The 72,089-nt window shown below is 44.3% G+C and overlaps 2 protein-coding genes and 1 long non-coding RNA gene across 7 annotated transcripts in view; all 3 read right to left on the bottom strand.

The window, feature by feature from the left end:
* Positions 1-24,619: 24,619 nt before the first annotated feature.
* LOC306918997 lies at positions 24,620-31,595 on the bottom strand. Its single transcript, XR_013789450.1, has 9 exons — positions 31,469-31,595; positions 28,057-30,268; positions 27,812-27,906; positions 27,380-27,443; positions 26,650-26,706; positions 26,232-26,454; positions 25,807-25,941; positions 25,035-25,121; positions 24,620-24,903 (listed from the first exon to the last, which is right to left on the bottom strand). It is a non-coding gene; the product is annotated as an uncharacterized lncRNA (long non-coding RNA).
* Positions 31,596-43,528: 11,933 nt separating this feature from the next.
* Positions 43,529-57,874, bottom strand: LOC306918998 (uncharacterized protein). Of its 5 annotated transcripts, none has more exons than XM_079531837.1 (4): positions 57,658-57,874; positions 57,252-57,327; positions 49,291-50,322; positions 43,529-46,155 (listed from the first exon to the last, which is right to left on the bottom strand). In XM_079531837.1, the coding sequence occupies exons 2-3, from the start codon at positions 57,316-57,318 to the stop codon at positions 49,340-49,342; spliced, it is 1,050 nt and encodes a 349-aa protein (XP_079387963.1). In that variant the 5' UTR covers positions 57,319-57,327; positions 57,658-57,874; the 3' UTR covers positions 43,529-46,155; positions 49,291-49,339. The 5 variants fall into 5 exon arrangements, with proteins under 5 accessions (XP_079387963.1, XP_079387964.1, XP_079387960.1 ...); XM_079531838.1 differs by having other exon boundaries at positions 50,009-50,322; XM_079531834.1 differs by having other exon boundaries at positions 50,164-50,322.
* A 3,619-nt stretch (positions 57,875-61,493) lies between these two features.
* Positions 61,494-72,089, bottom strand: part of LOC306919007 (uncharacterized protein) — a 12,236-nt gene continuing 1,640 nt past the window's right edge. The window contains exons 3-8 of the mRNA XM_079531849.1: positions 69,818-70,363; positions 68,717-69,356; positions 67,048-67,993; positions 64,382-66,594; positions 62,382-63,269; positions 61,494-62,200 (exon numbers count right to left, since the gene is read on the bottom strand). Coding sequence (XP_079387975.1) covers positions 61,601-62,200; positions 62,382-63,269; positions 64,382-66,594; positions 67,048-67,993; positions 68,717-69,356; positions 69,818-70,363 — 5,833 coding nt within the window. The 3' untranslated portion in view covers positions 61,494-61,600. The remainder of the gene's footprint in view (positions 62,201-62,381; positions 63,270-64,381; positions 66,595-67,047; positions 67,994-68,716; positions 69,357-69,817; positions 70,364-72,089) is intronic.

Below are 72,089 nucleotides of genomic sequence, written 5' to 3'. Positions count from 1 at the left end.
CCTTTGTCCATAAGGACTTAATTTGGCACAAATTAAATCCACTTATCTGCTACTCGTTGTCTAGTACAGATATAATGAACCCACATACATCATCACATTTAATATGCACAGATAGACACACATCTCGTGTGTGAGTGTGTGTGTGCGTGCGCGTGCGTGTGTGTGTGTGTGTGTGTGTGCCGTGTGACTTCTTGTTGTCACTGAAGCCCCAATTGTTCCCTGCTGTAGGAAAAACAAATGGGTAGGGAAGCATTTCACATGCTACTCTTTCTGACCCAGTTCTGATCTCGCTGGCATGAAAGCGCCCACCCACCCCCATCTTTTTCCTTTGCTAGGATCTAAAAGGATAGGAGCCATTGTGGCTTTCTTTTCAGCCGCTTTACACACTCGACACAACAAATGTGTCGACACTGCGGTTTTCTGTACCAGACTGGACTTTGCCATTCCTGGTTTGCCACCCTTCACGGGGGCAATCTTCGGGTGACCCCTCACGAAAGTCACCCCAGGGTGCTTGGCGTGTGTGTCATGCACCTCCCCCACCGCCTCTTGAACGCGTGGACTGGCACCAGTAATGCCACAAATCACGCTCGGCGTTTCTGTGGTGAGAAGGTTTGATGACTCGTCGGCCTTGCCCACGCCGTTTGTGGGCATGGCTCTGCTGATGAACGGTGAGGCGTAGGCAGCCTCCAGCTCCGGAAGGCCGCTCGCCTGTTCCGCTCCCGTTGACAGCTCTGCCTCCGCTGTCGGTTCTGCTTGTCCAACGTCGATGTTCGGCGATTCCTCCTCCGTCGAAGGCTGCGGAACTGCGTGGTTCACAGGTGCGACGTCTGCCGCTCGTTGGTTTCCCTCAGCTCCGCCCGTAGCCGCTCTTGGCCTGCTACGGTGCTGACTGAGGGTCGGTGTAGAGAGCCCTGGGCCCCCTGCATGGTTACTGCAGGAAGCACCAGGCTGTTCCTCCGTTGTGACAGGCTCGGTTTGCTCCCAGCCCGGATGACTGGTAGCCCTGTCTCTTCGCCCCTCTGGGGCTGTCCCGGTCCCCGCTGGCACCGTCTCCGCTCCGCCCGTCTCTACGCTGGCGAAAGGGTTCGTGATGTCACATCTCGTGACGTCTGGTGCTGCGTCTGCGGGCTGGATGCCCCTCTCCTCTGGGGCTCCTATGTCCCTGCTCTCTGCAGGACACTCACAGAGGCCTGCTGTGACGACACCTCTGGCTACCCTGTCATTCTCCTGACAGATAGCAGCCCTGATTAAACGGTATCTTTCACTGTTGTACTGTTTAACATATAAATTCAGTAATTCATTTTCTATGTGTGCGAGTCTATCTTCGTTTTGTTCCTGAAGGATCATCTCGTAATCTACCGACGCGTCTATCACAGCGTCCATCGCCCTGTCCAGCTCAGCAAAACTTTCAGTTATCTCGCTGGATGAACCCCTGTCCATACAAAGATCCACCCTATAGGTTGTGCTATCAAACATAGCTTGAGCCTGTGAGCTCTGTATCTTTAAAGAAGCCATTTTCCACCCCCTCTGTCCCTCCCCTTAACAACAGTACAGGAACTAATTGGACTGGGTTAGTGGTTTAGTTGACTTCACAAATCATTCATTCACTCAAGTAAATGGTTAGTTTTTTGCCCAGCTTTAATTAGCGGACTCTGTACTCAGAGAAGCCCATACTTCCCTGTTAAATACCTTCACCAAATAAACCTTTTTATACTATAACCTTTTTATATTATATAGATTATATATAATATAAGTATATAGATTTATTGGCCGTGGGCGGTCAAACTCTTAGCCTTCCGTTAAACCTGGATTACAGGTTTTGCTAGATGCGTCACGCAACAGTTATTATAGACACGCCCTTCCTTTATGCGCACTTCAAAGCGCGCTTTCAGCGTTAAACATTATTGACTGGTAAGATTATTACATCGCCTTTAATGCTGAGTTTAGAACCCTATTTTGTTCTAAACATTTATCACCGCTCTTAATTACTACTTTGGTAGGTTATACCGCATGACAGTAATTACCAGTCCCCCTGGACATTGCATGACAGAAAGAGGAATTTCCCCCCTCCTCACATGCACTAAATGCTGTTCTTCTTGGTGCGGTCTAAGCACCCAGAAAGAAAACACTTTTATTGTGGTTACTATAAAAAGCACCTCTCTTGGTTTAAACGACCGGCGTCTTATCCGGTCTCAATTAAACTTTATGTTTGGTTACAAATAGTCTTAAATAATCAGTTTCCTAAACTGACCGTCGATTAGAACTTTGCCCTATCGAACAATGACTCCCAAACCATTAGTTAAACCCGCAGTCACTTTTCGTGGCTCACGGTTTTAACTGTCCGTTTCAGCAGATGGCCCCATAACCACACAAAACGGTTTAACGGTGTCGCACTCATTAGTAGCACAAATCAAACGGCATGCCGTCACGGCAGCATTTATAGTTGATTTAATCCTGTGGATACTAATGACTGCGGCATGCGCTGCTATCAACGCACGGCTTGAATTTCAGTTGAATACACGTCACACCAGACAACCACAATCAAACGGGGTGCCGTCTTTCGGCCCCAATTCTGTCTGATTTAATCCTGTGGTTATTAGTGTGGCACGATTCAACTCTGTGTGCTGGTCCCAACACACTGTAATTTATCTTTGTTACAATTGTGGTCACTTTAGTGACTTTACACCGATCCACGCTGTTTAATTTAACAGCACGGCAACTGAATAAATTCAAACCGTCTCAGTTGAACTATATTCTGAATTAAACAACTTTAAATTGCAGCTCCCTTTAGTGACTGCTATTTAAAGCCCTTTACAACGCGTTAGCAATTTAAACTGTAATATGTCAAACGGTTACGGTTCAGACTATATTATATCTTAAATATGCCCGGGCGCGTATTGAGCGGCACGCTGATCCCAGCGTACGGCACTTTCTTTCTGTTCAAACCAGGCACTTTTGCGGCTATGGTTTAAACAGTTCGCACGGCGGCGAATTAACTTTCGCTCGGCGGCGAATTACTGTGCACTGATCCCAATGCACAGCACAACTGCCTTTAAATTGCGGTCACTTTAGTGACCACTAATTTAAAGTTCTTAAACGCGGTAGCGATTGAAACCATAATATGTCCAAACGATCTCAGTTTAGGCTATATTATGCTTCCAAACCGCCCGGCCGTGATCTAAACTGTGCGCTGATGCGCACGGTACAGATCTTGTCGCTGCACGCAGCGATTTACACTAGCAATATGTCTAGATTATTATAGGCTGTATTACGAGTCAAACCGCCCGGCCACGATTTAAACTGTGCGCTGATGCGCACGGTACAAACTTGTTTTAAGTCACGCCACGTCAGTGACGCACTATGATTTAAAACTGTAATATGCCTAGATTATAGGCTATACGCTACAAATCGCGTGCACTTTAGTGCACAGCGAATTAAAACTGTTCGGTTATTTGGCGTTGTTGGGCCGAGGCTCCGACCAGCCCTGGTACTAGGCAGAGTTAAAGGACTAACACGCACAGTTGAACCAAATGCTCCCAATGATAGCTTATATTTGATGAACTCAAACGTGTATTTTATAGGGTTTTTATTAATTCATATTAATTAAACACGTACAATCATACATTCACACGTTCTGTTCACACTTCCCCCCAACTCAAGATGAACACAGTAACCCCGGAATCTGGATTACAGGTCCTATTGGTCTGTGGTTCTATCCTAACTCTGTCGGTAGGGTTTACTATCATTTAAACACTCTAATCTCCCAGATTATGGTAAGCTTAGCTTGTCATAGTTGTTTCTCAGACTTAGTTCAGTACATTAATGGTACATTAATTAAGTGTACATTAAGTGTAATCATGTGGTTTTAATTCTACCTTATCGTTAATCAGATGGTAATTGATCAACGATGGGGAGACAAGAACACAGATGACATTTGGTTACCATCTAAACATCATATTACATCAATTATTAATAATGTACAATTATATCGCATAATACATTATAGCATATCATTTATAGCAGATACATACCGCTGGTCTCTGCCTAGACATGTATCACGTTCGATGGTATTTGTGAATCTAAATTACTTTGTGCCATACAGAATAGTCAATGCAGCCTTCTGACTGATCCCACCTCCATATTAACACTTTCAGCCAATCAGATCCCACAGACCAGCAGCCAGCACCTCTGGCTGCTGTGGCCAGCTCCTGTTACAGTCCCTGTAATGCCCAACTAAACTGTTTAGACTATTACAGGTATTTATCATTTAGGCTTTTTACCAACCCAATATAACATAGGTTATTAGAACACATTTAAACAATTGAAGAGGAATTAGGTTACTTCATTACTGTATGTTCTAAATGGGTTGACTTTCCCTGTGGAGAGGAGTCAATAATGGCCTGTCTTCCAACAGGAGAAGGGCTGTAAAACCCCCAATGGAATGTGGAATGGAATGTGGGGACTGGCTCTCTCACCCTAGAGGAGCTTCTTAATCTCCAATCAATCTGACCCAATATATAATTTCTCATTATGAGTACAAATCTCGCACACCCATAATAAACCAAACAAATATATTAGTGAACGAAAATCTGAACCTGCATGTGAACAATGAATTAAATAACAAATAGGCGCACACACACGCTGCTGTTTTCCTCCTCTCCTGTCCTGTCTGTCTCTATCACTGTGGTCCGTTCATGACACCGCGACCATGCACGTTTATGACAATCTATTTAGATTACCTCGCTAGTCGCAGTAGTCGGTGCAGTGGCTGGGCTGTCAACTGACAATTATATAAATGTGCAGCCTAAACCAGCCTCATGTGGCACACTGGCACTGGTGGGCTGGCAGCCTGGCTGGGTGGTTTAGCCTATACCTAACTCCGATGCGGTCAGCGGTCCCCAATTTTGCGCTGGCACGGGACATTTGGCATTCGAGCGACACGTCGGGTTTATCCTTAAAACGACGAGATGTAACTCGAGAAAGACATGGCTGTAGATTGCACTATACTATAGCCTACCCGTTGGTTGGTAGACTTGACTATAGCAGCATGCACTCTCGATCCAGTTAACTATTCCAGGAGGGGGGGGGGGGGGGCACCGGCATGCGCTCATGCAAAACACTGTTTAAATGGCTTAAGCATCAAAACTTGCAACATTGTTTTAATTGCGCGATTTTAACTGCTTGTAAAGTTGGTAATCTCCTACCAATTTCATATGACACAGACACATCGTTGATGTAGGCCTATTCCTTTTTTCCTTTTCTTTTTTTTTTTTTTTTTTACATGTAGCCCATATAGGCCTACATACATACTACATACATATACTTTTATATTAACATTTTAGGAGTGAATACATATGTTTAGATGCCTGTGACAGCCTCTCAGCTGGTCAAACAATGCTGCTCCGCTGTTCTACGACAGAAAAACAGGTGAGGACAAAGCGTACGACAGCTCCCGACCAGACGTGGTTTTTGTCTTGGCTCAAGTTCAAAATCAAACGTTGGCGCAAATCGTAAATGCCGAAAATTGCGGTAATTTCGGCGTACACCCATATTTTGGCGTACGCACGGTTGATAAATGAGGGCCATAATATATACATATATATACATCAACCTAGTTGATGTACGAACACAATGCTGTACGAACACAATGCTAGGTAGTAGTGGTGCGCGGCCGGCCCGTTGCCTTGTCCCGCAGGTCAGACGGGTCAAGATTTTCAGCGCAATTATTGCACAGCGGCCAGGGTGGGTCACCCCCCCCCCCCCCCCCCCCCACCCCCTTTCCCCCAAAAAGGAGGAAAAAAAGCATTCCGGTCTCCTGGTCTCCTAGTCCTACGCCTCCTGCTGAAATCATCAGCTTGTGCTGTTGCTAAAATAAAAAAGTCGGAAATCACATGGTTAAGGGGCTAAACGCAGCTCTGTAAAAATGAGTCTTTAGGAGCGATTTAAAACGGGACACAGACTCGGCAAGCCTGATCTCCAGGGCCAGGGCGTTCCAGAGTGACGGTGCCCGGATTGTGAATGCCTACAGTTTTTTTGCAGGGCCGTTCCGGATGATCTCAGTACGCGAGCTGGCTCGTAAGGGTCGAGTAGGTCAGATAAGTATGATGGAGCAAGGTCGGACCTAGCCTTGAACATGAGTAAGAGTATTTTAAAATCAATTCTATATGAGACAGGCAGACAATGTAGGGTGGCCAGAATAGGGGTAATGTGGTCGAATTTTCTGGAGCCTGTTAGGAGGCGAGCTGCAGCATTCTGAATTAGTTGTAACCGGTTGATGGATTTTTTTGAGAGGCAGGTGTATAGGGAATTACAGTAGTCGACACGAGAGTAAATTAATGCGTGGATAACCTTTAAGAGGTCGGGGCGGGAAAGAAAGGGTTTCATTTTGGCTATGTTTGAAGGTGGTGATCTACTGACAGTAGATCATCTGGAATACACACATACGGTATGTATATATACTGTACACATTAATATGTGGGCCGAGTTGTGGATCGAGGGGTCCCAGCAACACACAGCTGACACCTGTCATTATTTATTAATATATTTTAAAACAGCAATAGTCACTCTAGAAGCTCACCTGCATACTCAACACCAAACATGGCACACTAATGTGTAAAACTAGTATGGACAGTTGACAGTAGTGCTAAATTTGTAAATTACCCTATTGGCCTGAATGTAAGACCAATTATCATTAGCATCATCTACATGCCTTCTCTCTTACCTGGCGCAGCTGGAAGACTCCACCTGTGCTGAGATCCTTCCCAGGATGCATTTCAACGTCCGAGTACTCCCCCTGTTCGTTCAGCTCCTGAATGGACACCCACATCTCCATTCTCCACCTGCAACACACCACAGACAAGTGTGTTGAAGATGACCTAACTTCCTGCTGTTCCTCAGTGAACTAACTGTGACTGTGAGTGTGTGTGACAGTGTGTCCGTATACAGCAGGGGTGGGCAATTATTTTTCCCAAGGGGCCAAATGAGAAACAGAAAATATTTTGGAGGGCCGGGCCAAAAGGCTGAACTTAATTATGCATAATATCAATTTTATTTCTATATAAAAAGCAGTAAATGGCATTGTTTTGCAAAGCAATGGTAAACAAAATGTGAAACAGTTGACTCAAATTATAGGCAGTGACTATTTTACATCATGATGTACAATAAGAGCGCCCCTCACTTCACACTTTCACTTTTTTTACTTTCTACTTGCAGGCTTGAGACGTTTCCTTTCCCAGTTGAAAACTGTTTTTGTTTAAGTTACAAGTCTTGTAAATACTAGCATTTTATTTTAACAACGAGAACATTAGAGGTAGCTCTCTTAGTTGTTCTTCCATACGGAGGACCCTGGAGGTGCCACTTTCACAACCTACATGGCACGCTGCTTAGGCGCGATTCATACTCCTATTTTAGAGCCGAATAAAAGTCGGTTCGGCGCTGTAGAGCCTACAATGTGACGTCATTTGAGGTTTGGGGGGGCGGGTACCGTCCTAAAGTCGGCTCTTCGGTGCTACTGAAAATCTCTGACGAGCCGAAATCATTTCGGCACTACAGCGCCGAAACAGCGGTAAAATAGGAGTATGAATCGGCCCTAACTATCAGCGTGAGATGAGTGAGACAACCATTAAACAACAACGTTCTCAAAACACAATAACAAGCCAACCAGTGATGATATTGTTGAGACTTGGCAGCCTATAGGCATTGATGTGTGCACGTTCTGCCAGATTTACTTTGTGGTTTGAACCACAAAGTAAATCTGGTGTCGACTCGTGTGCCGAAAACAGATGATCCACAAGCACACGGCGCATCGCCCAAGCGCTCTGAACTTAAGAAGCATGCCACATTCGGGGCGCAACACCGCCTTACGATGCAGCATCTTAACACACCTTTTAAGTTAACTTTATTGGCGAGGCGGGTTAGAGCGGGTTAAATAAAGCAATAAAGCATAATGGGATTTAACTTGTCCTCCTGCGAGGAAGTTTGGTAATCATGCGCCTGCCGTGTTGTGGAGCTGCATGCTCAGCTGGGCTACATTCACCGACGTTGTCACCAATAAATCCAAAAAGCCGACATTTTCGCATATGAGGGGGTGAAGGAAGGAAGACAGGTTCTCAATCACACGCAATTCACATGCACAGTTGACGTGCAGATTGCGTGCACTGTGAGAATACATGGGCTTCAAAATAAAAGCAATGCGGTATTAGTCCACCCATAAGGTAATGAAAGTATGTTTTATTTTCTAATGATCAAGTAATCTTCCGCGGGCCGGCCAGAGTCAGCGGCCCGCGGGCCGTACAATTCCCAGGTCTGGTATACAGTGTCAAATGTAGGGGAGTAAAGTAGCCAAGTACATTTACTCAAGTACTGTACTTAACACAGCCGACGCGAATCGCGTATCAATACGTTATCAATTAATCAAACGTCGGGTGCGGATCACGTATCAATACGTTTCAATCACTTTTTTATAGCATACTTTCATTCATCTTTTTACCCACCCGGACAATGAAGAACCATCGCCCTATCATTGCTGCTTAGTCCCGCTCACGTGATCAGAAAAAAAAAAGAAAAAAAAAAAAACCCTCCCCTCCTGAAAACAGGAGGGCGGGCCGCTTTACGTGTATAAACCAGTGTAGAATGGATGCGCCCATGCCGATGTAGCCCGTGTGTGAAAAGAATCAAATTTCACCTAACCTCGCCTCACCAGGCTTTCCTCCACCTATTGGCTTTTATACTCGATTCCCCCCTCCCCTCCTGTTTCTCCTGCAGGAGGAGGGCCTTGCGAGATGGGGGCTCATGTCTCGGAAAAAAACATACGGAACGCTGTTACGCTGCCTAACACATGATCTGCAGATTCTGCACCAGATCGGCAACACACATGGACAGATGCATGTTTACTTCTTCATACTGTAGCGACCAAACGATCCCCGAGCCTACAATACTACGAACTAACAAACGAACTACAGTATCGAGAGGGGCCGCCATGACAACAGACAGTCTACCGTTGGTGGATCACGTATCGCCATGCAGAGCCGTCATAATCGGAGATCGCTCAGACGTGTGATTGTAACGCTTTTTTATTCATTATAATTGTAGTGATAAGACCGCAATGAACGCGTCGGGGACGTAATCGACCCGGGTGTAATGTATAACGAACTTTTCCGCGTCCTAAACCGTGCATGCCCAGGCATGTTCCCTATACTAGCTTGTAATAAAAAATCACACCCCTGTGAAGTGAGCGGTGCAACTGTTCTCTACAGTTGCGCGGTGCAACTGTAGAGAACAGTTGCACCGCTCACTTCACAGGGGTGTGATTTGTATTATTACAGTAGAAGTTTACAGACCAAACTGTAAATAAAAGGTTTACATGACTTTCTGTCTCAGTCCGTATATAGCGAGCTGTAGTGAATAAGTACAGAACAGTTGCAACGCTCACTTCACAGGGGTGTGATTTTTATTATTACAGTAGAAGTTTACAGACCAAACTGTAAATAAAAGGTTTACATGACTTTCTGCCTCAGTCCGTATATAGCGAGCTGTATTGAATAAGCAGAGAACAGAATATGGGACAGAGTTGCACCACTCACTTCACATGGGTGTGATTTTTATTATTACTACAGTAGAAGTTTTTTTCTTATGAAAGCAGAGAGTCTTCTGTTTCATACGGTATATAGTATTTATATGTCGCTATAGGCCTTATTTTGTGAATATTGAGGAGTTCACGTCCATGTCTTCTCTGAAGTTATCTGGTGGGCACAAGCTGCATTCAATAACCAATTACTGTCTAACTGTACATGGGATCAATGTTTACTCTTTTCCTCGTAAAAGTACACATTCAGGGCTTTCATTCGGTGTATAGGATGTATAGGATATTTATTGGGTTCAATTTTATATCTGCCTGTCAATGTCTCTGACTTTAAACCATCCATAACTCTGCTCGCTGTTCAAGATAACCACTTCCAGGCAAATGCAGGTGTTGCAAAAAGGTCAATATCTCCAGAATGGAACATGGTAAAATCAAAATGTATTTTTTAAATTGAAGTGGACAAGTTCAGCTTTCTTTTGATGTATGCGTGTGATTCTCGCTATAAGAGAACATTTTGCTGTGGGCCCCCGAACAAGGCCTTTGTACAATGTTAAACGGTAGCAACATCCAAATAGGCCTGTCGAGATCTTGTAGCAATCAAAGTGTTAACACATTCTGGGCGGGAACCCCTTTTGGTGTTATAAGCATTATGTTACACTTTAGCTATTGAAAAATAGCAGATCTACAAGCTCATAGCGCGGCACCGAGTTCCGCGCTATGAGCTTGTACATCTGCTATTTTTGAGAAATCGTGAAAATGCGGCGCAATTCTTTGAATGTATATTCTTTCAGAGCAAACGTTTTTAACTCAAATCTTTGCTTCTGAGGGGTTCCTGGAACAACACGTTTTCAGATATTTTTGGGGGTCCTTGACATGAAAATGTTTGAGAACGACTGACATAAAAACATGGGTTTTTCAGAAAACTGTCAGAATTTAGAAGACATTTTTTTAATTTTGACGTCAGGCCAAAATGGGTTAAGTACAATTTTGAGGTAATCTTTACTTTATTGGAGTATTTCCAATTTTCGATACCTTTACTTCTACTCCACTACATCACAGAGGCAAATATTGTACTTTTTACTCCACTACAATTATTAGAAATGTTTAGTTACTTTGTAGATTTTGATTAATATTACAAAACATACATTAACCCCGTCAGCCCTATACATTTTAGCCAGTTGAAAATAGTAGAGATCTTGTAGATCTGCTATTTTCAAAACCTTTGAAGATTTGTGAATTGGGACATTGTGCATACTTTTTACTCAAGTAAATTTTGAATTCTGGACTTTTACTACAAAGCGGTCGGTATTGATACTTTTACTCGTTATTTTAGTACTTTTCCCACTTGTAAAATTGAGAGATATTGGCCGGGTTTCTCAAAGAAGACCGTGCGTAAGAGTTGTAGTGTACGCACGCGCATAGGGCTCTAGGCTTCTGTTTGTGGCCCTCTAGGCCGCAAACAGAAGCCTTTCTGCTGCATAATTGGCTGCATGGGCAGCGAATCAAACACCATGTCCTTTTTTGGGAAACGCCATCAAACACAACAAGATAGACATAGAATACCTAGATAGAGCACAGCCTTACGTGTCATAAGGCCTCCTGCATGAATGAATTTAGAAGCAACCCCGTTTTTCCTAAAGCCTTTTTAAATATAAAAATGTCGTAATTAAATTAATATTTTTAGCATCATCTAGAGAATTTCAGCCATCTTGCCATATGTTTTATATTTCTTTTAGAATTATTGGATTACCCGTGACAGCACATTTAGGAAAATGCAGCTAACTCCATGCGTCGTCTTCATTTTGCTGCGCCATTGCAGTATATGAATGGAGTAGGCTAATTATTTTTTTGGAAAGGCTCGCCACCAAACATGAAGTCATCTTTTTTTAGTATGGTAAACAATAAACATTGCAGGCAATGCATTTTGATTTAATTGTAAGAGGGAGTGTATCAACACACATGTGTAACCACTACATGCAGTGCACGTGAACTGTGCTTGAGCATTACAGTATATGCCGATGTTAGCATCTCACTCCATATAATTTAATAAAAGCATATACAAAACATGAATTATATACCCAATGAAAATTTAAACTTCACGGATTATAGGCCATTTGGAATTAGAACAATCGGTTGAAGATTGCCCGAGTATAGTACAATTTAAATATCAACTTTGTGGTTGCGCTGAGGCAGTGAGGACCTGCGCACCGAAAATAGATGATCTGCAATTAAGCTCACAAAGCGCTGTCATGCAACACTTGGAGCTTGTAGATACACGGATGACAATAAACATTTCACAGAATACCGTATAGGCCTATACTACTTTGAATTAAAACAATTGGTTGTGCATAGGCTGCATAGGCACTTCTGAAACTGTAGCCTATATTTCTTTTATGGATGTGGAGCCGGAGGACTGGTGTTGCGGCGTGCGGAGATCTGCAAACTCAACACGGTGAACACGCATATAATAATATAAATGAGGGCTGAGGCTGATTAAGTTTGCAAATAATGGCCCATGGGCGGTTATATGGACGATTTTTATTTTTGTTCTCTCTCTCACCCTCTATAGCGCGCAGTCTCTCTCTGTCTGTCTGTGTCTCTCTCTCTCTGTCTCTCTCTCGCACTTTGATCATAAAATGGTAATTGGTCAATAGTTATATTATTTCTATATAGTCCATATTTATGTCTGCCTGGCTCAGCTGGTTTGGGTCTCTCGGAATGTCGGAAATAATCGGATTTCGGTCGGACTCGGCGCAGGAATTTGAAAGAAATCTCGGAACGGGTCGGAATCGGACGAAATTGTCACGGATCCGTTCGGTTTAACTATTTGAAAATATTTTCGGAACGGGTCGGAATCGGTAACATGTCACAGATTAATTTAAAGAGTAAAGAGAGCCTACTGTCAGCTGTCCAGCAGTCCAAGTATTATTAAATTAAATTTCAGAATGGTAGACCTGAGGCCTACCATATACCAGGCCTCAAGCCTGAGGCCTATACCAGGCCTGAGGCCTACCATTGCGTGGCACCTCTATGCACGGAACGTCTATGTTCACAGGCGTCATGCTTCACTGCGCGTGCCTAGAACTTTGCTCTTAAAGGGTAAGACCACTTTTTTAGAGGTTTGGGTTGTTTTCTTACCTTATTATGGGCAAACTAGTCCATTCCATGAGTTATTTCGCTCCGTTGTGTTGTTTATTAGAGATTTGAGAAATAAAAAAAGTCGCTCATTGACTTCCATTGTAACAGGGAAACAGCTCTCAAAGTCAGTCTTTTAGCACATGAACCAACGCAACAAAAGCTGATTCTGACAGTTTATGACACCAGGAAAACTCATACGGTTTTATTTTTAATAAAAAAATTCAACTTTGTCTTGTTTTGACTAATTTGTGTAGAAAGAAGATCCGGTAGGTATGCCTACACCGACCGAATCACTGCTGTGAAAAACGATCTGATTGGACCAAAACAGTACACCACTTCCTTATTGGAAATGACAGGGATGTAAACACATGGATTTGATCTCGTCCGCTTGTCACTAAAAACATACACAATGGACGTGTTTGAGGGAGACACTTTAGAAGACACTTTAGAAGAAGTGTGTAAAGTGTCTGTGTCTGGGACTGCTCATATGCGAGGCTGCAGCTGGATGCATCTCAAACAGCGTGGAGACTTCTGTTTAAAAACGAAACCTCGCAAGACGACCCGCGAGAGTTGGGAACGCCGTAGCACTGCTTCAGTCTATCTCCGACTAAAATAGTAACTTTATAAATCTATCTTAAAAGACGAAAATAAAACCGTATGAGTTTTCCTGGTGTCATAAACTGTCAGAATCAGCCTTTGTTGCGTTGGTTCATGTGCTAAAAGACTGACTTTGAGAGCTGTTTCCCTGTTACAATGGAAGTCAATGAGCGACTTTTTTTATTTCTCAAATTTCTAATAAACAACACAACGGAGCGAAATAACTCATGGAATGGACTAGTTTGCCCATAATAAGGTAAGAAAACAACCCAAACCTCTAAAAAAGTGGTCTTACCCTTTAAGAAGATGCGTAAGAATAATTCTTTGAGAAACCCGGCCATTATTGATAAGGCTGCCTGATAAACACACACTTGGAGCGTGTGCGTTTGGCCTGCAGTGCGTCCAGCTCCCAGGGGGACTGTCTGTTCCCGGGTTAGGGTGCATCCTGGCCTGCAGTGTGTCCAGCTCCCAGGGGGACCGTCTGTTCCCGGGTTAGGGTGCATCTTGGCCTGCAGTGCGTCCACCAGCTCCCAGGGGGACTGTCTGTTCCCGGGTTAGGGTGCATCCTGGCCTGCAGTGTGTCCAGCTCCCAGGGGGACCGTCTGTTCCCGGGTTAGGGTGCATCTTGGCCTGCAGTGCGTCCAGCTCCCAGGGGGACCGTCTGTTCCCGGGTTAGGGTGCATCTTGGCCTGCAGTGCGTCCAGCTCCCAGGGGGACCGTCTGTTCCCGGGTTAGGGTGCATCTTGGCCTGCAGTGCGTCCAGCTCCCAGGGGGACCGTCTGTTCCCGGGTTAGGGTGCATCTTGGCCTGCAGTGCGTCCAGCTCCCAGGGGGACCGTCTGTTCCCGGGTTAGGGTGCATCTTGGCCTGCAGTGCGTCCACCAGCTCCCAGGGGGACCGCCTGTTCCCGGGTTAGGGTGCATCTTGGCCTGCAGTGTGTCCAGCTCCCAGGGGGACCGTCTGTTCCCGGGTTAGGGTGCATCTTGGCCTGCAGTGTGTCCAGCTCCCAGGGGGACCGTCTGTTCCCGGGTTAGGGTGCATCTTGGCCTGCAGTGTGTCCAGCTCCCAGGGGGACCGTCTGTTCCCGGGTTAGGGTGCGTCTTGGCCTGCAGTGCGTCCAGCTCCCAGGGGGACCGCCTGTTCCCGGGTTAGGGTGCGTCTTGGCCTGCAGTGCGTCCAGCTCCCAGGGGGACCGTCTGTTCCCGGGTTAGGGTGCATCTTGGCCTGCAGTGCGTCCAGCTCCCAGGGGGACCGTCTGTTCCCGGGTTAGGGTGCATCTTGGCCTGCAGTGCGTCCAGCTCCCAGGGGGACCGTCTGTTCCCGGGTTAGGGTGCATCTTGGCCTGCAGTGCGTCCAGCTCCCAGGGGGACCGTCTGTTCCCGGGTTAGGGTGCATCTTGGCCTGCAGTGTGTCCAGCTCCCAGGGGGACCGTCTGTTCCCGGGTTAGGGTGCATCTTGGCCTGCAGTGCGTCCAGCTCCCAGGGGGACCGTCTGTTCCCGGGTTAGGGTGCATCTTGGCCTGCAGTGTGTCCAGCTCCGAGGGGGACCGTCTGTTCCCGGCTTAGGGTGCATCTTGGCCTGCAGTGCGTCCAGCTCCCAGGGGGACCGTCTGTTCCCGGCGCAGAGATGACCCCACACTTCTATGGCCAAGGCACCGTCTGATATGAACTCCAAAAACTCATCTGTCACGTGCACCATGTAGTCCTGCAGAGAGAATCACGTTGCAAAAGAGTTCATGAGTTGGAATCAAACAAATCACAATACTGCTACTCAATGTCCGTGCCAGATAACACACTAACTGAAGCCCTTATGGCTCGTACACAGTGCACCATATTTGCTCCGATTTTGCTGTCGGGGATCATTTTTGGCGCTCGCCGACAAAACTCCCGATCTGACGCGAGATCGGGCTTTGATCGCAGAGGTTTTGCTCGCTGTGTGTGAAAGGAGCTGCGAGAAGATCCAATGCCGATAAAAGCGCTCGCCGAACCCTTTCCGACCGATTCTGAATATCTAGCAGGTTTGATATTTGGCTCTCTCGCCGACTGGACATCATACAGTATGAACTGGATTGACTGGACATCATACAGTATGAACTGGGTTGACTGGACATCATACAGTATGAACTGGGTTGACTGGACATCATACAGTATGAACTGGGTTGATGGACATCATACAGTATGAACTGGTTAAATCCTGAATTACAGCCAATGAGACAACTTCACAAGACAGCTGCATGTGCTCACTGCTCACAGCCACTATCTGTCTGTCAACTGTATCGATAGATACATGATGATAATATATATAACCTTTATTCCTTGGGTAAATCCCTGTATCGATAGATACATGATGATAATATATAACCTTTATTCCTTGGGTAAATCCCTGTATCGATAGATACATGATGATAATATATATAACCTGTGTGTAAGGGCATCGACACATCGACTTCATTAACACAAGTCGATTCAAATTCGGAAAATTCGGGAAAAAAATAAAAGAAAAAAAGAATCATTTGTTTTCCCCATATTATTTTTGCTCTATGTGTGTGTATGTGTACAGAATTCAAACTGCTACTGCATTAATGTTAATTATACCTATGATGACCTATGTCTTCTATTGTGTTCTGAAGGTACACAAGGTATTTTGTATTGTGTTCATATGGCTGGAGCGAGCCGCTGCGCTCAGTGTGCTGTGCCAATTATGCCTCGTCTCAGTTTGTTGTGTTCTCTTTTCTGGTGTATGTGCCAGTGTGGCCGTGTGTGCCTGCACTGTTCAGTGTTTACTATTAAATGTATATGCTTTGATAATCAGCGCCTTGCCATAGATACAGTGTGTGTAGCCTAGCTGTCTTTTCTAATGGGTGTCTGTGCCATATTGGAGAGGCCACTGTGTGTGCTGTGTGTTTAGTGGCTCTGTTTGACATACTCCGTCACTTGACATAAAGCAAAGCAAAGTTACTATATTTACCCAGGGTAACTGGACTAAGCATACTTGTTTACAGCCAGGCCCTGCTCATAGAACATGTCATGGTAGTGGTTCAATGCCTTGCTCAAGGGCACTTCAGCGGTGGTAATTTTAACGTGCCGGTCCGGGGATACGAACTGGCGACCTTCCGGTATCAAGACCGCTCCGCAAACCGTTCGGCCACCGCTGCCACATGCTCCGTACATGAGCGCGCGCACCCCCACCAGTCCCCTCTTAGGGTCCTCCCGGGATCCCCCCCCCCCCATCCCCGTCATCAAACGATGCATCGACTCAACTTCGACTTTACTGTCTGACAAGTCGACTGGGAAAAATCTCAACTTGTTAATGCCCTAGTGTGTGTGTGTGTGTGTGTGTGTGTGTGTGTGTGTGTGTGTGTGTGTGTGTGTGTGTGTGTGTGTGTGTGTGTGTGTGTGTGTGTGTGTGTGTGTGTGCTAACTCACTGTTTCAGCTCAGTTATGGTCTTGATGTTGGAGTCTTCTTGGGCTGTCTCTCCACTGTACTGAACCACACCTCTCCTGGACTCGTTAGCAGCAAACTGGAAAAAGAAACAGGAACGGATGAGTGAGTGTTTATGTGCATGCATGCATGTGCGCGCACGTGCATGCGTGCGTGCGTGCGTGCGTGCGTGCGTGCGCGCGCGCGTGCGTGTGCAGAGATTAAAATAGGGTGCGTTTTGCGTCCCAAAACTCAGTTTATAGTTATGGGATGCAATACAGTAACAACCTCTGCATCCACGGGATGCACTACTGTACTCAGCATGTACAGTAATAATAAGAAAATCGCGAAAAGATAATTTTTCATGGCCCCATCTGACCTCATCCTACGTTATAAACAGTAAAATCCACGTAGGAATCGTTGTAGAACCACTAGTTTGTCATAAAAACAACACAGGCGGGCGCCGCCATCTTGCTCAGAGACGAGCGCTGAGCGCTGAGCGGAGTGCAGCCTGGAGACCAGAGCCGTTTAGAGAGAGATAGTGACGACAACATACCGTTCAGTGACTCATGAAGCTCCGTGAATAAACAGTGAACGGAGTTGTCGCAACTCTCTCATCTAAACGGCGCTGCCTCCGACAGAAAGACAGGGGAAGATTTTTGAGCATGACAAGCAACTAGACCCGATTGAATGGGAAACACATCGTGTGTAACAAACGCTGACACTGTTGTATGTTGTGCGTTGTGGACCGGTGTAGGGATGTCGGTAACGGTTAATTTCCCAGCCCTGTAGCCGATGGCATTATCCGGTTAATTAACGGTTGTTGATTTTTTTTATAGGCTACCCCAAATGTAATATGCATGTATAGGCTACATAATTAACGTTGGTAGTCGAATGGTATACATTTATTTATGCTCCAAACAAAAATACAATTAATACAAAGAAATTGTTGTAGGCTTAATCATCAATGCATGCATGCATGCATCTGCGCGTCTACAGTACAGGGGTCCGCCGGTCCTAGTCCAAAACATAAATAAGTCCAGTCCAGATCTGAGCAACGGAGCAACCTATACCTATAAAGCCACTGGCCGCTTTGGCTAAGCCTTTTCTTTTTATTATTAAGGAAGATCAGCATGCATGTCAACGTGTTCTGTTAGTTGACTTTTCGCTGACGAGAAAACCCTCAAACCACAGATAGCACATGGCTAACTCGATAGCCGTAAGCCGTGCCAGTGTGGGGAGACGGATAGGAGGAGGAGGAAGCAACGGCGGCTGTAAACGTTCTCCCTCCAGGCCAATAATGGATTTAATAATGCCAAGTAGGTCTCTGCGTTGATACGGTCGACATGTTATGTTAATCTCGTCTCGCTGTCACTCGCTTTTAGTTTTGACTACCGCAAAGCAAACTTTGCGCCATTGAGGGGGCAGAAAACAGCGCTCAAGCAGCGCTGTTCATGCAGCCTGGAGTGTGACAAGCTGGAGTTTGAAATACAACACGGGCAGCGCAAATAACAGCAATTTTAGGCATGTGTGCAACATGACAACTGTTTTAAAGTATTGTACAGTGACAACTAGTGCGAGGCGCGAGGCGAGCAGTGACGCACAATGAATTAGGCTTATAATAAAACAGTGATATAGCTGCAGAAGATACAAATAGTAGAGAGGAGCGCATATTATTATTTAACAATTATTAAACAGCGGCTCTCAATTACCTCTCAATCAAATAAAAAAAGATGTAATCCAAACTCCTCTCGTCAATTGTAAACGAACGGTAACATGAATGAAGTCTTCAAGCCTGACACATTAAATCAGAAGTCAGAAATCAAATCAACAGCGCCTGACACAGGCATGCATTACCTCTCCATCAAATAAAGGAATATAATCCAAAGCTGCACAGCACACGTGACACGACGAACAGCATTTTGCTTCTCTCTTCTCTCGTGTAACATTTATAACTGAAATAAAGTCAGAGGCTTTGTGGGAAAAACACCACCCGACCATAACATGAACTCTTATTAAGCGCAACCAATCAAGCCTGACACATGTAGGCATCCCAGGCTCTAGGTTCTATGGAACTAAACTAAAAACTAAAACAAATAGGCAGCGCAGCAGAGCTTGCTGCGAGGCGCACGGATCGCGGACCAAAAGCAGACGCTTTTTGAGCAATAGACTATAAGTGCAATCAGAGCTGCCTGGGAGAAATGCGAGGCCCTGTGCTTTATAATAATTACAAAAATACACATTTGATCACATTTCTATCTATAAGGACAAACCTTATTTGAAAAATATTAATAGTATATGAAAGCCTTTTGAAATGTGTATATAAGGTTACTATTGTCATTGCAGGTGCTGCCAAATAAGTAATTAGGCTATAGGCCTATACCTCATGCCAGTCAGTTGCGCAAATATAGGTCAAATCAATTAGCAGAGCGGAGCAGCTTCTCTGCAGCACAATGACCGCAGCTCTTCTTAAAGTTTACTTACTATAATAATATGATATAGTGTTGGATCTCCAGACAAACAAACCTTGGATTATAATTATTGGATTATACTCATTCTTTATTCAAACGAAAGCACAAGGTAAGAAACTATATAATTCGTCACTGTTCAACTTCACAGCACCCAGGCAGGTGTTCTTAATCGCGTCGCATTCCTATATCAAAGTAGCCTATACCACACTAACTTTGTGATCAACCTTCTTAATTTGCTTATTTTCTTTGTAAAAAGCAACACTGTATTAACTTATTAAGACATGGCAGTATAATATTGGTGCAAAATGGAAATATGTAATGAGAGAGAGAGAGAGAGGGGGAGAGAGAGAGAGAGAGAGAGAGAGGGAGAGAGAGAGGTTCCATTTCAAAGAAAAAAAAGGCATCGCAGGCGTGACTTTGTGAGGCCCCATTCGCACAAAGCGGCTCTGTCTCTGAGAGTGCAATATTATAGTTACCGTAGGTTATATTAGTGCAGAAAAGAGAATAAATCCAGCTTTGGAGAAGATGCTTGAAGGGGTTGTATAGTAGCATGTGGCAGGGAGTCGGGGATGGATAGAATCCACTTCGCTACAGGTGCCGTGATAACGTGGCACATTATGTTTCCACCACGGTCGTGGACTTCTTTGCATATTTTAAAATGCACCCATGTCACTTTTGACTTATTTTCCTGCGTGGACGGCATGACTGTAGCTGCACTTGTTGACTTCCTCGTTAACACGTGAGGACGGAGCCATGCTTGCGCACCAAAATGGGCCAGCTCGCGGACCAAAAGGGGCCGCTTTTTTTTTAATGACTATTCGATTTTTTATTTCAAGATCGATTCCCGTGCATATCGATTGAACGTGGATTAATCCATTTTTTGGGGTCAGCCCTACTAAAAAACGATCTAAAATAAAGGGATTTAAGATCAGAACCAGTGCCACCACACACATTAAAATGCCCCCCCCCCCCCCCCAAAAAAGTGCCAAAGCCAACTGCAGGGCATTGGGGCCACAGAAAATATTAGCAAACCCATTTTCTAAACCTAAACCCAAGTCATCTGCTAATGAAGATGATGTGTGCACGGTTTCGGAATGGAGGCCTGTTCCCAAGTAGTTGCACCGTTCACTGTCCGTACTGTTTGTTGTGTCCCTGTGTGTGTGTGTGTGTGTGTGTGTGTGTGTGTGTGTGTGTGTGTGTGTGTGTGCGTGCGTGCGTGTGCGTGTGCGTGTGCGTGTGCGTGTGTGTGAGAGGAGTTGACTGTCAACAGTCAACTCCTCAAAGCGCTTTGAGGAGTTTCCTCACCACTTCTTGGATTGTGTGAGTGTCGACTAACCCACAGCGGGGCTACACACGGACGCGAGCAGCGGACAGCTGAGTTGACAGCTGACAACAGCAAACTCCTCAAAGCGCGCGCCCGTTCTGTTCATTCATTCTCGTAGCGCGCGGGCACGTGACGTAGGGTAGTGTTAAAGGTGCAGAGCGCCACAGTGTGTGTGTGTGTGTCTGTGCGTGTGTCTGTGTGCGTGTGCATGTGTGTGTGCATGTGTATGTACCTGGCCTGTCGGTCTATGCTGGCCACTCGGAGGCTCTCCCAGCGTGAGTTGAGGAAGTTCATCTGCTCCCCGATCTCCTCCTCCTCTGTGAGGTTGCCCTGGGCGTCAGCTGGCAATAAAAAAAGAAAAAAAACTTAAAGGGGAAAACCACCCATTTTCAACATTTTACTATGTCATTAATATACCTTAGAGCTGTTGTGTGGAAATAATAAAAAAGTCCCCCCATTCTGTGTTTCCTAGAACTGTAATTATGAAAAAAAACATTAACATGGTGAAACACATCTTGATGACATCATCAAGATGTGTTTCACCATGTTAATGATTTTTTTCAGACCTCTAGTTCTAGGAAACACAGAATGGGGGGACTTTTTTTTATTATTTCCACACAACAGCTCTAAGGTATATTAATGACATAGTAAAATGTTGAAAATGAGTGGAATGCCCCTTTAAGGAGGTTTTGGGACATTCCGTCTTCCACCTGGGAAACACTCTGGCTGAATTGAAAACACACACAAGCTCGTAGCGCGGCACTGTTTGCTATTTTTGAAAAATCGTGAAAATGTGGCACAACTCTTTGAATATATATTCTTTCAGAGAGAACATTTTTAACTCAAAGCTTTGCTTCTGGGGGGGTCCCTGGAACAACATATTTTCAGATGGGGTCGGTGGCCAATTACATATCATTTTTGGGGTCCTTGACATGAAATATGGAGCACCACCGATACAGAAACATAGGTATTTCAGAAAACTGTCAGAATTTAGAAGACATTCTTTACATTTCGATGTCAGGCCTAAATGGGTTGAGGCCCGCCAAAATACAATTTTGTCAACAAATTCAACTGTAGACGAAAATTGCACTGCAGAATGAAATCAACTAAAATCTTGATATTCAGTAGACTAACACTAAAACATTTTAGATGACAAAAATATGACACGTTTTTTATTCAAAGGACTGACATTTGCTGTCAAAATCAAGACTGGCTTTAAACACATCACTTACACTCCATCTTCAACAGTTTAGTCATTTAGCGTCGACTGACTTACCGATGGGGTCTCTGCAGAGTCAGACCACGGGGTCAGAGGTCACCGATGGGGTCAGTGCAGACCATGGGATCAGAGAGGTGGGCAGGTTGACCACGGTCACTCTGAAGTGGTAGACGGCGGGCGGCAGCAGGCCTGTGACAAAAAATGATGGCGGCCGACCCCCATCTGAAAATATGTTCTTCCAGGGACCCCCCAGAAGCAAAGATATGAGTTAAAAGAATATATATTCAAAGATCTGCGCTCATGATTTTTCAAATGATTTTTCAAAAATAGCAGATCTACAAGCTCAGACAATTATTTGACAACTTTAGTTCAACTTACTTTGTAGACTATAAAATAAATCTAATCATAATGCTAGCACAAATATGTTGGTCTTAAAGTGTATTTATACCTGCCTGTATACCTGTAAAGAAGAGTAGTGTTTAAGCTGTGTCATGGTCCACTGATTGACAAACACAATATTGCAGTTTTAGGTTGTATATTATATTCAAAGGTTTGAGGCAGCAGAGGCACGTTACTCCATAGCTCTGGTCCATAGCTCTAATGAAATGCAATGCATTAGAGCTATGGACCAGAGCTAAGTCTATCCAAGCCCTTCAGCACGTCGCATAAAACCCGACAGTTAAACTCATTGTAAAGCCACACTGTACCAGTTTATAAACAACCGTATCGGTACTCACTCACAAAGGTTTGTTGTTTAAATCCCCATGCACTGCTCCTTGTGTTCCACTCAGAGTTACAGACCTGTAAGGGTCCATTTGGTTCCATGTGTTACACTCTCAGAGTTACAGACCTGTAAGGGTCCATTTGGTTCCACATGTGTTACTCTCAGAGTTACAGGGTGCATTTGGTTACAGCTACATGAGAATGGCGTCACGTACGTCAGCTGTAGCTCCCTGTGTTGTTTGTTGATGTAATCACTAGCAGGTGTGAAAACAGCCGATGTTCTGAGCTTGAAGATCAGCAGTACAGAGTCACAGAATTCTATAGGTTCACTGACTTCATGTAACACACCGGAAACTAATTAAATAATAACTAATTGTTAATTATAATAATACAAATAACGAATTGTTCTATTAATAAAATAGATCCATTAATTCATATTTTATTACATTATTTGTTCTGCCTGGTTTAAGAAAATAAACATATTGTCTAGTATTAGTTATTGTATTAACTAATAACTAGTTCTATTAAGTTCAAACTAGTTCTATTCATTAATACATTTTAAATGATATTTATTTATTTAAGAAAATAAACACATTGTCTAGCATTATGTATTGTATTAATTAACTAACTAGGTGTTCTATTAATAAACTAGATCTATTCATTAGATTGTTAAATGATGTTTTATTACATTATTTGTTCTGCCTGGTTAAAGAAAACCAACATATTTGCAGCAGTATGTACTGTGTAGTTGTAGACATCTGAAACACGTAAGGCTGTCATTACTCTGAGTAACCACTAGAGGGAAGTGTTGGCCTAAAAGTGATAACGTCATTAACAGTTTGTAGAAAGAGCACAGTTCAACACAAGCTCTGCTAAAACCCAGAAAAGCATTATTAAATACTCGTTTACATTGAGGTCCATTTGCATCAGAACATTTAATGACAAACTGGATTTCTAAAGTTTTCAAAGGAGTACAGAGTCATTTCCTGGAGGAAAAGTACCACACTACAAGAACAAGCCAATTTAAAAACAGTCTTATTACTTAAAATTCAGTCTGGTCTTCGTGGTAAAAAAATGGTAACAAAATTAAAAATTGCATACAGTAATTTAAGTACAATATTCAAACATTCATGTTTGGTGGCATGGCTCTGTTCTGGGAGATTGTCCGCATTAATAAGCTAGGTCATTCTGTAGAGACCTGGGAGTGAAAACCTCCTTCAGCTTTCCACACTTCATTTGAAGACCTGAGGCCTCCTTTTAGTCCATTTAGACCTGGTGAAACCTATAAATTATACCATTCATGGCGGGATCCACCTGTCTACATCACTTATTTATTGTTTTAATAAGAATTTGAAGGTTTTCAGAAAACCTTAGGCTAGGTTTTAGAAGGTCTAAATGTGTAAAATACATTAACTATAACTAAATATTCCTTAAACATGTAAATAGTACCACTGTATTCCTCATCCTTGTTATGAACCATTTGATCTAGGGGTAATGGACCCATAACACAGTGAAGGAGGAGGACACCCGGGTATAAATGCAATAATTTATTAACAAGAAAATAATGAATATTTACAGATATATGGCATCATGAATAAATTACAATCAACATGAAACATATTACAAACAGATATTACTTTTATTACAATTTTGTTTTGACTATGGCGTATTCTCTCGTGTATCATCAGATGTCCGTCTCCATGCTCGCCTCTCCTTGAGGCCAGTTGGGTCAAAACACAGTATACCACATTGACAGCTGTAGTGAGTCTACAGCCCACCTGACTGCTGGCAATATAGCCTGGTTGTGATATGTAGATATGATTGATAGTTTATTATTTATTTATATTAATTCATTCTACAATTTTACAAGTCATTGTATTTATTTTTGTATTACTATTGTATTACTAATTTCATTTTATATATTACTAGGTTATTACCAATTGTATGTATTACTATACTACTCATTTTATATAGTACTATGTTATTACTAATTTTATGTATTACTATACTCATTTTATTTATTTGATGTATTACTATGTTATTACTAATTTTATTTATTTTATGTATTACTGTTATTACTAATTTTATGCATTACTATATTGCTAATTTTATTTATTTTATGTATTACTATATTACTAATTATATTTATTTTACGCATTACTATGCCATTACTAATTGTATTTATTTGATTTACTATTTTAATGCATTTATTTGACTTTAATCTATATTTTGTACCATTTGTTTTATCCATTTATAGTTATTTATATATTTGTTTTGTTTATTTTTGTTTAAGTGAACAACCAAAAAGCCCCGATTGATCACATCTACATATCACCACTACCAGTCAGGATCTGAGTGACTCAGAACCCTGGTGACCTCCATATGGCTGCATAGGAGGACCAGATGGAGCCACACAGGAGACCAGCAACGTCCTAAAGAAAAGAAAGAAATGCTCATTACTACATTGTTCATAAAACAATCATAGTGTGTGTGTGTGTGTGTGTGTGTGTGTGTGTGTGTGTGTGTGTGTGTGTGTGTGTGTGTGTGTGTGTGGTATAGTTACCTTGCCGTGATGTGACTCCAAAGGTGAGCAGAAATAGTTGCTCCATTGGCTAGAAACGTGCTCTTCACCGGCATGATGATCTTGTTCCTAAAAAAAGTCTATAGTCAACCCCTAACTGATTACAGAACATGATATAAAAACACAACCAGAAGGATTTAGGCCTGTCACAATTACCTAATCGCCAAGTATTTGAGATAATACTTTATTTTTTTTTATTTTTTTAGGGATAATAGTCATAATCGTCTCCATGTTGAAAATGTTCATATATTTTCAAACATTTTAAAGAAATAATGGAAGCAGCCGATCTACAAGCTCAAAATGTGTTACGTTGTAATGTGTATAAAGTTATTGAATTATGCCTTTTTGTTTACAAAGCCTAAAAAAGCCAAAGTTGTATTCATAATGTTAGTACGACGCAATTAAATTGTTATTGTAATTTATTTGAGCGACAATTAATCGGCCAGTAAAAAACCTCTATTTCTGACAGGCCTAAACGGCTTCCAGTGGCGTCTACCGAACCGAAAAAAGACACACCCCAAATTAGCTTGGCTGTGTGTGTGTGTCCTGTCACAACATACACTTACAGTAACGTTTAAGAATAGGGATCGACCGATTCTCGGCAACAGACGATTGGCTTTTTTTCAGTTTCATTCATGTTACAACGCACTTAAATCTTTAATTGCAATTTATTTGAGAGACAATAATCGTCTAGTAAAAAGAAACCGCATAATCGTGACACGCCTAAAGCGGTTCTTACTGTGGTGTTCCTCACCGGCAGGCCCAGGTCCGAAGTCCTCCGGCGTCTACCCAGATCTCCGTCCTCCGTCCTCCCATCCATCCATGGACAGACCTGCAGATCTCCATCTCTTGGTTGAGACTTCCAGCTGTGTCTACTGCCATCTCCATCCTGAGAAAGAAAGACAGAAACCAAATTAGCTTTTGTTGAGCTGAAAATTCAGAACCACTTATACCCTTTATACACATTTGATAAAACAGACCTTTAATGAGCATTTGGTATGTGCTCCTATTTCACTACACAAATTGATTCTCCAAAAATAGCATAACATGTTGCAACGCGGTGTGAGCTTGTAGATCTGCTATTTTTGCTGAACGCTCCCCCCAGAATAGGGATGCTGGGGTTGAAGTGGTTAACAAAAGTGTCATTAAGACTTTGATTAGCTTGGACAGACTACTCACAGCTCATCAGAGTCCTCTGAGGGGGGGGGGGGGGGGGAGATCTCTGTCCAGGGAACATCAGCTCGTCTACCAAGATCTCCATTCTAACAAAGAACAAAAAACACACACCAAATTAGCTTTGCCGTGTGTGTGCGCGCGTGTGTATGTGTGTATGTGTGTGTGTGTGTGTGTGTGCGCCCTGTCCAGCAGCGGCGTTCCAGCGACGTCTACCGCGATCTCCATCCTAACAAAATAAAGAAAGATTGATTAGAGTGACCAAGGGCCAGATATATATTCTATCCTGTCACAACATATATACAGCCTAGTACATCAAACTTTTATTTATAGAGAACATTTAAAATAGAAGCTAAATGTATCACTTACAGTAATAAACGTTGAAGTTAGGGTTATTTTTGACAGGCCTAACAGGGTCTCTTACTTTGAGTCGTCTTCAGAGGAATGCAGATTCCTGGACAGCGGGAGACCTGCAGTACATCTGGAAGAAAGACATGGCGGTTATCGTCTATGAATGGCTGAAGAGCTTCGCACATCACTCCCTTGTTGTTGCTGCCAATAGTCTGGAGAGTCTACCGTTCTTAGCTTACTTCTTATTCTTGATGACAATTGTTTATGAATTTGATGTATTACTATGTGTTGTTCTTGCTTACTGTAAGTCACTCTGGATAAAGTGTGTGATAACTGCCTAAATTGTAAATTGTTGAAATTCCTAGACGTGATCAATTAGGGTGTGCTCTTCGGTGATAGCAGTGGTGTTATTTGTCTATTTTTACAGTCCCATTCCCAGAAAGACCACCGCCTGTGCCACACCGATACGGCATCTAGCCGGTACCGAGGCTCTGGTGTTCCCCACCGCTGAGTACTGTGCCCCAGTCTGGAGCCGTAGCCCTCATGTTGGTTTTGGGGCTTTTTATGCCTTTACTGATAGTGAACAGTATATAGACAGGAAAGGGGGAAGTGACGCGCGGCAAAGGCCGTCGGGAGTCGAACCCGCAGCACGCCATCCGGCTGGCTTGGCAGCCTAGGTGCCCAGAAAGTTGAGCTAACCATCCGGGCCACACTTAAATATTTAATTGCAATTTATTTGAGCGACAATAATCGTCCAGTAAAAAGAAACCTCATAATCGTGACAGGCCTAAAGCGGTTCTTACTGTGGGGTTCCTCACCAGGCGGGCCCAGGTCCAAAGTCCTCCGGCATCTACCCAGATCTCCATCCTAAGAAAGAAAGACAGAAATAAAGACTAAATTAGCTTTTGTTGAGCTGCAAATTCAGAACCATATATATATATATATATATATATATTTGATAAAACAGACCTTTAAAGAGAGCATTTGGTATATGCTCCGATTTCACTCTACAAAAATTGATTTGCCAAAAATAGCAGATCTACAAGCTCACAGAATAGGGATGCTGGGGTTGAAGTGGTTAACAAAAGTGTCATTAAGACTTTGATTAGCTTGGAGAGCTGACAGACATTCAACCAGTGCCACTAGGAGGCATCATACTGCCATGCTATACTTCATGCCATAACAGTACAGCAGATATCCATCCTCAACAACAAACAAGAAATATTCCTACTCACAGCTCATCAGAAGTCCTCAGAGAAAACCCCGGGGAGGGAAGCTTTGGAACGGATCTCTGTCCTTCCACGACGTCTACCACAACCCATCATCCACCCTAACAAAGAAAGAACGAAAGATTAAGAGCCAGATATACATACATTGTGTCCTTTCACATCATACACAAAATGTATAGTATTAGAGAACATTTAAAACAGAAGCTGACCATACCACTCACAGTAATAGAAAAGTCTAAGTGGTTTCTTACTTTGAGCTGTCTTCAGAGCCCCCATGCAGATTCATCCATGGACAGCGAGAGCTGCAGATATCCACCTGTAGGGGCTCCGGTTGAGCCTCGCAGCATCTGGAAGGAAGACATGGTGGTTATAGTCTATGAATGGCTGAAGAGCTTTGCACATCACTCACTTGTCGCTGCTGCCAATAGGAATTTGTGATTTCTGTGTGGCGACAATTTCTGTGTCTGTCCAATTTTTTTTTTATAATACATACAATTTATATAGCACTTTTCAAGGTACCCAAAGTTGCTTCACAAAACAGAAGTTAAAAAGGTTAAAAACTAGAAATCATTTGTTGGCATGTCTGTGAAGCTTTTCGGTTCCACACCAGTAACGAGCGAAGCAGCAGGTTGAGAAAGCTCAAGAATGGCGTCCCACAGGGGTCAGTGCTGGCACTGAATGATGCTGTTCAACAACTACATCCACATCAATGAAGTATGGCTATGCAGACGACCAGAGTACTGTGCCCCAGTCTGGAGCCGTACCTCTCATGTCAAGAAGCTGGATGCTGCCCTCAACATCGGATGGGCCACCCCAAACAAACAACTGCCTGCCTGTTCTCGCTGGAATCACTCCAACAGAGGTCAGACGAGAAGCAGCCACGCTGGCCCTCACCGGGAAGGCACAGCTGAGTGAATCCCAGACATCTCCTCCACAAGGTCGTCAGAGACACCACAGCACACATGCCTCAAGTCACGGCACACTTTGCCACAGCACACGTGCCTCAAGTCACAGTGCCCCTTTGCCACACAGGCCCAGGAACTGCTCCACACAACACCAGCTGACACCTCCAAGGCATCCTGGGTGAAGGCAAGACAGAGGGACCAGTGGAATACATTGAGGACCCCAAATATGTTCTTTGCCAGCACCTCCCCTGCAAGGAGTGGACAACCCTCAAAGCAGAAGTGGGACATCTCGGACAGTGCCCACTGTGAATGCGAGGATCCACTACAGACTGTGGAACACGTAATGACCATTTGCCCCAAATACCGGCCACCGAATGGTGATCGTGGCTTAGGTGACCTAGACAATGACACACTGGACTGGCTTGCTGCAACAGAGCTGACGTTCTATGGACATACGGCAGAAGATTTTTATGAAACTTATTTTTTGTAATTTCTTTTTTTGGCATGTTTGTCAAACCTTTGTGGCATTTAATTATGGAACTTGTGGATGTTTTATATATTAGTGAAGTTTTAGTGGCACTTGCGGCTTTTGTGACATTCTTTGAAATGTATTGACACATTTGAGATTATGTTTTTGTTAGGGATGTCCGATATAGGCATTAAAAATTAATATCGATATCGGTTATTTTTTACATTAAAAACATCTACAAGCTCACAATGCGTCACAATGCGACACGAGAGCTTGTAGATCTGCCATTTTCAAATTATTTTTATACATCTGAAAACTTGAAATGAGACATTTTGCATAATGAGCACTTTTACTTTTGGTACCTTTTTATACCAAAACCTTTGTACTTTTACTCGAGTACATGTTGAATTTACTTGTAACAGAGTATTTCTATATTGCAGTATTTATAGCCTACTAATATTTAAGTAAAAAGTTTGAGTTATTTTTCCACCACTGGAAAAAGCCTGCATATATAATCGGTATCTGTTGATATCGGAAATTAGGAGTTGGACAATAGCCAACACGGACATCCCTTGATTTGTGTGATTTTGTGCAGCTTTTAGTGAGTTTGTGGCATTTTGTTTACTTTTGTTTGTTTGTTTTGTGAACGACCAAAGAGCACACCCAGTATGTATCACAATGCTATTTCCACCAGGCAGGTGTACTTATATCTACATCTCCTAAGCGGCCATGTACTAAACACTACAGATATCACAATTTGACTTTGGCAGCAGCAAGAAACGACTGATATGCAAAGCTCTTCAGCCATGCTTCTCTCTATACAAACACTCTTAATGTTCACATGGACATCTTAGCAGCCAGGATGGGGTGGTCGGCCTGGAGGCCACTCAGAACCCTGGTGACCTTCACATGGACATCTTAGCAGCCAGGATGGGGTGGTCGGCCTGGAGGCCACTCAGAACCCTGGTGACCTTCACATGGACATCTTAGCAGCCGGGGGGGGGGGGGGGGGGGGGGGGGTCACACAGGAGACCAGGGCATCCTCAGGTTCAGCGTTCCAGCAGTATCTACGGTCATCTCCATCCACATCTAGAAAGAAAGAAAGAAATCAGAAGCTGACCATATCACTCACAGTAATAGAAACATTTTAAAAGGATCTCTGGCTAATAAGACAAATATTCCTTAAAACATTATACTTGCCATCTATAACTAAAAATGTAAAATATTTTATTTATTTCATAAATAGATAATCTTTTACTCCATAGGAACTGTTCCCGTCACAGGTTGATGATGTCCTATGTCCGTGTGGTCCAGCGCTATGGAATGCACTTGCTAATAAAAAGTATTTAAAATAATTGCTTATATTAAAGTATTAAGCTGTTTTTTATTAGTATTCCATAGGGCTAGACCATATGGACATATCATATAATCAACTTGCAACAGGAGCAGTTCCTATTGAGTGAAAGATTCTTTATTTATCTAAGAAATAAAATATTTGTCTTATTAACCAGGGATCCTTTAAGAATATTTAAAAGTGCAATAACAAAATGTATTTTATTATAAGTGTCCCTGCACAATAGTTTGTAGAGTCAATATCTCATCCGCTTCTAGAAAGCAATTTAAAATACAAATTACAAGTAATGTCGAGTACTTTTGGAACTCACTGAACAGCCATGCCTACCACCCGTTTCGAATTGTCACAATGCAGGAGGCAGCAGCACTGCTACCCATTAATTAAAAACAAGTGCTTCCAAACAGAAAGTAGCTCAACGTCACTTATAACATGGTGTATTTTTTATGAAACAAATGCTTTGCAGATTTTGAGTAGGCTATAATTCAAGCTTGCCCTACAGCTGCAACGTTGGCGAGTTTAGCATTGTTTAACTTTAATACAAGCAGATTGTAAATTCAATGTGGATCAATGGGCTGCTAATGGAGGGCATGCATTGCAACTCTAGGTTCATCTCATTATGCAAATCGCGGATACTGGTGATGCCAATTAGTCATTTGACTCAGCTGTGTGGCGTCAGTGTGTCACAACTGAACGGTTGCTTTTTCAACACATTTGGTTTAAATACTTTACATTTCACAGCAACCTTCTACATACAAACCAAAATAAATAATTAAATTCACACAACTCAAGAGGCTCACTCCATAAATGTTGCACAGTTCAAACGATAGCCTACCTTTCTCAGTTGCGTTCAGTTCAAACCAAAAAACAACTTAAAACAGTTCCTCTGTCAAACCACCACGCAATAAATACACAACTCAAAATGATAAATCCTTTACCTCGGTTAGCAGGTAAGGTTAGCACAGGGTTTAAATGGCTACAGCCAGGGGGTCCGCCGCTGGGTCCGGGATGGAGAACCTGCCGACGTGTGTGTGGAAGAGAAGCATTCAACAACATGGTGTGAAAAGGCACTGTTTTTTTGGCAAATCTAAGGGCTCCGTCTTTTTGGCAAATCTAGAACTTCCTGTTTGAGAGCTAGCAAATTTAAGACATCCGGTTGCTTTCAGAATAAAAGTGCCGTTAATTAAATAATTATTACATTACATTATTAGTATTATTATTACATTACAGGTATTGTAAAGACACACATTATGTTTCTGTGTAAAAAATAAGTAATTAAATAACGTAAAAAAGGTATCTAAATGCTAAAATCTAAATAAAAATGCTATTCACTGGAGTGCATGGACTTTATAAAGTGGACACTGGACAAAAGACGGCTCCGCGAGGCAACTGTTGTGACATATGCACGCGTTCAGGGAGATGTCCTCTACCACACCCCACTCTCCGCTAAGCGGGAGAGGTGTAAACTTCCAAGCAGCAGACCTTCTACTGCTGTCAAATGTAAAAATTGTGCCGTTTCCAGACCCAGAGTGGACACTGGACAAAAGACGGCTCCGCGAGGCAACTGTTGTGACATACGCATGCGTTCAGGGAGATGTCCTCTACCACACCCCACTCTCCGCTAAGCGGGAGAGGTGTAAAATTCCGAGCAGCAGACCTTCTACTGCTGTCAAATGTAAAAATTGTGCCGTTTCCAGACCCAGAGTGGACACTGGACAAAAGACGGCTCCGCGAGGCAACTGTTGTGACATACGCACGCGTTCAGGGAGATGTCCTCTACCACACCCCACTCTCCGCTAAGCGGGAGAGGTGTAAAATTCCGAGCAGCAGACCTTCTACTGCTGTCAAATGTAAAAAAAAAGTGCCGTTTCCAGACCCAGAGTGGACACTGGACAAAAGACGGCTCCGCGAGGCAACTGTTGTGACATACGCACGCGTTCAGGGAGATGTCCTCTACCACACCCCACTCTCCGCTAAGCGGGAGAGGTGTAAAATTCCGAGCAGCAGACCTTCTACTGCTGTCAAATGTATTATTATAATGAATCATTCAATCAATCAATTTCAATGGAAAGACAAAGGCATACAGTTTGCTTACGGTGTTTCTCATTCACTGTTACACAGAAGAAGAAAAATTCACTCTGCAAAATAATGATCATCACAATCAGAAATAAAACGCTCACTTAAAAGTTTCCAAATCCCTACAATATTTGTTTTTAAACATCATAATTTGTCTTAAGGTGGACTGAGAAGCTACTTTAATAGTTTAGTAGTCACAGATTTGATCAATTTACTGTATGTGTGTGCATCTGTGTTAATACAGCAAACATTATTCAAACACATGCAAAACATGCAAAAACTACAAACGTCAATCAGTGCAAACATCACTCAAAAGTACAAAATGATACTATAAGTGCAACGTACCTATAAGGGCATACATTACTCAAATGTATAAAAAGGTAAGACGTTCAATGTACCAAGTGCAAACATCACTCAAATGTATAAAAAGGTACAACATGCAGTAAGTACCTATAGTGCAAAACATCACTGCAAACATAAAGTGCAAACATTGTACACACACACACACACACACACACACGCATAAATTGATCAAAAGTTAGATGTACGTATATAAAGAGTGGGGAGAGAGTGGGGTGTGGTAGAGGACATCTCCCTGAACGCGTGCGTATGTCACAACAGTTGCCTCGCGGAGCCGTCTTTTGTCCAGTGTCCACTCTGGGTCTGGAAACGGCACAATTTTTACATTTGACAGCAGTAGAAGGTCTGCTGCTTGGAATTTTACACCTCTCCCGCTTAGCGGAGAGTGGGGTGTGGTAGAGGACATCTCCCTGAACGCGTGCATATGTCACAACAGTTGCCTCGCGGAGCCGTCTTTTGTCCAGTGTCCATGCAAGTCCATGCACTCCAGTGAATAGCATTTTTATTTAGATTTAGATTTTAGCATTTAGATACCTTTTTTACGTTATTTAATTACTTATTTTTTACACAGAAACATAATGTGTGTCTTTACAATACCTGTAATGTAATAATAATACTAATAATGTAATGTAATAATTATTTAATTAACGGCACTTTTATTCTGAAAGCAACCGGATGTCTTAAATTTGCTAGCTCTCAAACAGGAAGTTCTAGATTTGCCAAAAAGACGGAGCCCTGCCATCTTTGACAGTATGAAAACATCCGGTGCACAGCGTTTAAAAGAGGAAACAAACACTTTAAACAGATCAGTTCCGTCTCTAGCAGTTCCCACTCCGCTGTGTGCTTCTGTCTGTCTGAGGAAGGTTACGGTACAACAGCGACGCTCTGTGGGTGCATGTGCTCATTACACCAGCATGAACATTGCCAACTTATTATTATAAACTCTGTCTTTTATTGGTTTCGACAGTAAATAAAGTTTGATTGATTACATGAGAGTTGGTAACCAAATGGACCCTTAATTATTAGATCTTTAACTCTTGAGAGTGTAAAATGAAACCAAATGGACCCGTATACTCTCAAGAGTTACAATATTGTTAAACATCTGCATTACTTAATTTACAAAAAGTCTACACAATTATAGAATGTAGAATTGTTATTTTCATCAAAGTTTGCCTGTTATCAGTTCTCTCCTAATGGTACCAACACCAATACAGCATGGAATTGTGGACTCACTCACTGGTCAACAAAAACACCTTGAAGACCTTAACAGGAGCCCTTGTACAAGGTTTATTTGACTATACACTGACACCACGGCGCGTAATCAGCGCCTCAAACTGTGACTCCGCCCACCCCCGGGGGAAGTTGTGATTTGCGCTCGTTCAATGTTTGTCCGTATGTGATTAAGGATTGGACCAAGTTGCATTGGCAGCCATAGAAAATTCTTACCCCAGGCTAAAACCGGAAGTGACGTTTTTGGGCGTTCCTGTCTAGCGTGGTGTCAGTGTATGCATGCACCTCTTGGTACAACAGCACCTCAAAGGCCCTCAAAACAAGGCTCCAGACCTCCCAAAACAAACTGGTCAGGCTCCTACTTGGCCTCACCCCCTGAACCCACCTCACCCCTGCCCACTTTGACAGGCTGGAATGGCTTAGGGTCGACGACAGAGTAGGCCTACAGCATCTTGCAATGGGTCTGGTCCACAAGATTCGATACACCACCAAGATACCCATGTACCTGTCTAAATACTTCCTTAATGTTAACGAAGTCTACACCCACAATACCAGAGGGAGTGCAACAAACCATGTACAACCCAGATTCGGCACAAACAAGGGACTAAATTATTTTCGCTCCTATGCCACCAAAATGTGGAACGCCCTACCAACAGTCATTAAGACATGTGAATCCCTTGACTCCTTCAAAAACCGCTCTCAAAGAGCACCTACGGACGGCTGCAATTCGAAACTGGCCCCCGTAAAACCTGAATCCCCCCCCACCCCTCACTGTATATGTTTCTTTTCCCTTTTTACCGCCTTTATGATGAATTCATGATCTGTTCTGTTCTTTGACTAGAAGTGTCTATTTGTACGTCTCTAAATGTTTTGATGAATTGAACATGGTGGACCCTCTTGTAAACAAGTGTAATGCTTAATTGGGTCGTCCACTCACAGTTAACAGTCTTTGTATTGAGTTTGTGCTTGAAATGTACTGTAATTCTGCAAACTGTTAATAAATATTTCAATCAATCAATCAATCAAAGACTAAATCTTATCCAACGACAACAAAATATTCCTTATGTAACTTTGCGAGTATATGGGGCTTGAACCCGGGCCTCCAAGTCGCCAGTCCAACACACAGTCCACGGTGCCAACAGGACAGAGGTCAAGGTCAAGGTCAAGGTTAGCTTTATTGTTCCTTGCAGGAAATTGGTTTGCAGCCAGATCATAGTAAAACATATACACAACAACAACATTCAATACAAACTACGATCTAAGAACAGGGCACCTAGAGACAGAGAATTCATAACATTCAATACAAACTAGGATCTAAGAACAGGGCACCTAGAGACAGAGAATTCATAACATTCAATACAAACTAGGATCTAAGAACAGGGCACCTAGAGACAGAGAATTCATAACATTCAATACAAACTAGGATCTAAGAACAGGGCACCTAGAGACAGAGAATTCATAACATTCAATAGTAGCAAAGTCAGCAAAAGTGCATTAGTGGCAATAAGTGCAAGGAGGCAGGAATAAAGTGCTATCTGCTGTTCAGCAGTTGAATAGCAGGGTTAGGGTTAGGGTTAGGGTTAGCAGTTGAATAGCAGGGTTAGGGCCGATTCATACTCCTATTTTAGAGCCGAATAAAAGTCGGTTCGGCTCTGTAGAGCCTACAATGTGACATCATTTGAGGTTCGGGGGGGCGGGGACCATCCTAAAGTCGGCTCTTCGGTGCTACTGAAAATTTCTGACGAGCCGAAATCATTTCGGCACTACAGCGCCGAAACAGCGGTAAAATAGGAGTATGAATCGGCCCTTAGGGTTAGGGTTAGGGTTAGGGTTAGGGTTAGCAGTTGAATAGCAGGGTTAGGGTTAGGGTTAGGGTTAGCAGTTGAATAGCAGCCGGGACAAAGGATAGTTTGAACCGACGACCTGAGGGCAACAGTTCAAACTCAGACCGAAGTGGGTGATCTGAGACCTCCAGGAGGGAGGAGGCTCTCTTACGCATCTGCCTCTTGTACAGAGCACGACCACGAGCGGCTTGCAGGAGGAGTCTTGGCTGGGGGCTACATGGAGCATATGAAAAGACATCGCGCAGAGCGGGGATTCAACCCGGGTCTCCAAATCACCAGACCAACACGGAACCCACCGAGCCAACAGGGGTAAGTCTGTCTGGAGGCTGTTGTGTGGCAGCGGTGGCCGAATGGTTTGCGGAGCGGTCTTGATACCGGAAGGTCGCTAGTTCGTATCCCCGGACCGGCACGTTAAAATTACCACCGCTGAAGTGCCCTTGAGCAAGGCATTGAACCACTACCATGAAATGTTCTATGAGCAGGGCCTGGCTGTAAACAAGTATCTGATGCTTAGTCCAGTTACCCTGGGTAAATATAGTAACTTTGCTTTGCTTTGCTTTGTGTGCTGACTGCTGAGGACTACATGTAGTGTGAAGTGCTCTTGTTGTTCTAGCGTGTCACTTAACTGACCAACGGGTTGTATTTTGAAGAGTGGACGGAAGTGCTCTCATTGTTTCGGGCGGTGTTTTAACAGTGCTAATGAAACAAACAATGTTTTAGAACGTATTTAAACCCATAAACATTTACTATCGTTACTATTAGTTATTAATGTTATATAAAATAAAATAATTATGTTTTAGAACGTATTTAAAACCCATAAACATTTTACTATCGTTATTATGATTGATATTTGTATTCTTATTCTCGGCGCTCATCAACCATGCAATCATTTAAAAGTATATTCTGCAATTCTCCATTAACACAGGATGGCAGCAAAGCCTAGATTTGGTTTATTTTTTGCAAATGGGTCTTAAAATGAGAGCAAATAATGTAAAGTCGTTGAATGGACACTTAACACCTATAATAATAATAATAATAATAATTCAAGTTATATAAAGTTATAAGGATCCTCACAGCTTCATAATTATAACCATAGAACTATGTATATTGTATAGGTTTCCTCGCACGTTGTGAGCTTGTAGATCGATTCTTTTTTGTCACAGTGTCCGTGTCAAACTGTGCTTCATTTGACACCACAGCTACGATTGGCTAACAGGGCCCTGCTCTGCAGACGCGATACTAACAAGAATTGAGATTTCCCTTTATTATTTTGAGCAGTATAGACGCCTTAGGGCCAAATTCGCCATTGGGCCAATGGGGCCGTGGCCCAGGGGCCCTTGGCTCTCAGGGCCCTTCTGGGAAAATGTAATGCTCTGTAATGGGTTTGAGGCCCTGAAAAAAGCTCCTGGGGACGTTCATTGGCCATTGATTTTGTTAAATTTAGGTCAAAAATTCGATAAAACCACAAAATAACTCAAATAATCTGCACGCACGCACGCTAGGGGGGCCCCACAAATGTACTGGCCCAGGGGCCCTTGTGGGGGTTAATCTGTCCCTTACACCAGTGGTTTTCAACCCTTTTCATATCAAGGCGCATTATTTATTCAGCATTTGAGCCACAGACCACCATTTGATGACATTTAGCCTCTCAGACCCCAAACTTTAGAATATTGTGTTGGATAAGATTGTGTCCACAATTCCATGCTGTATTGATGGTACCAATAGGAGAGATAACAGGCAAACGTTGATCAAAATAACAATTATTTTATATTCTCTAATTGTGTAGATTTATTTCCATTCAGACCTGAGGACGATTCTACAAAAAAAAAAATATATATATATATATAATATAATATAATACCATAAGTGTTTTTAACAAAATAAGTAACATTTAAATTAAATCTTGTTGCTTAAGGAGTCAGGACACTACAAGCCCACAACGCGTCGCATCAGCGATGTGTTGTGGATTCGTAGATCAGCTATTAACTTGTAGATCTGTTGTATGAGCTTGTAGATCTGCTACTTTCCACTCGTTGTATATCCGAGGGAGTGATCCACTAATTGAGATCAATACAAACTCCTACCAGCAGACGGCAGCAATACACTCTTAATGAAAGAAACGGCCGCAAGCATCTTATTTTGAACGTCCCAAGTGGAAGTCGTGTGTGCGTGTGTGTGTGTGCGCTGAACAGCAACAATGACAACGGCACACCAGTAAATCTTATATTATTATTATGTTTATATAATAAATACACTTTATATAATATATACGTTAATGACGGTGTGTTATTATTATTATTACACTCTTTACATAAATTATATCTAAGGTTTATATAAGAAATAAAGTTTATGTAATAGATATGAAAGGTTTATGGTAAGTTATGTTTACACTTTAGATAATAGATAATTATGCAAAGGTTTATTATGGTAAATAGAATACCTATGTATAGCAAATACACCTATTACTAATATAAACTACTACTATGTATTACAGTAAATACGATGGTAAATATAATACTTGTACTTATATGGTACCAGTCAGTCAGTCAGTCAGTCAGTCAGTCATTCAGTCATTCAGTCAGTCAGTCAGTCAGCCAGCCAGTCATTCAGTCAGTCAGTCAGTCAGTCAGTCATTCAGTCAGCCAGCCAGTCATTCAGTCAGTCAGTCAGCCAGTAGTCAGTCAGTCAGTCAGTCAGCCAGCCAGCCAGTCATTCAGTCAGTCAGTCAGTCAGTCAGTCAGCCAGCCAGTCATTCAGTCAGTCACTAGTCAGTCATTCATTCAGTCAGTCAGTCAGCCAGTCAGTGAGTCAGTCAGTCAGTCAGTCAGTCAGTCAGTCAGTCAGCCAGCCAGTCATTCAGCCAGTCAGTCAGTCAGTCAGTCACTAGTCAGTCAGTCAGTCAGTCAGTCAGCCAGTCAGTCAGTCAGCCAGCCAGCCAGCCAGTCAGTCAGTCAGCCAGTCAGTCAGCCAGTCAGTCAGCCAGCCAGTCAGTCAGCCAGCCAGTCAGCCAGCCAGTCAGCCAGCCAGCCAGTCAGTCAGTCAGCCAGCCAGCCAGCCATTCCCTCCCCCAGTCCTCCAGTCATCTGTGATGTTACTTCTTTCAGATGAAAGATGGAGTCCAACCTGCAGCCTCCACGTCTTCACTGCAATGAAACACAATGTATGTCTATAAAACTCTCTCTCTCTCTCCTCTCTCCTCTCTCCTCTCTCTCTCTCTCTCCCTCCCTCCCCTTTGTGGGACACAACGTTTGAGGCACATTTCCCAGTCACTTGTCCAGAGCACAAAAGTCACTTGTCCGGAGCACGAGCACACAAATACATTTTAAATCAATTAAGTGTAAGTTGGTTTTGGTGAAAACATGTTTGAATATTAGATGAATATTCTCAGTTCACAAGTTAATAGCCCTAGAATGTCTGTGATCTTACATACATTTCATGTATTCCAAATAAACTGTCATACAGATTACAGTAGGTCCTATAAATAAATATATATAAATAAACTGTCATACAGATTACAGTAGGTCCTATAAATAAATATATATAAATAAACTGTCATACAGATTACAGTAGGTCCTATAAATAAATATATATAAATAAACTGTCATACAGTAGGTCCTATCCGCGCACGGTTACTATACTGACCTCATCGGCATTTCAACTTGTAGCACTGCCCCCAGTGGATGGCAGAGAACCCTTCACACTGCATCTGCACTCACCCAATCATTCATTCCTACGACTTGGAGTCGTTTTGGGGACTAGTTTCGTATTCATTTGCAAGTTCTGGCAGAAACCATGTATTTAGTCAAATATCTCCACTTTTACACGAGTTGTTCACGGACGACATTCTCTCCTTTGAGGGGCCCGGTATGAGTACAGGACTGAACCATAGAGTATAAAGAAGGATAGAGACTGAACTGGCACGAAGCTCCGCCCATGAAATTAAGAGTCACTTGAAATTAAGAGTCACTTGTCCAACGGACAATTTTAATGCACTTTTCCGGAAAGATGTATTACTTCTCCCGGACAAGCCTTAATGACTCCATGTGTTTACATCACATTGTGTTTCTCCTCTAGACTCCATGCACCTCCTTGTGTGTAAAGAGGAGAGCAGCTCCACTCTGGTCCAGGAGGAAGCAGGAGCTCCGCATGAGGTTGTGTGTAAAGAGGAAGATTCTCCTGGAGAGCAGAGGAACCAGGAGGAACCAGCAGCTCCTCATGTTAAAGATGAGGTAGAACCTCCTCACATTAAAGAGGAACAGCAGGAGATCCTTGTAAGAACAGAGGAGGAGGATGGATCAACCGTGACATCACTAGCAGTGAAAAGTGAAGAAGAAGAAGGTGAAAGCAGAGAGACGGAGCCTGTAGCTTGTAGCAGCGTCTCCACTGAAGAACACATGAAACTACAAGCTTATGTCAAATATTGGGGAGCTTCTCAAGCAACTAGAGATGGTCAGCTCCTCTCTTCACACGGTTCTGAATCTGACACTGAAGACAGCGCAGAATGGGAGGAGACCAGAGAGGATCAGTCACACAAACAGAGATCGTCCTTTTCCTCCAAACCGGCTGGGGGGAAGAAGCCCATTGCATGTGCAGTCTGTGGCAAAAACATTGGTAGAAAAAATTACTTGAAGAGACACATGATGAGCCACACAGGGGAGAAACCCTGTAGCTGTACGGTCTGTAGCAAAGGCTTTGTTCACATGGGCGACCTGAAAAGACACATGAGGATTCACACTGGGGAGAAACCATACAGTTGTACAGTTTGTGGAAAAGGCTATAGTTTAAATGCCAACCTGAAGCAGCACCTGAGAACTCACACAGGCGATAAAAGCTTCAGCTGTACCGATTGTGGCAAAGGATTTTTTCAAATGTGTGATCTGAAGAAACACATGCGGACGCACACAGGGGAGAAACCCTTTAGCTGTACAGTTTGTGGCAACAGCTTTAGTCTAAAGGAGAACCTGAAGATGCACATGAGGATTCATACAGGGGAGAAAGCCTTTAGTTGCACAGTCTGCAGTAAAGGCTTTGTCCAAATGTGTAATCTGAAAAAACACACCAGGACTCATACAGGGGAAAAACCCTTCACCTGTGCAGTCTGTGGCCACAGCTTTAGTGTAAAAACAAATCTGAAAAAACACATGAGAATTCATACGGGTGAAAAACCCTTCTGTTGCACAGTTTGTGGCAACAGTTTTAGTATAAAGGACAGCCTGAAAAGACACATGAGGACTCATACTGGGGAGAAACCCTTTAGCTGCACAGTTTGTGGCAACAGCTTCAGTCTGAATACAAAACTGAAGACGCACATGAGAAGTCATACAGGCGTGGTAAACCCCTTTAGTTGTACACTTTGTGACAAAAGCTTTGTACAAATGCGAGGTCTGAAAAACCATATGAGAAACATTCATTCTGGCGCGGTATGACCAGAAATCACACATTCAACATAAACAAATAAAGCTTACTTTGTCCGGTGAGCCGATACAAGCTCACAGCCTGTGGCGTTGTGGTGAGCCGATACAAGCTCACAGCCTGTGGCGTTGTGGTGAGCCGATCTACAAGCTCACAGCCTGTGGCGTTGTGGTGAGCCGATCTACAAGCTCACAGCCTGTGGCGTTGTGGTGAGCCGATCTACAAGCTCACAGCCTGTGGCGTTGTGGTGAGCCGATACAAGCTCACAGCCTGTGGCGTTGTGGTGAGCCGATCTACAAGCTCACAGCCTGTGGCGTTGTGGTGAGCCGATCTACAAGCTCACAGCCTGTGGCGTTGTGGTGAGCCGATCTACAAGCTCACAGCCTGTTGCGTTGTGGTGAGCCGATCTACAAGCTCACAGCCTGTGGCGTTGTGGTGAGCCGATCTACAAGCTCACAGCCTGTGGCGTTGTGGTGAGCCGATCTACAAGCTCACAGCCTGTGGCGTTGTGGTGAGCCGATCTACAAGCTCACAGCCTGTTGCGTTGTGGTGAGCCGATCTACAAGCTCACAGCCTGTTGCGTTGTGGTGAGCCGATCTACAAGCTCACAGCCTGTGGCGTTGTGGTGAGCCGATCTACAAGCTCACAGCCTGTGGCGTTGTGGTGAGCCGATCTACAAGCTCACAGCCTGTGGCGTTGTGGTGAGCCGATCTACAAGCTCACAGCCTGTGGCGTTGTGGTGAGCCGATCTACAAGCTCACAGCCTGTTGCGTTGTGGTGAGCCGATCTACAAGCTCACAGCCTGTGGCGTTGTGGTGAGCCGATCTACAAGCTCACAGCCTGTGGCGTTGTGGTGAGCCGATCTACAAGCTCACAGCCTGTGGCGTTGTGGTGAGCCGATCTACAAGCTCACAGCCTGTGGCGTTGTGGTGAGCCGATCTACAAGCTCACAGCCTGTGGCGTTGTGGTGAGCCGATCTACAAGCTCACAGCCTGTGGCGTTGTGGTGAGCCGATCTACAAGCTCACAGCCTGTGGCGTTGTGGTGAGCCGATCTACAAGCTCACAGCCTGTTGCGTTGTGGTGAGCCGATCTACAAGCTCACAGCCTGTTGCGTTGTGGTGAGCCGATCTACAAGCTCACAGCCTGTTGCGTTGTGGTGAGCCGATCTACAAGCTCACAGCCTGTTGCGTTGTGACACATTGTGAGATTGTAGTTCAGCTACTGTTAAAAAACAACTTTGAAGGTCGTGTAGCGGCCTGAAAACATCAGCGTTATAACTGGCGTATAGATTAATGAGCTCTGTAATGCAAAGCGGTGTAGTTGTGATCTTTGTAAGTACGTGTGTGTGTGTGTGTGCACTGTGTGTGTGTGACATCACACAGACACGCACTGACCGACCTAATGTTTTATTTTTCATGTTAGTCATTTTAGTTTATGTGTCCGCAAGTAGTTTAATTTTTTCAAGGAGTTCCATGATTTATATAATCTGATTTATAAATTATTATTATGAGAAGAAAGCACTATGGCTTGTTTCCATTGAGGTCCTTCATATTAAATTCATAAAGTAACGTGTTTAGTGAAGACGCTTCAGCACTAAACACTGTGGCTTGTTTCCATTGAGGTCCTTCATATTAAATTCATAAAGTAACGTGTTTAGTGAAGCCTAAACAAACACGTAAGTTGAACTACTGCGATTGTTTTCTGCAAACTTTTAATAAAGTATCCAATCAATCAAACCTCAATACTCATTGTGTCCACTTGAGAGACGCTTCCAATTCTTCATGTTCTATGCAATTGCACGCACACATGCAACACACACACACACACACACACACACACACACACACACACACACACACACACACACACACACACACACACACACACACACACCAGGTTGAATCTATGACTGTTGGCAGTGTGTTTTTCTTTCCAGGTTGAATCTACGACTTAAATAAATGTCCATTAGCTTCTGCTATGACTTTATTGAAGTGAACACCCCCCCCCCCCCTTTACAAAAATACAAAATAAATAAACATAATTTTACTGTTTAGTCCAAACATTTCCACATCACTATCGCTGATGTTAGCCATAAAACATTTCATGTTCTTTTTTTAAACTAAATTAATGCCAACTTTCTCAGACAAGAATATCAACTACAACCTCACCACTTGATCTGCTTTTTAAACATTTAAAGATAAATAACAATATTAACTGCATGGGATCCATCTGTGCCATTGACCCCAGGGGTAGAGTAACTCTCTCTGACCCTAACACTAACCCAGGCATAAACAGAAGATTTGGATTGCAACATTTCCTTTTTCAAAATTCTCACAATTCAAGATTTTTCCAAAATGTAAAAAAATAAATAAAAAAATAGTCCCATCACGATGTGGTAAGCTACAATTTTGAAATAAACTAACTATACATGTTTTACTATACATGCAAACAAATAAACTAACTACATGTTTTTGAAATAGACCAACTAAATTAGAGTTCAAGTGGAGGACCCTCTGGAACTCTCTCAAGGACCCCTGGGTGTCCCCAGACCACACTTTGAGAACTACTGCAAACAATAGAGCACTGAACATAAAATCACAGTGCAACATGTTGTGAACTTGCCGATTGTCTATTTTCTGCAAAAACATCTAATGTAGGCAAGAAGAAAAAACAAACAGAAAATACACCAGAATAGGGCCCTGAGGAACTCCAGTCAACCATATAGGGTTGAACAATTACATTGTCAGAGGCAGCCGCCAATGGGAACAATGCTGTGTTCCCATTGGCAGAGGCAGCCGCCTCAATAGTGTTAATCATAGACATATATACATAGACGCCCCTTCCGGCTCTGAGGCGTGTGTCAAAATTGAAGGCACTATTTTCCCGACATTCCTTGCGAAGAATAGCGGAAGCAAAGCGGAAGCTTGTCAAGCTTCCGCGTGCGTAACATAAGTCCCGGAAAATACGCGCTGTGATTGGCCAGTAGTCACTTGAGTGACAGCGAGAGACATGGAGGAGTCACGTGAGTGACGTCACTCGGGCAGCGACGCAGTCGCCTTCAGCAAATGCCTTCAGCACTTCTAAATAAGAAAGCTGCGGAGAACTGTTGCTTTGTGTTCACTCTTTAATGTTTTCTGTTAGTAATCTAATCCCCCCTGGCTCTGATGTTGTATTGTTAATAACTTTGTTGTTTGTGTTTGTTTGTTTGTCTTGTTTTGTAATGTATATTGTCATGACTGTTATAAAGATTTGTTTAAAAAAAAAAAGCCTTCAGCACTGCACTTCCGCCTTCATTGGGATACACGTCGCTCCAATGAACTGCAGCGGCAAATGAGGCGTCTATGTATATATGTCTATGGTGTTAATCCCCTGCATGAATGTGTTTATCCAAGGCTTTCTTCAGACAGAAACGTTTGCCACAAACGGTACAACTAAAGGGCTTTTCTCCTGTGACTGTTCATGTGTCTCGTCAATTCCCTCTTTTCGGCGAAGCTTTTGCCACAAACTGCACAGGGAGTATGGTGTACGACCATGTGAATCTTCAGGTGTGTGCTGTGATTAAATCCTTTGCCACACCCTGTACAACTGAAGCGTGTCTCCCCCGTGTGTTTTCTCATGTGCATATTCAGATGTCCCTTTTGGTTGTAACTGGTGCCACAAACATTACAACTGAATGGTTTCTGACCCGTGTGAGTCCTCATGTGTTTTGTCAAGGCTCCCTTTTCGCTCCAGCCTTTGCCACAAACCTTACACCTAAAGGGTTTCTCCTGGGTGTGAGTCCTCCTTATGTGTCTCTTCAGGTCGTGTTTGGCACCAAAGCTTTTGCTACACGCTGTGCAACTGAAGGGTTTCTCCCTTGTGTGAGTGATTGCGTGCTGCTTCAGATTTCCCCTTTGATTAAACCCTTTGCCACAAATCGCACACCTAAAAGGTTTCTCTTCTGTATGTATGCGCTTGTGTATCTTCAGACATCCAATCTGATGAAAGCTTTTGCTGCAAACCGCACACCTAAAGGGTTTCTGTCCTCCACAAGGCCTGGCGCTGGCAGATGGAGCTGCTTTGGGTGGTTTCAGGTCATGGGAAACGGACGGCTTGTTGCGTAAAGACATCCTCCGTTCTTCCACGTGTTGCATCTGTGGCTTGGTGCGTAAAGACATCCTCCGTTCTTCCACGTGTTGCATCTGTGGCTTGGTGCGTAAAGACATCCTCCGTCCTTCCACCTGTTGCGTCTGTGGCTTGGTGCGTAAAGACATCCTCTGTCCTTCCACCTGTTGCCTCTGTGATTTCAGTTTGTTTGAAGGTGACTGATCCTCCCTGGTCTCCTCCCACTCAGCACTGTCTTCAGTGTCAGATTCAGAGCCGTGTGAAGAGACAGGCTCCACATCAGCTTGTAGTTCCATGTGTTTCCATGTGGAGGCGCTCCCTGCTACTGGCTCCGTCTCTCTGCTTTCACTTTTCACTGCTAGTGATGTCACGGTTGATCCATCCTCCTCCTCTGTTCTTACAAGGATCTCCTGCTGTTCCTCTTTAATATGAGGAGGTTCTACCTCATCTTTAACATGAGGAGCTGCTGGTTCCTCCTGGTTCCTCTGCTCTCCAGGAGAATCCTCCTCTTTACACACAACCTCATGCGGAGCTCCTGCTTCCTCCTGGACCAGAGTGGAGCTGCTCTCCTCTTTACACACAAGGAGGTGCATGGAGTCTAGAGGAGAAAGACAATGTGATGTAAACACATGGAGTCTAGAAACGGTTGAGAAATGACAGTTACCGTGTGGGGGTCCCTCTACTGTACTGTACTGTACTGTCACTGTACTGTACTGGCACACCCAAAATCATCATATATAGTTAATATGTGCGTGTGTGTTAGGTTGCGCACAGGTGGTGAAAAACCGCCATGCTGTTTTCGTACTCATACCCAGCCAGGCACCCACCCAGCCACCCACCCACACACATAGCTCCGTAAGGGAGTGGTTGCTCCACTCAAAAAGCTATATGCAATATATACACAATGAGCTATATAAACATAATACATGATACACACACACACACAGCATATTCCGTGCTCAGCCAATCAGCTGAGCACATTCCGTGCTCATATGGACAGACTTTGACGTGGCCAAAAAAAGGCTGAAAAGTGAATCAATCAAATCATAACAATTGACTCATTGGGAGACCTAAAGGTCAGAGGTCAGATATAAAGGTCAAAGGTCAAATCTAAAGGTCAAACGTATTTTGATGAATGAGTTTTGGGTTTTATTTTTACTTTTTATTGTATTATTGATAAGCCTCTTTAAGCCTCTCTGACTGTCACCGTTCTCTACAAATAATACCAAATGTTATTCATAGACTTTCATTGAGTGGGAGGAGACCAGGGAGGATCAGTCACCTTTTTTACGATCATTCATTTTATTTATATATAAAAAAAAGATCATAGTTATAAAACACAATCATAATGAACAGATTAAGGATCAAAGTGTTGTACAATTCAGAGAAAATATGAGCAGTAAATTTAAAACTAAAACATAACCATTAAAGGTTTCATAAATTAAATTTTACACCCTGAACTTTGACCTCAGTTACACCCAAACACACCCTGAACTTTGAACATTCAGTGTATTTTCTGTGGTATGGGGGTTTTCTCTGTGTGTTCTGAACCCTTTTGAGCTGCAAAGAAAACAGGCAAACAGGCCTCAACAGTGACATCTGCTGGCAACTTATTATGACATATATGGGATTTGTGGAGTCTTAAAGCTCATTCATAGTCTGGATTTCCGGTGGTGAGGTGACCACAAATAACGTGGAGCGGTGGTGAGTAAAAACAGAGAGAAGGGCTGGGGCAGTGGCGGTTGTTTACTCTTCACCGCGGCTCGTGACGTCATGTTAGTCGTCACCTCACCGCCGAAAATACAGACTATGAATAACGCTTTACCTCACAGTCCACAGGCAAATCAGAGCACCTTTTTGAGCCAGAAAACCCAACACCACAGAAAATCTACTGAATGTTAAAAAGTTCATATATTTTGGGTGCAATTGAGCTCAGAAAACGTTTAAAAAAACACACCCGTGTGAAGTGAGGGGCTCTTATCATTATACATCATAATACATCATCTTGTTAACAACTGAATATATGTGATTGGTTAATTAGCTGATTTGCTCGTCTACATTAATGTTTGTGTTGCCACAAAGTTACGTCATATTTGACGGACATGTGACCTAATTTCTCCAGTCATTGTCAAAGGCAAATATGAGACGTGTGGCGACAAAAGCTGTAGAAGTTTTCTGAAAAACCTAGGGGACACAGGGGCAGGGGAAGGCAGTATAGAGACCAGGGCTGCGTTCGAATTCATTCCCTATGCCCCATATAGTGCACTACTTTGGGGTTCCGCCATTTTGTTATAGTGTCCGAATATGTAGTGAGCATTTTTGCACCCTAATGTAGTGGACTGAAGTATCCCACAATGCACCGGGAATTGTAGGGACCATCCGATGGTCACTACAAAAACACAGCGAAGCAAATCTGCCCCATAATGCATTGCGCAAGCTCGCATGCGCAAACGCACATGCACGCGTTTGCGCGCACGTGCGCTGCTTCTGCATGCATGCGCTTATTGCGCTCCAACTCAGAAGAGGCAGAAGTTGAACCAGCGAAAGAAATCAACACAAATGTACTTTTTAAACTTTCGTTTCCCCTCTCTTTTCATTTGCAATAGTATTACTAATCTGATTCATTGTATCACCCAGGCCCAGCATGACGTTAGGAGAGGAATGAGTTGCTTGCTGTAGAAGGCCTTATATTTTAATAGTTTTTGGATTAAGGTTGGTGAGGTTGTAAAGCTATGTGCTAAAGTCCAATATATATTTTGTACATGCATGTGAGACACATTAATGGTGTCTCCGAACATATGTTTTATTAATATGAATTAATTCCTGCCATTAAAAAATATATGTTATCTAACATTATTTAATTGAATTGCGCTAAATACATTAAAACTTCATTATGTAGGCAGTAATTTATTGGACTGCTGTTTCTGTTAACGTCCGTATTGTGAGCAGAGCTTGTAGATCGGCTACTTTTGGTAATTCTTTACCAAAAGTACCCGATCTACAAGCTCACAACACGGACGTCGCGTTTCTTATAGATCGGCTATTTTTGTCGTACCCCCCCCCCCCCCCACCCCAGGATTAGCAGGGGTTCATAATCATGCTGCTGATATTTTCATATTGTCAAGGTGGTGCACTGTTTTCATATTGCTGGATAATGGATATATTAATTTATTGATAATAATCATAGGCCTATGTTATTTTAAAAGAATAACCTTTTTATCATCATTTCAGCAGCAGCGTTTTGACTGTTTTTTTGTAGTCAGTTGATTCTTCATATCAAAATGAGTGAAACGGCCGGGATGATTTGTTTATTTTTCATACAGTTCTTTATGAGGCGATCTGAAAAAACCCTATGGGGATTACAATGCAAACAAATAAAAAGTACATGAACCCGCGGACCTATAGTGCCCTCTACCGATATTGACGTCAGAGTCGGTGCTCCCCATATAGGGAGTATTGTCCGGATTAATCACTATTTGAGTCCACTGAGTCTGGGTCCCCGTATGGGGAGTAGGGAACAACCCTAGCAATTCGAACGCAGCCCAGGATTACTGCACGTTTTAGCTGACGACCCCCGGAAGTACTTTGGCCATAAAATATCTTCTCCATTTGTATCTCTCTCCTCCTTTTTTAACATCTCAGATGAATGGAGGTTAAATTATTTAACAACATCTAAGACAGAAGAAACAAATACATTTATTTATTTATTTATAACTATTTAACAACATCTCACTCTGGTTTTGGCTGCTGTCGATCCTTCCTCATGACGTCTCACATTGTTATTATTCTGCAGGCTTTTCTTCCGTATGAATCGCCATGTGTTTCTTCAAAACCTGCTTTACACTAAAATGTTTGCCGCAAATGGTGCAACTAAAGGGTTTTTCCCCTGTGTGTGACAGCATGTGCATCTTCAGACTACCGCTTTGATTAAAGCTTTTGACACACACTTTACAGCTAAAGGGTCTTTCCCCGGTGTGAGTCCTCATGTGTCTTTTCAAATTCTCATTCCGGTTAAATCTTTTGTTGCAAACTTTACAGCTGAAGGGCATTTCGCCTGTATGTATTCTCATGTGCATCTTTAGGCTCTCACTTCGATTAAAACATTTACCACAAACTGCACAACTGAAGGGGTTCTCTCCCGTGTGTATCCTCATGTGTTTTGTGAGATGTCCCTTTTCGCCCCAGGCTTTCCCGCAAACCGTACAGACGAAGGGTTTTTCTCCCGTGTGGATTCTCATGTGCAACTTCAGACTTCCAATCTGGTTAAATCGTTTCCCACAGACTGTACAACTATAGGGGTTTTCCCCGGTGTGGATCATTACGTGCCTCTTTAAACTCTCGTTCAGATTAAAGCTTTTTCCACAGAATGCGCAGCTAAATGGCTTCTCTCCCGTGTGGATGATCATGTGTCTCTTCAGGTTTCCCGTTTGATTAAAACTTTTGCCACAAACCGTGCAACTAAACGGCTCCTCCTCCCCCCCCGTGTGACTGGCTGAGCCTGACTCCTCCCACTCGTCGCTGTCTTCAGTGTCCGATTCAGAACCGTGCGAAGAGAGACGCTCTAGACCAGCTTGTAGTTCCATGTGTTTCCATGTGGAGGCGCTACCTGCTACTGGCTCCGTTTCTCTGCTTTCACTTTTCACTGCTAGTGATGTCACGGTTGATCCATCCTCCTCCTGTTCCTCTTTAATGTGAGGAACTGCTGCTTCCTCCTGGACCAGACTGGAGCCGCTCTCCTCTTTACACACAAGGAGGTGCATGGAGTCTAGAGGAGAAACACAATGTGATGTAAACACATGGAGTCTAGAGGAGAAACACAATGTGATGTAAACACATGGAGTCTAGAGGAAACACAATGTGATGTAAACACATGGAGTCTAGAGGAAACACAATGTGATGTAAACACATGGAGTCTAGAGGAGAAACACAATGTGATGTAAACACATGGAGTCTAGAGGAGAAACACAATGTGATGTAAACACATGGAGTCTAGAGGAGAAACACAATGTGATGTAAACACATGGAGTCTAGAGGAGAAACACAATGTGATGTAAACACATGGAGTCTAGAGGAGAAACACAATGTGATGTAAACACATGGAGTCTAGAGGAAACACAATGTGATGTAAACACATGGAGTCTAGAGGAGAAACACCATGTGATGTAAACACATGGAGTCTAGAGGAAACACAATGTGATGTAAACACATGGAGTCTAGAGGAGAAACACAATGTGATGTAAACACATGGAGTCTAGAGGAGAAACACCATGTGATGTAAACACATGGAGTCTAGAGGAGAAACACAATGTGATGTAAACACATGGAGTCTAGAGGAGAAACACAATGTGATGTAAACACATGGAGTCTAGAGGAGAAACACCATGTGATGTAAACACATGGAGTCTAGAGGAGAAACACCATGTGATGTAAACATGTGGAGTCTAGAGGAGAAACACAATGTGATGTAAACACATGGAGTCTAGAGGAGAAACACAATGTGATGTAAACACATGGAGTCTAGAGGAGAAAAACAATGTGATGTAAACACATGGAGTCTAGAGCCGTAATATTTAAGGAGTGGAAATACAGCATGATACCAACAAATCCGCAACATGTAACTGGTTTGGTGTAAGAACAGGATTTTCCCATTGAATGAACTCCCATGGACTGAACTCCCATTCCAGTATTTTTCTCTCGGAAACTGTAAGGGCTAAAGTTACAATACTTGGAGGGCAGGTTAATCATAATAAAAATCACACCTGTGTGAAGTGAGGGGCGCTCTTATCATCGTACATCAGCATGACATAAAATAGTTACCATGCCTACTGACTACATGACACTATGATGTAAAATTCTCCATTCATTTTCAATGGGAATTTAATGTTTGTGTAAGACGAAGTTTCCTATATTCACTAAAAGCTGAATATAGGAGGCGCTAGCACCCCTCAAAAAGATTAAATAATAATAATAATTACCAATAATTACTTCAGTCAGCCTCATGGTGGCGCTATAACAGCACACATCACGTTTTGGCCCGTAGGTCGGAAAATCTAGATTTAGGCCAGGTCCATTTGTGCCTGTATATCTTGGCTTTTCTTCAAAACAGACTTTTTGATCCTCCTCCAAATTTTGTCCAAATCTCACAAAAATCGGTACACATGATCTCTGGACCCATGCGATAAACTTATGTAAAACACACGTTACTGTTTTGTCTGAAAAAGGCTTCCAACGTTACTGGGAGGAGCCTATTTGACGAAAAAACACGAACAAAAGTTGTTGAGGGTCGTGTACTAGGGCTGACCCAAAAAAATCGATTATTCGACGATCGATCGATATGCACGGGAATCGATCTTGAAATAAAAAATCGAATAGTCATTAAAAAAAAAAAAAAAAAAAAAGGCGGCCGCTTTTGGTCCGCGAGCCGGCCCCATTTGGTCCGCGAGCCATACTGCATGCTGGCGCCTCGCAGACCTCGCAACGTCGCCTCCCACCTCGCAACGCCGCCTCCCCTCTCCCCCCTCACTCGTGCAGGTAACAAGGAAGTCAACAAGAACAGCTGCAGCCATGCCGTCCCAAAAGAAATCAAAAGTGTGGTTGCATTTTAAAATATGCCAAGATAACAAAGAACAAGTGGTGTGTCAAATATGTGACAAGAAATTGGCGTATCACAAGTCCACGACGAGTTTGAAGAATCACTTGGAACATGTAAGTATCATAATAAACAAAACGTGCTTCGGAGGCGAAACATAATAGCCCAGGGCTAAGGTTAGACACGTGGCTAATTGTTATCATTATGTTTTTAGGTGCATGAGATAAATCTGGACGGTGCATCTGGTTCCAGCACGACACAAACAACATTGGAGTCAACAGTGAGGACACTTACGGAACGCAGGAAGGGTGCCATAACCGCTGGACTTGTCTCAATGATTGCCATGGACATGAGACCAATAAACTTGATAGAAGGAAAAGGGTTTAAATGTTTCATGAAAATAGTGGAGCCAGGCTATACTGTACCCAAGAGAGAGTATGTCTCAAGTGAACTTACTGTAAAACACAAAGCCATAAAGAATATAGTTCGTAGTGAAATTGATCAGTGCTCTGCAGTTAGTTTCACAACGGATATATGGTCCAGTATAAAAATGGAAGGATACATGACGGTGACAGCTCACATGATAACCAGCGACTGGGAAATGAAAAACTACGTGCTAGAGACCAAGATAATGGAGGAGGCTCACACAGGTGTAAACATTGCAACAAGACTTGGAGAAGTAGCCGACGCATACGCTATACCTGCAGAGAAGAGGGTCGCTGTCGTGAGCGATAATGCAATATGGTTGTGTGCCTCGATACACTGCAAGGAGAAGAGAGTTGGGAGAATGTCAAGGGGGTCCGTTGCGCGGGGCACACACTGCAGCTTTGCATTAATGCAGCACTAAAACACCACGACCCAGTAACCCGTACCGTGGGATTTGGAAGGCGACTGGTGTCCGCCTTTAAAAAAAGTTGTACCAAAACTGCGGCCTTAACAGAGAAACAGCGGAGTCAGAATATCGTAGAACATTGCCTCATTCAAGATGTCGCAACACGCTGGAACTCCACATATTCTATGCTAGAGCGTCTCTGTGAACAAAGGTGGCCAATCTCCGCTGTCCTGTCTGATCCAAGCATCACCAAAAGAGCTGACCGGAGTCTCGACCTGACAACGGAGCAGTGGGCCATGGCAGAGGATACCGCTGCCGTCCTGGGGCCTTTTGTCACTCTGACTGAAATGCTGTCTAAAGAGGAAAATGTGTCCATATCAGCAGTACTGCCAATGCTGTCAAAGATTAAAAACAATTTTCTCACATTGGGAGCTGGCGACAGTCCCGCCACAAAAGCTCTGAAACGTAAACTGACAGAGGAAATTAATAAGAGGTGGGAATTCTCAGACCCGACTGATGCTGCTGTTCTGGGCGCAGCCCTCGATCCCCGCTCCAAGAGGTTAAAGTGGCTAACTGACGAGGAAAAGGAAGCCGTGCGCACGGAGCTAACTACGTTGGCTGAGAGCCTGAGAGTGAGACCAGCGATCAGGGTCCGGGAGGAGGCCGTGAGTGACGCCGACAGCCAGGCCAGTGGCAGTGGCAGTGACACGGATTCACAGGCTAAGAGGGCTAAAATAACGGACCGAGAGAAAACACGTAAACTCCTCTCAATGGACGACGATGATGATGATGATGGATCCGAGGGAGATCAGGACGAGGGGCCGACTGCAGAGAGAGAACTGAATGACTTTGTTACAGACAAATCCAAAGCGAGTTCCGGACCACTGTCGTGGTGGAAAGACAACGCGCCACGTTATCCCAAATTGGCAACTGTAGCTAAGAGGATTCTCTCTATCCCTGCCACTTCAACCCCGTCAGAGCGCATCTTCTCCAAAGCGGGATTTATTGTCAACAAAACTAGAAGTTGCCTGTTGCCAAAGAATGTAGACACATTGGTTTTTTTGGCACACAACGAAATTCGGGTCCAAACCAACAGCAGTGAGTAGAGTGAGTCGTCATTGTGTCAATCAAGGCCTGGCAAGCTCAGTAGCCTATTAAGCCTAATTATTGTTTTCTTTAGTTTTTAATTACACTTTTATTTTTATTTAGCCTCAAATGAAGGCACAGCACAGAGCACACAGCCATGCACTTTGTTTTATTTATGTTAAAAAAAAAGAAGTAATGCTGCACTTTGTTTTCGTTTACTTAATAATTGTGATAAGAGAAGTAATGCCTCTGTTAATATTTTCTGTATAGTTTTAACTATAATATTGCACTGATACTATTGTTTAATTCCTTAATTCCTCCTTTGCTCCGCGAGCCATGCCTCGCAGAAAGCGCCGCATCATTGTTGCTGTGAGTGCCGTCATAAGGCCTCGATTAAATGACGCTTTATTTACGGCAAGAGGAGGAGAAAAAATCCGTTCGTTTACACTTGACAGACAGCGACATGTGCTGTTTTGAATGGTAGCCAAACTGTTACGTTTATTAAGTTTTTTGTTCCATAGAGAGCTCAGCCTAGAGGGTTTGATTGATTTAAGAGTTCATTAATGTTACGGTCGGGTGGTGCTTTTTTGGTGTTTTCAAAATGCCTTTCGTTTACAATTTCTGCCTGGGTTATATATTTGAGAGGTAATGCCTGTGTTTGATTGATTGATTGAAATATGTATTAACAGTTTGCAGAATTACAGTACATTTCAAGCACAAACTCAATACAAAGACTGTTAACTGTGAGTGGACGACCCAAAGCCTAATTATTTGTGCGTCACTGGCACTGCGTTCATGAAGGCAGCTACAACTGGGCGTAAAGCAACTTGTTGTTAAATAAAATAATTGAGACCAATTCAAGCATGCGTTTCTCTCTGCTATTGCTATATCGTTGTTTTATTTATTTTAAGCCTATTTCATTGCGTCGCGCCTCGCGGCCCGCGGCACCCCCCCCCCCCCCCCCCCGTCGGATGTCGAAGCGTCGACGATCGATCGGCATTCGTTTCGAAGCGTCGATCATCAAAAACGTGATCGAAGGTCAGCCCTATCGTGTACGCAACAAATCGCCAAAAGCATTTCCACTTCGACCATGCAAATGTAACCATATGGGGCTACAGAATGAGTGTAGGGACTGAGGTCACATATGGGGCTAGCTACAGAATGAGTGTAGGGACTGAGGTCACATATGGGGCTACAGAATGAGTGTAGGGACTGAGGTCACATATGGGGTTACAGAATGAGTGTAGGGACTGAGGTCACATATGGGGCTACAGAATGAGTGTAGGGACTGAGGTCACATATGGGGTTACAGAATGAGTGTAGGGACTGAGGTCACATATGGGGCTACAGAATGAGTGTAGGGACTGAGGTCACATATGGGGCTAGCTACAGAATGAGTGTAGGGACTGAGGTCACATACGGGGCTACAGAATGAGCGTAGGGACTGAGGTCACATATGGGGCTACAGAATGAGTGTAGGGACTGAGGTCACATATGGGGCTACAGAATGAGTGTAGGGACTGAGGTCACATATGGGGCTACAGAATGAGTGTAGGGACTGAGGTCACATATGGGGCTACAGAATGAGTGTAGGGACTGAGGTCACATATGGGGCTACAGAATGAGTGTAGGGACTGAGGTCACATATGGGGCTACAGAATGAGTGTAGGGACTGAGGTCACATATGGGGCTACAGAATGAGCGTAGGGACTGAGGTCACATACGGGGCTACAGAATGAGCGTAGGGACTGAGGTCACATATGGGGTTGCCTGCCTGCCTGCCTGCCTGCCTGTCTGTCTGTCTGCCTGCCTGTCTGTCTCTCTGTCCCTCATCCATCCATCTTTATCCTGTCTGCCTGCCTGCCTGCCTGCCTGCCTGCCTGTCTGTCTGTCTGTCTGTCCCTCATCCATCCATCTCTATCCTGTCTCTCTGCCTGCCTGCCTGCCTGCCTGCCTGCCTGTCTGTCTCTCTGTCCCTCATCCATCCATCTTTATCCTGTCTGCCTGCCTGCCTGCCTGCCTGTCTGTCTGTCTGTCCCTCATCCATCCATCTCTATCCTGTCTGCCTGCCTGCCTGCCTGCCTGTCTGTCTGTCTGCCTGTCTGTCTGTCTGTCCCTCATCCATCCATCTCTATCCTGTCTGCCTGCCTGCCTGCCTGCCTGTCTGTCTGTCCCTCATCCATCCATCTCTATCCTGTCTGCCTGCCTGCCTGCCTGCCTGTCTGTCTGTCTGTCTGTCCCTCATCCATCCATCTCTATCCTGTCTGTCTGTCTGTCTGTCTGTCTGTCTGTCTGTCTGTCTGTCATATCAACATAAACATGATGCATGATAATTAGTATTAAGATATAAATGATATAAATATGATGATAAACTTACTGCTGTCTAGAGGTAGTTATAATTAAAATGAGTATTATAATATAGTATAAAATACTATATTATAGTATAGAGTAATAGAGTTGTCCCAATACTATTTTTTTCAGACCGAGTACGAGTACTTCACTTTTAGTTCTCGCCGATACTGAGTGCCGATAAGAGTACTTTATTTTTGTTGAGTAACCACTTGTTTTACCCCCTTTTTCTCACAGATGCAGATGGATCTCCAATTGTCAGTTATCATTTTATGCTTGTAGATCGGCTGTTTTTGGCGATTTGCTGCAGTGTTGGGTCAGACTTGCTCCCGTTGCATTCGTTCAGCCTATAGTGTCAATTGGATGTTTTCGGGTCAGAGTATCGGGGCCGGTTCAGTACTTGAGGGTGGTATCGGCCCAAGTAACAGATCTCTATTATAGTATATCTAGTATAGATATAAGTATATATAAACTTACTGCTGTTTAGAGGTAGTTATAATTATAATTAGTATTATAATGATATAAGTATATGATGATAAACGTACTGCTGTTTAGAGGTAGTTATAATTATAATTAGTATTATAATGATATAAGTATATGATGATAAACGTACTGCTGTTTAGAGGTAGTTATAATTATAATTAGTATTATAATGATATAAGTATATGATGATAAACGTACTGCTGTTAAGAGGTAGTTATAATTATAATTAGTATTATAATGATATAAGTATATGATGATAAACGTACTGCTGTTTAGAGGTAGTTATAATTATAATTAGTATTATATAGTATAATATACTATATTATAGTATAGATATAAGTATATATAAACTTACTGCTGTTTAGAGGAAGCTCTGGTTGTTCTTCTTTGACAGAAAGAGTCCAGGTTGGAGTAGAATTCATCTTCACCTCCTGCAGAAAAACAATAACAATGTTAATGTTTCATCATCATCATCCTAATAATAATAATCATAATAAACATCAGCTTTTTGAAACTATCAGATCTACAAGCTCACAGAGAGTCACACTGCGATGCTTCTTCTGAGCTTGTAGATCTAGTTTAAAATAATCTTGGAGAACATTTGAATAATTTGGAATATTTTAAACAACAAAAACAGGCAGGCAGGCAGACAGGCAGACAGACAGACAGACAGGCAGGCAGACAGGCAGGCAGGCAGGCAGACAGACAGACAGACAGACAGACAGGCAGGCAGGCAGACAGACAGACAGACAGACAGATACCTGTTATGTTGACTCCATTAATTCATCACATGTTGACAAACAATGTCAAACATTAAGTAGCTCTAACGTTCTCCTGTTAGATTAGTTTAATTAAATGTAGGCCTATTAGTTTAATGTTTCAACACTACAAGCTACACTGTATCAGTGACTTTAATTAAATGTATTAGTTTAATGTTTCTGTGACGCATCAAAAGTACAAGCTAGCCTAGTCGCTACACCAGCGTTCTGTCAGCAGATATAATACACACACACTGAGGACTTCCGTTCACACCTTTCAAAATAAAACTCTTTGGACCATGGTGGGTGCGCGGCGCGTGCGTGTGCGCGCGTGTGTGTGTGTATTTTCCAGCAGTGATTCAAAACATTGTAATTTCAATTTATGGTTGATGCGTTAGTCTATACGGACCCCCATTTAATGACCTTTATATCTCTGGGACCCAACATTTATATTGTAAAATCAATGTTAATTTAACATTATGGGTCCTTTTCAACTGTCCCTCAAGGACCGCTGGGGGTCCCCGGACCCCCTGGAACTCCCTCAAGGACCGCTGGGGGTCCCCGGACCCCCTGGAACTCCCTCAAGGACCCCTGGGGGTCCCCGGACCCTGCACTTTGGGAACCACTGCCTTAGGTTAGGTTTAGGACCATATATGGTGTGGCTTCAGGGTGGTAGCATAGAACTGGACTGGCCTTAAAGTAGGCCTGGATTGGACTGGACTGGCCTTCAGGGTGGTAGCATAGAACAACTGGACTGGCCTCAAGGTAGGCCTGGATTGGACTGGATTGGCCTTCAGGGTGGTAGCATAGAACAAGTGGACTGGCCTTCAGGTAGGACTGGATTGGACTGGACTGGCCTTCAGGGTGGTAGCATAGAACAACTGGACTGTCCTTAAGGTAGGACTGGCCTTCAGGGTGGTAGCATAGAACAACTGGACTGCCCTTAGGTTGGACTGGACTGGACTGGACTGGCCTTAAGCCAAGGGTGGTAGCAGCATTTAGAATTAGAACAACTACTTCACATCCATTCAATTCATAGTAATTATTAATTACATTTTCATTCCGGACTTATTTCTACATCGCAGTATTTGTATTTAAAAATGTAAGTACCTTTTCCACCGCCGTAATACAGTGTTGTTTGTATGTATGTATGTATTTATATGTAAGTACCTTTTCCACGGCTGTTGTATGTATGGCGCTGGCACTGCAGTTGCTGAATGTGTCCACAGGAGGGCAGCGTCGTGTCATGTTAGAATCACAGCTCACCCAAAAAAGATCTACACAAGCTGTGTGAGCTTGTAGATCTGCTACTACTCTGCCATCTGTCCATATGTATTTATATACAGTATTAATAGACACATATTAACTCATCAATCTATTGCTTATCATCCCTTTATAGGAATCCCTTATAGTTGACAATATGAATTAATTTAAAACAATCTATTACCATAATAGATTTGTTTTAATTTAAAACAATCTATTACGGTAATAGATTTGTTTTAATTTAAAACAATCTGGATAACCATACATGGAGAAGACTGGATTAACCATACATGGAGAAGACTGGATTAACCATACATGGAGAAGACTGGATTCTGGAGCAACTCTACATCTGACCCCAAACCTCAAACCCTTAGATCTCCAGAACATGCCCATATATGAAGCTTTTTCTTTTTTTCAATTGATGTTTTGGGTAGGGCCCAGTAGGGCCCAGGCTGGGCTCCCTACCAGTTAGGACCCAGTTAGGGTCCAGGGCTCCCTACCAGTTAGGACCCAGTTAGGGTCCAGTAGGGCCCAGGTAGGGCTCCCTACCAGTTAGGACCCAGTTAGGGTCCAGTAGGGCCCAGGTAGGGCCCAGTACTGGGTTAGGGGCCCCGATAGGGCCCAGTAGGGTCCAGCAGGGCCCAGTACTAGGTTAGGGGCCCCGATAGGGCCCAGTTAGGGGCCAGTATAGGGCCCAGCTAGGGCTCCCTACCAGTTAGGACCCAGTTAGGGTCCAGTAGGGCCCAGTACTGGGTTAGGGGCCCCGATAGTGCCCAGTTAGGGCCCAGTAAGGTCCAGCAGGGCCCAGTTAGGGCCCAGACCAGTGACGGGCCTTAATCTCTGGGCCTGAGAACTCTAGTTTTCACCGGCTGCACTAATAAGAGGTTAACGAGGCAGAGTAATGGATACAAGTTACTTTATTTATTGGAATGATAAACAGACACAAACCAGCCCTGCTTTATTTCACTAAACTAACCGTAACCCTAAAGGGTTAATGGTAAACCAGCCTTTATTTCACTAGGAATCAAATGCAACAATTATACTACAAGTATCATGTTTTACATTATATTATATTGTTATAATTATTATCATGTTTTACATTACATCACAATATTATATTATATTGTTATAATTATTACATTATATTACTGTAATAAACTTAAATAAAACATTTCTGCCACATCAACACAACCTGCACTATTAGCCGTTTGCATGCAACACATTGTGTAATAAAACAATAGAACACATTGTGTAATAAAACAATAGAACACATTGTGTAATAAAACAATAGAACACATTGTGTAATAAAACAATAGAACAACACATTGTGTACATACAACAATAGAACACATTGTGTACATACTACTGCAGTACACAATGTTACATTAAAATGTAATCATAAAACGCAAAGCATTGTATACTTCAGTGACTGCATTAAAACGTGTCTGTAACATGTAGTTCTATAGCTGTGATTCTAACGATGGAAAACATGGTAATAAAACTCAAAACTCAATCACACCTGAAACGAGCACTTGTTGTTATTTATATTCAATCTGCATCTTTTACATTTAAGTGTCCTGCTCTGTTAACATTCACATCTCAGTTATTAGTAATTACATTACCTTCACTCATCGCTCTGTTAAACATTCACATTAGTTATTAGTTATAACTATCATCGCTAACTAAAACACTTTCCTCTGACATTATTCAACTTAACTTCATTCTTCTTTTAAATGAAAGGCACCATTGCAGTAACCTGACTCCGCCAGCTGGGGGCGGTATTTAGCTCCACAGAGCTTTTCAAAGTCCCTGATTTGTTGGTTAGGGGTAGCAAGAAAAATAAACAAACAAAAAAACAAATAAAAAAAACCAAACCGTAAACATAGTTCCAAAATGTGAAATAATTTCAAAAAGGTCCAAATACTAATGTCACTAAATACAGTATGTCCTCTTTGAATTAAAGGCACAGATGGAATTATGTTTACTGGCTCATATCTCTCATAGGGCTGAGGGAACATAGGGCTGAGGGAACATAGGACTGAGGGAACATAGGACTGAGGGAACATGGGTACGGTCCCAGCACTTCAACTCTCTATTCTATCAACATATATGAACACTATTCTCTACTCTAAAGGTGACTTTAGGATTAGGGATTAACATCGCCTGGATCTGCGACAGTTCGTTTCCAGCTCTGCCCATGAGGGACGTGTAGCGACAGCAAAAAAACAAAGGTACAAAAAAACCGCAGGTCTCATTGAAAATAAATTACTAGGCGCATTAATCGCTCATCATCTGCAATGACCTCATCAGACCAGAGGTGGAGCTAAGATGTCTTCTAGGGTTAGGGTTAACCACTTCAATGTATTAACACTCTATTCTTTGTGGGGGAGTGGCCTATCCTAGAGGGGGTGTGGTCTATCCTAGTGGGGTGTGGGTTTATCATAGAGTGGGTGTGGTTTATCCTAGAGGGGCGTGGTATATCCTAGAGGGGCGTGGTCTATCCTAGAGGGGGTATGGTCTATCCTAGATGGGGCGTGGTCTATCCTAGAGGGGTGTGGTCTATCCTAGATGGGCGTGGTTTATCCTAGAGGGGGTATGGTCTATCCTAGATGGGGTGTGGTCTATCCTAGAGGGGCAAGGTCTATCCTAGAGGGGGTGTGGTCTATCCTAGAGGGGGCGTGGTTTATCCTACACACTCCAGCTCTTCTGTTCCATAGAACTCCCCCAGAGGCTCCCGGTACGACTGACCGTACATCAGCTCCCCCTGCTGGCCAGAGGACTGACCGTACATCAGCTCCCCCTGCTGGCCAGAGGACTGACCGTACATCAGCTCCCCCTGCTGGCCAGAGGACTGACCGTACATCAGCTCCCCCTGCTGGCCAGAGGACTGACCGTACATCAGCTCCCCCTGCTGGACAGAGGACTGACCGTACATCAGCTCCCCCTGCTGGCCAGAGGACTGACCGTACATCAGCTCCCCCTGCTGGCCAGAGGACTGACCGTACATCAGCTCCCCCTGCTGGCCAGAGGACGGACCGTACATCAGCTCCCCCTGCTGGCCAGAGGACTGACCGTACACCGGCTCCCCCAGAGGCTCCGGGTACACGCCGCGCATCGTCTCCCCCTGCTGGCCAGAGGACAGCGGTACAGGGACGAAGCGGTGGTGGTACAGCACCACCGGAGTGTTGAGCAGCTCCTGGGGAATCGAACCGTCGGACGGTGGTTGCACCGGCAGCGTCACGTAGCTCCCCGTCTCTGGGTCGAAGAAGGTTTTGGTCTTCACCTGTAGGGGGTGGTATTTATTTAAAGGGCTAGAACACTTTGGTAAAGCTTTAGCTTGTAGTTAGTATTTCATATTAATGTTAGCTGCCCCGCCCCCTTCCTATACAAACATACATTTTAACTCCTAACTTCAAATTTTAACCATGATAGATTCATCACCCGTCCTTGTTTTCACTCTGTACCTGGACTGGCATGTCGACGAAGAAGTACTGTCCCGAGTCGGGGTCCTGGAGGAGCTTGCGTTGCGTCATGATGGTGGTGGGCTCCATGCTGGACTGACGGGACAGCTGTGGCCCCACCGGGACCCCTGTGGAGATGGGCCGCTGTGTCCCCGCCGGGGCCCCTGTGGAGATGGACCGCTGTATCCCCGCCGGGGCCCCTGTGGAGATGGACCGCTGTATCCCCGCCGGGGCCCCTGTGGAGATGGACTGTAGCTGTCCTCCTGCGGTGCTGGACTGTCGGGAGACGTTGGAGGGGTGTGAGGAGGAGGAGGAGAGCTCTCCGGCGTGGTACAAGGTGTCGATGCTGTGACTGCGTTTGACGGAGTTGTTGCTGTCTCTGCCGCGGCCGCCCGGCCGCTCTCTGGCACGGCCTCGGAGCTGCAGTTCGTCCATGATGGACCTCTCGATGCGCCGAGCCCGGGAGTCTTCCACCGCCGTGTCGGCGCTCATCCTGCGCTCCGTAACGTTCCTGTCGAAGCTCTGAGAGCGCTTGGAGAACGGCCGCTCGGCCGCCGGTCGCCTTTCGCTTTTATACACGGGAACGTTGCTGAAGATGCGCTCGCTGCTGTAGTGCCCCGCGTGGCCCCCAGGGGCCCCCCGCCGCTCTGACTCGCTGCTGTAGTGCCCTGTGTGGCCCCCAGGGCCCCCCCGCCGCTCTGACTCGCTGCTGTAGTGCCCTGCGTGGCCCCCAGGGGCCCCCCGCTGCTCCGACCTCTCCCGGGTCTCTTTCGCACCGCTGCGACCTTGGCTCCGCCCATCGAGGCTCCGCCTCCTGCCACTCTCCCCATCGGGGGGATCCGCTCTGTCACGGCCCTGGTGGCTGTCGCCTCTCCTCTCGCTGGCACCGCCCTGGTGGAATCAAGAAGGATCATTAGACGGTAGCAGTGGTTGGTACATAGATACTGTGTTAAAGTTAATAAGGATTATTAGACTGATAGATATCTATAACTAAAACACACATACAGATTGTTAAATGTAAGCATCATTAGATGTCATATTGTGGTATGTTAATATTAGTGCAGGAACCTAACCCCCCCAAATTAGGACATACCCAGGGTAGAACAACATGTGTGTTTGTTTTATTAAGATGTCCCCTTCATGAAATGGATTGTCACAGGTTTAGTTTTATTCATATCTCTGAGATATATTTATGAAATTTCTGCTAAAGTCATGAATTGATCCATGAAGCGACTCACCACGAAACAACAACACAAGAAAAACACCTGCCTTGAAAGAGGGAGTTTCTCCTTGTTTTTGCTGCTTGTTTTTATATCATAATAAACAATAAGTAACCTGGACAACCACTCAGATGTAACATTACCTACCTTAGCTTACCTTAGCCTACCTTAGCATACCTTAGCTTACCTTAGCTTACTGTAGCCTACCTTAGCTTACTGTAGCCTACCTTAGCTTACTGTAGCCGGGAGGCATACTATGGTCCGACGGAGCATTGGTTCGACATGCGTCCGCACCTCGGACTAGCGCCTGCTCCTGTGCTTGCGGTTATGGTTAGGTTAGGGGTTAGGGGTATCGGATCAATGAATCGTCGGACCAAACACATGTACCCACTGTAGCCTACCTTAGCTTACCTTAGCTTACCTTAGCCTACCTTAGCTTACCTTAGCTTACTGTAGCCTACCTTAGCTTACCTTAGCTTACCTTAGCCTACCTTAGCATACCTTAGCATACCTTAGCTTACTGTAGCCTACCTTAGCTTACTGTAGCCTACCTTAGCTTACTGTAGCCTACCTTAGCCTACCTTAGCTTACCTTAGCTCACCTTAGCCTACCTTAGCTTACCTTAGCTTACCTTAGCCTACCTTAGCATACCTTAGCGTAACCCTAACCCAGATGCAGCGTTACCTTAGTGTAACCCTAACCCAGATGCAGCGTTACCTTAGCGTAACCCTAACCCAGATGCAGCGTTACCTTAGCGTAACCCTAACCCAGATGCAGCGTTACCTTGTCTCCATCATGAGGACTCTGGGTCCGGGTACTGCTTGTACGCTCCGAGGGTTTCTGCTGGGATCCGTCGGGCGGGGGGGTGTGTTTACCCCCTCTGTGTCTCCCGCCACCTCGGGACGAGCTGTGATTGGACGACTCGCCACCTCGGGTCGAGCTGTGATTGGACGACTCGCCACCTCGGGTCGAGCTGTGATTGGACGACTCGCCACCTCGGGACGAGCGGTTATTGGACGACTCGCCACCTCGGGACAAGCTGTGATTGGACGACTCGCCACCTCGGGACGAGCTGTGATTGGACGACTTGGCCTCCTTTCTGATCCTCCGATTGGCCAGCTTCATGACCTTCAGGAGAGCCTTCTCTGACTTGGGCAGGACCACCGGCGGTTTGGGGAGTCCTGATTGGATGTCGTTCCCAGCGCTGCAGGGCGAAGACCCCGAGCGCTCGCTGGCGACCTTACCGGACGAAGCGTCGAGCTCGTCCGCCGGCGTGGCGGGGAGGAGTGGCGTCCCGTCGGAGCCGTCGGGAGAACTCTCCACTCCCTCCGAGAGCAGGCTCTCTCCTGACGCTCTGCCGCTGTCGCACCGCGGAACCGCCAGGCTCTCTCCTGACGCTCTGCCGCTGTCGCACCGCGGAACCGCCAGGAACGACTTCTTCTGGCTGTCGCCCAGTTGTGGAGGAGAGAGGTTTAGGTGTTGAGGAGGAGAGAGGTTTAGGTGTTGAGGAGGAGAGAGGTTTAGGTGAGGAGAGAGGTTTAGGTGTTGAGGAGGAGAGAGGTGTTGAGGAGGAGAGAGGTTTAGGTGAGGAGAGAGGTTTAGGTGTTGAGGAGGAGAGAGGTGTTGAGGAGGAGAGAGGTTTAGGTGTTGAGGAGGAGAGAGGTTTAGGTGTTGAGGAGGAGAGAGGTTTAGGTGTTGAGGAGGAGAGAGGAGTTGAGGAGGAGAGAGGTTTAGGTGTTGAGGAGGAGAGAGGTTTAGGTGTTGAGGATGAGAGAGGTTTAGGTGTTGAGGAGGAGAGAGGAGTTGAGGAGGAGAGAGGTTTAGGTGATGAGGAGAGAGGTTTAGGTGATGAGGCGGAGAGAGGTTTAGGTGATGAGGAGAGAGGTTTAGGTGATGAGGAGGAGAGAGGTTTAGGTGATGAGGAGAGAGGTTTAGGTGTTGAGGAGGAGAGAGGTTTAGGTGTTGAGGAGGAGAGAGGTTTAGGTGTTGAGGAGGAGAGAGGTTTAGGTGTTGAGGAGGAGAGAGGTTTAGGTGTTGAGGAGGAGAGAGGGGTGCGACGGGAGGAAGAGGTCGTAAAGTATGTTCGGGTTTAAAACTAGCGTCGGTGGTGTCTGTAGCGCGGCCTTTAGTCGTGTCATTGGCCCGTGGAAGCATCGGACTCTCTTTTGTATGGCGTAGCTCCGCCTCTCCCTTCCCTTCCGAGCCAATTGCGTTCTCCCGGGTTGAGAACGGATGCACCGGTCTCACCGGCTTGTTAATGATGGTGTTGTCTTTGACTTTGAACAAAACGCGGACGCCCAGGACGGGCGAGAAAGTGCTGGACGAGGGCGGGGAGATGCTGCCGGAGGCCGGAGACGTCGCCTTCTGATTGGACGAGGGCGGGGAGACGCTGCCGGAGGCCGGCGACGTCGCCGTTTGTTTGTCGGCGTTACCGACAGACCGGCTTCGACTCGCGCCGGCATTTTCCGTTTCCGTTCCTTGGCTTTGGTCGACGCCGCGAACGCCCGCGGACCGCAACGCTTCTTTCCCTCTGAGAGGAGAGACTTCCGGTTCGCTCTCCTGATCGCTCACGGAATAATAATTCTCCAGTTCGTTCTTGCTTGAATCCCTCTTCGGGGTTCCGTCCAGGTCGTCCAGGTCGTCCAGATTCTCCAGCGAGTGGTAAACGTTGGATTCTGTGGCTGAGTTCCGGTGGAGAGCGCTCTCCACCGAAAAATATGATGACTTAGAAGACAAGCTGCCCTGATCGGGGGGGCTTTGATTGAAGTGAGCTCCGTTCAGCAGTAAAACGGGCGACACCGTCTTCCCGGGGAGGTGGTTGAATGTTCCCTCTTCCTCGTGGAAACGCTCAACGCTTTCATTCGTACTGCCAGGCTGTTCTGACACAACAGTTCCTTCCGGACTCGTGGTGATGTCTTGTCTTGTCCGTTCCGGTGATATTAAATGTTCTGGCTTTAACGGGGCCTTACGCTTGACTTTGCGCTGCTGCTGCTGTTCTGAATTATGATCAGAATGACTTACAGTCGGCTGTCTGCCACCTGCCTTTATTTCATCCCTTCTGTCAGCCCTCGTCGGTAAAGGTGAATGTTTATTTTTAGACTGGTGAGGCAGTTCTGGAGATCGAACATATTCAGAAATGCGTTTTGTCTTTTCGATATTTTCACCATCCCAAATATGGTTATTGGAACTGATTTGACCTGGCTCCACCTCCTCTGCATACACACAGCGTTTTTGTTCTTGTTTCCCTGATTCTGTATATTTGGTTTCTTTTGTAGTGTCTGCTGCCACATTTACATATGTTTCATCTTTAACAAAGAATTCCTGTTCATGTTCTGCCTCAGCTGTATCGCTGTCCTCTCTGCTCAGGACTGCTTTCTTGCTTCTCGGAGGAACCGGTGGAGCGTCTTTCTTCTTCCTGTCACTTTCCTTCCTGTTCATCAGATCGTCACCTGCGTTCCTGACCACATGTCTCTTGTTGTCTTCTCCAGTCTCCACAGCTGTATGGTTAGCGTTAGCTGCTGGTTCGTCTGGTTCTCCGGTCTCCACAGCTGGATGTGTAACGTTAGCTACTGTTTGGTTGTTTAGCTGTTCTCCTTTCTCCACGTCTGGTGGAGCTTTCTTAGCACCGGACCGGTGAGCATCACTGAGTTTGGCCTCAGACTGCGACAGAATCTGTTTCAGGTGAAGATCGCCTAACCGCCCCCTGGTGTCTTTCTCTCGTAGTGCGGACGCGCTGCCGTTTTGTCTCTCCTTGACCTCCGTCGTCGCACAATCCCGCAAAGCCTTTTTATGTTGCTCTGCTCTCGCCACGTGAACATCCTCCTCGAACGCTAGAGTTTCACCGTCTTCCTCTTTCGCAAATTTGCTTTTCAGCCTCTCTGATATGATCTCCTCGAGCGCCATCTTGGCCCTGTCGTAGTTGTTGTTTATGAGAGCTTTGTTGACGACCACGTTGCTGTCTATCTTAGAGAACATGTGCTGCTTGCTCTCCTCTGTCTTGGACGTCTTGGCGTCTCTCTTGGTGAAGGTGTTTCCTCGCATGGACATCATGCCTCTCTTGATGTTCTTCAGCTCTCTGGAGATCAGGTCATTCTTGGCCCTGGTGGTCTCCTGGTCCATGTTCACCGCGCTCAGTTTGTTCATGGCGTTCTCGATGATGCGGTCACTGAAGCGGGCTCTCTCCAGCTCGTTGATGATGTGGTCGCTGTCTTTCATTTCCCGCAGTGATGTCATGTTTGTTTTTTGCCCACCTTCCTCGTGCTCGACTTCCTGTTCGTCTTCAGGCGTCACGCAGCGCTGACTCTTGATGTAGTTGTTCTGCCGCGCTGAGAAGACGTGTTTGAATCGCCCCGGCTTGACGTTAGAGTCCTTATCGTTAGCGCTTGGCATCGGAACCTCTTGTTTTGAGTCACACAGATCATTGTCGGAAACTGTCCGATTTTCAATTGAGTGTTGAATGTCGGATTTAGAGAAATTTCTCTTTGGCACTGGTGGGGGCTCTTTTTTTACACCATATTTACCTTGTGAATGTGTTACTTCTTGGGTTCTGTTTGGAGACATGTTGTGGTTTATCTCCGTTACTGAGGTCTCCTTATTATTACTGAACGTTTGTGCGGAATTCATGCCATGTTTGTTAGCGTCTCTCTCTCTGTTCTCTGTTATTTCATCCGACTGAGCGTTTCTGTAGCTCTCCGAGTGAGTCCCAGACAGAGCTTTGTTTTTCACTGCGTGAATCGCTTCCTTCGCCGCCCGGATCACATCCATCGTACTCTTAGGCAGAACACTCACACCCTTCTCCTTACTAGAAGCACACTGTGGGCCAAAGTCAATGTCTGCTAAACTTGCTGAATATCTTTTGTTTGCTGGCGAATTGAGTGAAACTCCATCTTTCTCCTCCAGTCCATCGGGGGAAAGTACTTTAGCTGCAATGATCGGTGAAACGACTTTCTGGATGGGTGCAGTATTAGTTTTTGGTGAAAGTACTTTGTGGATGGGAGCGGTATTTGATGCAGTATTTGGAGACAGTCCTGTGCTGGTGGACACTGCTTGCGGTGAAAGCGGTTTGCTGTGATCTGGAAGACTTTTATTTTGAGTTGGAAGACCTTTATTTTGTGCCACAGAATCATCTGTGTTGGCGGGAGCACCACCTAGTGGTGGAACTAGAGGGTCAACGGGACTGGCCTTCTTGTTCAGAGACTCAGCAGCTCCACCTAGTGGTGCAACTAGAGGGTGTTTCTTGTACAGGTTCAGAGACGGGTAGCTTTGCTTGTTGGGACTCTTATTATTCTTCCTGCTGCCAGCAGGGTGCGCTGCAGCCTCTCCTTTAGTTTGTAGCAGATTTGATATCAAATAATCGTCCGATGTTGATGACTCGTTGAGACCGACATCTGAAACGGGGCTCCAGATGGCCTGTCCGTCAGTCGGGCCCGCCCCCTCAGGGCCCGCCCCCTCAGGGCCCGCCCCCTCAGAATGGGGTTTTTTCGGGGGGTCCAACGAGTCAGGCAGCACTGAGGGCAGCTCTGAGGTCCTGAAGTGCGGGGGGTCCAACGAATCAGGCAGCTCTGAGGGCAGCTCTGAGGTCCTGAAGCGCGGGGGGGTGTAGCGACTCTTCACGCGCTTCCTGTTGTCCTTCAGGTTGAACAGAACGCTGGACGCCAGAGACTTGTAGTTGTCACGCTTCACTAGAGGGGGCTCCACCGCGCTGTCACGCTTCACCAGAGGGGGCTCCACCACGCTCACTCTGAGCTCCGAGTCCGGCCTAGACGGACAGATTAGACATTATTATAATCTATATACTATTATTATAGTCTATATACTATTATTATAGTCAACTATTATTATAGTCTATATACTAACCCTAACCCTAGACGGACAGATTAGACAATATTACTACTGATTGTACAGCAGTATTTACAGAACAAACTACATTATTTACAGTAAATACTACATTATTTACAGTAAATACTACATGATTGTACAGCAGTATTTCAAAGGTCTAGGTGTAAACACAAGGGTGTTTACAGTATATATACTGTACAGTTTACCTAACTACCAATTACTTCAGATCTTAACTAGATACAGTAGATCATACTATATAATTATCTGTATGTTACGTCCAGGACTTCAGATGTTAACTATAACATTAGATACCATAGATCATACAGTATCATATAGATTCTATAGATATTAATATATATAGATATATTAATTAGATCATACCTGTATGTTAGGTCCAGGACTTCGGACGTCTGCGTGTTTTGTCGTGAGGGAATCAGAGGAGTCATCAGCTGACAGATACTGAAGGGAGTGGAGGCTGACGAGCTGATCTCCGCCTCCAGCTCCTCCCCCCTCGTAGCTCCTCCTCCACCTCCTCGTAGCCCCTCCCCCCTCGTAGCTCCTCCTCCACCTCCTTGTAGCTCCTCCCCCCTTGTAGCTCCTCCTCCACCTTCTCGTAGCTCCTCCCCCCTCGTAGCTCCTCCCCTTCCTCGAGGACGAGGCAGCACCTCCGTGTGGCCGACCGGCACGGCGCTCTGTGCTCTGGCTCTGTGTCTCCTCCAGGGGGCGCTACAGGCCTCGCCCACGTCTGACGAGCATCTCTTCTGAGTGTCATGAGTCATAGGGGGAGGGGCATGAGGAGAGGGAGGCGTCATAGGGGGAGGGGCATGAGGAGGAGGAGTCATGGGGGGAGGGGGAGGGGCCTCTGTCGCCTCATGTTGGCGAGTCTCAATATGATCGCTCAGCTCTTTGTAGAATGCTGAGTCATACCTGTGGTGGACAAAGAAATAAAGTACTCAAGTAAATATTAATATAATATATAATGTAAGGGTTAGTCTAGTAAACATAGTCTAGTAAGTATTCAAATAATGACAATTACAAAATTGACATTAATGACATTACGAAAATAGCAGATCTACAAGCTCAAGGTTATTGTCTCCAACCAGGCTGAAGGTGTGTGTGTGTGTGTGTGTGTGATATCCTACCTGACCTGGTGGAGACCTGTGCTAGTTCATAATCTATTTGTGTAAGTGTGTCTTCCTAGAAATGTAGTGGAGTGTAAATCGGATGATATCGTTACGTCATGTTGTAGTCATTGTTTTGTAGTCATCAAGATGATATCGCTACATCATGTTGTAGTCATTGTTTTGTAGTCATCAGGATGATATCGCTACATCATGTTGTAGTCATTGTTTTGTAGTCATCAGGCAGGAACAATCATCCGGAATCAATAAAAGCTACAGGCTACGAGAGCTTTTATTGTTATTCTTGCAGTTTGAGGGAAAAGGAAGTTCTGGATGATTGTTCCTGCCTGATGACTACAAAACAATGACTACAACATGATGTAACGATATCATCCTGATGACTACAAAACAATGACTACAACATGACGTAACGATATCATCCTGATGACTACAAAACAATGACTACAACATGGCGTAGCGATATCATCCGCTCCAGACCGGTTCACACAGACCAGGCTTTCCTCTGAGGTGGAAAGCCTGGTGATGCGAGGTCACACCGGTAGGGACTCCTTGGGACAAAACCGTTTTAAGGTTTTGTCAAAACAGATTTGACATCACATTGATCTGACCAATAGGAGTCCAGGGAGTTTGTGTGCACAGTTTCACGTAAATCGGTCCAGTGGTGCCAGAAATGAGCCTGGTGGTTAGGTTAGGTGGTTAGGCTAACCTCTATGGTCGAATGACCATAGAGCAGGGGTGCCCACACTTTTTGACTTGAGAGCTACTTTCAAAATAACCAGCTCGGCAAGATCTACCCACCAAATCAATTATTATACCATTGCTGAAAATAGTTTAAATATGTACCTGAGGGGGCTTCGGAATAGTATAGTTCGTGTTACATTCTGTACAGTATAAGACAAATGCACTTGGAATGGGAAATAGAGGGGGAGAAATGTTTTTTTTTTTTATCGTTCTTTTTCTTCAATATATTTAAATGAAATACTCTTTAGGGGCATGTCATGTGATCTACCTGCACAGCCTTTGTGATCTACTGGTAGATCGCGATCTACCTTTTGGGCACCCCTGCCATAGAGAGATGATGTGTACCAATGTACTATCCTATACATAGTACAATGTATACCAATGTACTATCCTATACATAGTACAATGTGTACCAATGTACTATCCTATACATAGTACAATGTGTACCAATGTACTATCCTATACAGAGTACAATGCGTACCAATGTACTATCCTATACGTAGTACAATGTGTACCAATGTACTATCCTATACATAGTACAATGTGTACCAATGTACTATCCTATACGTAGTACAATGTGTACCAATGTACTATCCTATACGTAGTACAATGTGTACCAATGTACTATCCTATACGTAGTACAATGTGTACCAATGTACGTGATGTTTGGACAAAATCTGCAGGAGAATTATCAAAAAATGGTTTAATGTGTTAATGCAGTAGTCTTGTTGAAATGTTTGGTTAATTCCCTAATTGGGGGAGGTGTCTGT

This window comes from Electrona antarctica (assembly GCF_951216825.1).
Source record: "Electrona antarctica genome assembly, contig: scaffold_54, whole genome shotgun sequence".
In the NCBI taxonomy this organism is placed as follows: domain Eukaryota; kingdom Metazoa; phylum Chordata; class Actinopteri; order Myctophiformes; family Myctophidae; genus Electrona; species Electrona antarctica.
This window is presented reverse-complemented; position numbering and strand designations above follow the sequence as displayed.

Coding starts and splice junctions, on each gene's coding strand:
- LOC306918998 (XM_079531834.1), bottom strand. CDS start 57,318: ATGAATTCTACTCCAACCTGGACTCTTTCTGTCAAAGAAGAACAACCA. Junction 50,323..57,251: donor AGAGCTTCCTCTAAACAGCA/GTAAGTTTATAT, acceptor TTTCTCCTCTAG/ACTCCATGCACCTCCTTGTG. Junction 46,156..50,163: donor AGAAACGGAGCCAGTAGCAG/GTAGCGCCTCCA, acceptor TTTCTCCTCTAG/ACTCCATGCACCTCCTTGTG.